At 40.7% G+C, this 61,880-nt stretch overlaps 3 protein-coding genes and 1 long non-coding RNA gene across 7 annotated transcripts in view; 3 read left to right on the forward strand and 1 right to left on the reverse strand.

Moving 5' to 3' along the window:
* lamb2 (laminin, beta 2 (laminin S)) overlaps positions 1-1,141 on the forward strand; it is a 41,879-nt gene extending 40,738 nt beyond the window's left edge. Inside the window, exon 34 of the mRNA XM_044038386.1 lies at positions 779-1,141. Coding sequence (XP_043894321.1) covers positions 779-915 — 137 coding nt within the window. The 3' untranslated portion in view covers positions 916-1,141. The remainder of the gene's footprint in view (positions 1-778) is intronic.
* A 2,986-nt stretch (positions 1,142-4,127) lies between these two features.
* Positions 4,128-32,865, forward strand: usp19 (ubiquitin specific peptidase 19). 4 transcript variants are annotated; one of them, XM_044038387.1, is made up of 26 exons: positions 4,128-4,469; positions 6,014-6,408; positions 12,874-13,002; positions 13,159-13,295; positions 14,371-14,955; positions 15,299-15,677; positions 17,163-17,313; positions 17,419-17,490; positions 18,980-19,095; positions 19,333-19,565; positions 19,736-19,928; positions 20,891-21,024; positions 21,164-21,322; positions 22,585-22,695; positions 22,776-22,886; positions 22,971-23,072; positions 23,621-23,761; positions 23,876-23,994; positions 24,077-24,220; positions 25,423-25,820; positions 25,906-26,016; positions 26,430-26,646; positions 26,784-26,936; positions 27,416-27,582; positions 27,700-27,875; positions 28,941-31,910. In XM_044038387.1, exons 2-26 carry the CDS (start codon positions 6,177-6,179, stop codon positions 29,229-29,231), a joined length of 4,761 nt encoding a protein of 1,586 aa, XP_043894322.1. In that variant the 5' UTR covers positions 4,128-4,469; positions 6,014-6,176; the 3' UTR covers positions 29,232-31,910. The 4 variants fall into 4 exon arrangements, with proteins under 4 accessions (XP_043894322.1, XP_043894324.1, XP_043894325.1 ...); XM_044038389.1 differs by having other exon boundaries at positions 19,339-19,565; XM_044038390.1 differs by lacking the exon at positions 28,941-31,910 and adding an exon at positions 31,998-32,865 and having other exon boundaries at positions 4,129-4,469.
* A 3,404-nt stretch (positions 32,866-36,269) lies between these two features.
* si:dkey-32e6.3 lies at positions 36,270-41,708 on the forward strand. The gene is made up of 6 exons (XM_044038443.1): positions 36,270-36,709; positions 38,279-38,451; positions 38,930-39,148; positions 39,237-39,400; positions 40,592-40,724; positions 40,827-41,708. The coding sequence occupies exons 1-6, from the start codon at positions 36,451-36,453 to the stop codon at positions 41,001-41,003; spliced, it is 1,125 nt and encodes a 374-aa protein (XP_043894378.1). The 5' UTR covers positions 36,270-36,450; the 3' UTR covers positions 41,004-41,708.
* Positions 41,709-52,106: 10,398 nt separating this feature from the next.
* On the reverse strand, positions 52,107-52,985 carry LOC122777338. The gene is made up of 2 exons (XR_006361316.1): positions 52,774-52,985; positions 52,107-52,239 (listed from the first exon to the last, which is right to left on the reverse strand). It is a non-coding gene; the product is annotated as an uncharacterized LOC122777338 (long non-coding RNA).
* Positions 52,986-61,880: the final 8,895 nt, after the last annotated feature.

Raw genomic sequence — 61,880 nt, forward strand, 5'->3', positions numbered from 1 at the left:
TCCTAATGAAGCAGAACCTCATTTCTGAGGAGCTGCATAGGTTTAGGGCTAAGTTTTGAATTGTTGTTAGGTTAAGATTTGGGTTAAGTGGTAATGGTTTGGGATAAGGCTTTGGCTTAGGCTGAGTCAGTGAGAGTCCTTAATGGGATAGGGGTGTGTGTGTGTGTGTGTGTACTTGTATTTATATGAGGTACAAAAAAATGGCTTTTAGGGTTAGAATTGGGTTTAGATTAGGTTTAGGTAAAGGGTTAAGGTAAGGCACGTAGTTGTGATGGTTAAGGGTAAGGGGTTAGGTAATCCATTATGTTAATGATGTGTCCTCACTAAGATATAAAAACAAGTTTGTGAATGTATTTGTTGCCTCTTTAGGACCTTGTCAGGACCAGGAGTCCTCATGGAGACCAAAACCTGGTCCTAATGAGGCAGAACCTCATTTCTGAGGTTAAGTTTAGGGTTAGGCATAACCTGGTTCCGGGGTGAGACGATTAACCGATGAACATCTCAACATTTTTTATTATTTAACCCGGAATAAAAGTCATTGAGATTAAAAATGAGTGTCCCAGCTAAGACAGGCAGCAGATACAACTCAATACTCACCAAAGTCCACCAAAAGTCCTTGAATCTGATGTCAACCAAGAAGTGAGAACCCTGAACCACAATCCAGAACAGACATAAATGTTGCTGCAACAAGATTTGAAATATAAAATCATTTAATATGATTTTTTTAAATAACAAGTGTAACGTCTAACCGCCTCCCTCACGTCCCGTGTTTCCACAGACCTGGAAAAGAACTACGAGGAGAACCAGCGGCGGCTGGAGGGTAAAGCTCGTCAGCTGGACGGTTTAGAGGACAAGATGAAAGCCATCCTCCACGACATCAACAAACAGATCCAGATCTACAACACGTGCCAGTAACTCACCACCGCTCCATCGTGTACAGAGACGGGTCCATCGTTGCGTCACTGCCGTCAAACTTCAGATTTAAAAATACTTACATGAAATATACACAGATGAAGACGTGCGTGAATCAGTTATTTTCACACATAAAATAATCAGTGAAAATCTTCATTTTGAGGAATAAATTGAGATTAAGTTTTAGTTAGTTTAGTTTTTTTTTATTAATCCCCTTAGGGAAAGTATTCCTCTGCATTTTGACCCATCCTAGAATTAGGAGCAGTGGGCTGCCACACTGAGTGGCGCCCGGGGAGCATTGGGGGGATGGGTACCTTGCTCAGGGGTACCCCAGCCCTTTTTTGGCCGGGTGGGGATTTGAACCGGCGACCTTCTGGTTACAAGTCAAGTTCCCTTTCCACTTGGCCACAGAATTCTGAGATTAATGTCAGAATCCTGAGATTAATGTCCAAATATTTGAGGAATATAGCCAGAATTCTCAGATTAAAGTCAGAATTCCTGAATTAAAGTCAGAATTTTGAGGAATAAAGTCAGAATTCTGAGATTAATGTCTGAATATTTGAGGAATAAATGTCTTATTTTGTCCACAAACCAGAAGCGAAATGAAGCAACGAAAACAGAAAATATTCACATTCAAGAAGCTGAAAAATCGATTCATCATTTAAAGAATCAATCGTTGCAGCCCTAGATTAAACATCCAAAGTGTCTGATGTCACATATTCTATTTGAGTTAAATATGCACACATTACTTTGGCCTTTTCATTTAAAAAAATAATCTGTAAATGTGTTTTCATTATATTTTTAGGAAAAATCACAGAGATTTTTTGGTGAAAACGATGTTTTGCAAACGAGCTGCAGTTGAATAATTATTTATCACATGTTTTGTTTTTTATTTAGAGGGACAGTTGCATATTTAGCGGGTCGTCGTTTTCTACTGGACGTATATTCTGAGCTGTGCTCATCACACGTGGACTTCAGTGTCTCACAACAGGAGTCAGAATGAAGTTTATTTTAAGTGAAGAAATAGAAAAGTTTTTTTTACATAATATAGTGCAGAGACAGTGTAGGAAGAGGACACTTGTCCCCTTGTTGACGTTTTTGCTCCGGCTTCAGAGCTGGGAGCGTTGAAAACTGTTTACTCACGAGTCTACAATCAAAGTTCATTCCTTTCCTCAACAACTCGTGTCTCCAGTTGTGGAAAGCAGCGCCAGTGTTGCTTCATGTTCGGCTTCTGTTCATGTATCGCATTAGTTTTGTTGCAGGGTGCACAATCCCTACGTCTCTTATCCAAACAACGCCAAAGTCGGAACTGCACACATCATTTTGAGGAGTAAAGTCTGAATTCTGAGATTAATGTCAGAAGTTTTGAGGAATAAAGTTAGAATTATGTGAATAATGTTCAAATTTTGAGGAATAAAGTCAGAATGATTAATATCTGAATTTTGAGGTATAAAGTGAGATTAATGTCCACATTTTGAGGAATAAAGTCAGAATTCTGAGATTAATGTCCACATTTTGGGGAATTAAGTCAGAATGTTGAGGAGTAAAGTCAGAATTCTGAAATGAATGTCCTAATTTTGAGGCATAAAGTCAGAATTCTGAGATGAAGTGCCCTTCGTGAGTCACCTGCCAAAGTTTGAAGCCTTTCAAACGAACCATTGCACAGTTTTGGGTCAGTCACAGCCACATAATCTGAATATCTGTTGGTGCTGCACTGAGTGAGAGCGGGCAGAAGCTTCTCATTTGACATTTCTTTCCTCTTCTTACTTGTGCAGTGCTGCCCTCTACAGGTCAGTAATGTTTCACTGCTGCCTTTTCTATGTCCAAAGTCATCCTATGACTCTTCTTGCCTTTGACAGGCAACTTAAGTGTCAGCGCGATGACGCACATGTTTGTTTGTTCTTACTACTGTGATGGGATTTTTACATATTATAATCACTTTGTTGCCTCGTGAAGATGAAGATAAAACGGTGCGTTGATGCTGTGCCGGTATATTTGTGTACTGTTTGCATGACGGTGTGTGTGTTTTACAAAAACAAGCTTTAATTGTAAAAAACTGAAGTGTACACAAACAGCATCTCTGTGTCAGCCACATTGTATTCATGAATAACTGCCAAAAACATGTGAGACGTGTGTAAAGTTTTGTCAATAAAGCTGAAGAAACGTTTGTTTTTCCTCTACAAAGCACTCTGAGCATTGACACAATAATAATTAGTTATTTTTTATTTTTTATGTCCAATTCTTAAAAAAAACCCAATGCAGACAAAAGCCGTTAATTGACGCAGATTATCTTTTAAATTTAATTACTTAGCCTTTTGTTTTTTTTCTCCATTTGATGAAATATAACTATTTAATGACATCAAATTATACAAAACAAATATCGGTGACCAGCAACTGAACACAACTCATGGTCTGAGGAATAAAGTCAGATTTCTCAGATTAATTTCTGAATTTTGAGGAATATAGTCAGAATTCTGAGATTAATGTCTGAATTTTGAGGAATAAAGTCAGAATTCTGAGATTAACGTCTGAGATTAAAGTCAGAATTCTGAGATTAATGTCCGAATTTTGAGGAATAAAGTCACAATTCTGAGATTAATGTCTGAATTTTGAGGAATAAAGTATAATAAGCTACATTGAAGTGCAATTGTACACAGTATTTTCAATATTTCAATTAAAGATAATGTATAATTCATTAACAATGTCATCAAAAAGATATAACTTAGGTATAACCAACTTTTGGATAAATAATATATTTTTACTGACTCAGCAACGAGTTTGTGAAATAAAACAAAACCTAAAATATTGTATGAATTATTGTTATTTTTTGTATATAAACATATATGAGTTTATAAAGGTGCATATACATTTTATATAATACATATACACACACATACTGTATACACACATCAATAAATGTAAGTGATTTAAATAAAATCAATATACACACGTATCTTTATCTCACGATTATGACTTACTTATATTACTTCTGTAATAACCTCCGAAATTGTGTATATGAATAAAGAATCCCAGAGAAAAATGTTGTTCTTTTTTGTATTGTCATAGTAACAAATTATCTTTAAGAGTAAACATTGGAAGAATGAAAAGTGAAACAAATCAGACAAAAAAGTGCATTTTTATTGTTATTGTTATTATTTGGGGGCGGGTTGAAGGAGGAGTTTTAGATCACGTGGACGCGCCAGCAAGGAAGTGGTCTGTGTGCACGCGCGCGACCGGACAGTGGAGTATTTTTGTTAAAAGACGGACTGTTAACCCGCAGAGGCCGAATGACAGTTACCGTTTGATTCACACTGGGTTTCTTTTGTTTAAATTTCAGACATAACGTAATAAAAACATTTCTACAAATGGGTCCCGGGTAAAGTAGAGAGAATATTCCAGAAACACCGTGGACTGCGGGGGTTTCGAGCTCAGGGAGGGCAACGCAGCGGCCCGCGGCCGGGAAGGAGCTTAGCAGGCGGCAGGAGCAGCAGCAACACAAGGAGCCGCCGCCGGCCATTGTGTGTCAAGAGGCGGAATTCTCTCGTCGCCGAAGCCCCGTGAGTCTCCCGTTCAATGTCGTTTTTCAATGTGACCATTGAATCTTAGGTGTCACGCGGGTGTCATGTTGTGTTTGCGCTCACAGAGTGATATCATATCATCCCGTTTTCTTTGCAAGCTAACGTTAGCATGTGTGTGGCTAATGTCATTTAGCGACGAGAAGACTGGAGGGAGCGCTGGATTTGAACACCCGCCCATCGCTGTGACACGGAGCAGTTAATGTTTTGATTGAACTCGTGCTTAATGTAGTTTTTTGTTAATGTGAAGTGTTGATACTTTCTGTCCGTAACGCTAATATTGTCGGTAAGAAGTCGTAAAATAACAGCACGAAAAGATCCGTCTCCACATCCACCGGTGTTGAGCAGGTGTGTTTAAAGCATCGCCCAGCGATCAAATAAAGTATATTTATATCAGTTAATATATCGAATAGAAAATAATAGCACACAATTATCGTAATTTAAATACACAGCGTGTTAATTTGCTGTGTAGACTTTCATATTGCGTTTATATTGACATTGTCACGTGGCAGTTGTCAACAAGTGTGTCCGAAAACAAGCAGACCTCTGCAGACTGGTGGCTAACTAGCTGACTCGTTACCAAGCTAACAACTCAGGGGACGGGAAAACTTCTTCGGTTAGGCGTGCTAACTACTTACATGAGCACTTAACAGGGCTTTACTAGCTGTGCTGGCTACACGTAAAAGCTGCTTAAAATGGCTGAATTGACTGGTGTCCTTTGTTTGTCATTTAATCGGCTAAGCTAACAAGTCGTAGCTGCTGTGCTAAGGAAACGAGACTCAAGCACCTAGTTGTGCCTGTGTAATTAACCCGTGTAGCATTGTTATTATTTAAAATATACAATGTTTTACACGTTTGCGTGTTGGCCTGTGTTTCAGTCATAGTATAGATTTTTTACTATTTATTCTCATATCACATCTATTAAAATATGTGAGCAAATGAGCTACTAAAATAGCCTGTATGTATTCATGTTGGGGTGGGACAAAATATGGATTTGGTGATATATCGGCATCCTCTTGCAACACAACAATCAATACATCAGGGGCAAATATCCATATTTGAATGAACAAATATCATAATGTATTGCTGTACGATTGTCTTGTATGTGTTGATTATTACAGTATTGTTGAATTGCAGTATTATTGGTATTGTAGACCGTTTATCGTATCATGAGCTACCCTGTGATTCCAACCTCTAATAGATAGACAGGTGGGTTGGTGGATTATTTTTACCATTTGTGACATTTTTTCTGTCACTGCAAATATAATACAACTTTCCCAGCAGCATGTATATGAAACATTAAAACAAATATTAAAATCATAAACTAGCCTCAGTGTTATTGCTCATAAGTGCACATCTGTTGGCTGTTTGGAAATAATTTAATACTAAACCATCATCACTTTTCTTCCCTGTTTTGATGCTTGGTTTGTGATTGACTGATTGGATATTTGTGTTGATGTGAGGTGCATTTCATGCATCGATACATCCTCATGATTATTGGTATCTTTTTGCCTTTATTTCTTCAGGTCCCCTGCTCCTTACTACCCTTCCTGATTCTGTTCTGGGAGATTTCAGACCAGTATCATCGCCAAGATAGCCGGGCCGGGCAGGAAGAGGCACTCAGATCCAGACCCCAGCAGCGATAGTGATTCCGGCGACGGGCAGCCTGTTAGCGCCAAGTGCCTGAAGATGGCCAGCAGCGGAGGTACCGGTATGGCTGGTAGTGAAACAGCGGGCCGTCGTGGTGGGGCTCAACCGAGAGGAGGAGGAGGAGGTGGGAGGGAGAACAGCTCAGACCTTTCCTCCAGTACCAGCAAGAAGAAGCAGAAGGACAGAGCCAACCAGGAGAGCAGAGAGGCCAAGAGGGCGGCAGCTGCTGCTGCTGCTGTGGTAGAAGGGGTCATAGCAGAGGTCAAGAAAGGTAAGTGGGACAAAATATGCTGTGCCTCAAATAAATGTCTGTGACTGTTTTACTTGCAAATTTGTTGTTCCTCGGCGTTAGTTTGTTTGATGATTGTTTTCTAGGTTAATTGATAGTTGTTTGGCCCATAAAGTGTCAGAAAATGTTGATTTGTGTTTCTCAAACCTTGAAATTAGGATTTTTTTCAAATTTCTTTCTGAATATGTTCACATTTAAGAAGCTGAAGAATTTTGTTTGATTTGTAAAAAAACAAAACATTCAAATCTATTGATTGTCTAAATTGTTATTTTCATAATTAATTCATCTGTTTTTTCAATTGACCGAGTAAACGTGGTAAAATGTCATAAAATGTTGAAAAACAATATTGATCAGTGTTTCTCAAACCTGTAACTGATGATGTTCTCAGATGTCTTGTTTTGTTCACAGACCCAAATGATTCCATTTTAATGATTTCTTTGTTACATGGAGCAAAGAAACGTTTAAGATGCTGAAAAATCTGACAAACTTGTCTTTAATTAGTAGTAGTAACCCTAACCCAACTAAATAAAGGACTATCTTATCTTATCTTATCTTATCTTATCAAAATAGTTGTTGATAAATGAAGTTATCGATTTCTAACCAAATAATTATTGCAGCTCCAGTTTCCTGTCAACAAAGTTATACCTACATCCAATTGTCCATTCACATATTTACAAGTGTTTTTGGGTTTCTTTTAAATAAAGGTATAGGTCTAGTTTTGATGCGTCGGTGTATGTGCTATTGATACAAAGTCAGCACTGACTGTTCTCTGCCTACACACTGTACTTTTCATTTGTTGTGGGATGTGTGTGTTTCTTTGTTGATTTTTACATTAATGTGTGGATTTGGAATGTGGGCAGCTTTCTTTTTAACCTGTTAATGTCTTTTCTGAAACTTCTCAAGACTGTATGTGTATTCTGTTGTTAGTAGGACTGCAATGATTATCCAATTACTAAATTTAACTATTTTGATAAGATTTTTGGTTTGTAGACAAAACAAGACATTTGTGAACGTCATCATTTTAATGGACAGATTAGTCGATTGTTAAGAGAATTAATTGTTAGTTACAGTCTAATTGTCAGACCAAGTGCTTCTTGATCAGAACATCTACCTCTTGTGGTGTAACTCAGTAAATCCTGCTCTCAAGAGTGTGGAGATTGAGAAATATTAATACATTTGTGGTGGATATTTAAGAATTTTTGCATGGTTTGAGACCATGCAAATCTTCCTAGATTCACTTCCACTTGAAGGGCAGAAGTATTGATGCTGGGAATATCACATTTCCAATAAGTCCTTGGACCAAAGAACATCTTCTCATATGGGTCCAAATGTATTTATTCACAATGCGAGCAAACAAACAACCAAGCAGGTTTACTTTCATGCGTTTGTTTGCCATAAAGCTGTTTTTTTAAATGTTGTTTTGCAGCCAGACATTTGCACCAATCCAGTGTTAAGTTGACTGTTGTATGTCAACACTAAGCACATCAACATTTCCTGCTTAAACATTGTGTTAAAGACGCTCACTGATGAAAAGCAATCTTAATTTGTGTTGTGAGTAATAACTCACCATCTGTGACATAAAATGAGTCATTTGCTCGAGGCGACTGAACCCTTGTGAGCGGATGTTTTTTTTTGTTTTTTTTTATTATCTCGTATCATGGAAACGGCTTTGTTTCTTTTAACTGCTCAGGCCAAAGTGAAGCTTTGAAATTAATCTTATTTTTGTTTATGACAACACTGGCTCCTTTGGGAGATACTCTATCCTTCTGGATTTGATGTTTGTCTTTTGCTGCAATGCTGGAAATAATAATCACCTCAGGAGGTGTTTGCGCAGTGTTGTAGAAGATATAACCACGTTAATGTGTATACACTGGGCTGTGTTTTGATTGTCTTATAGTATGTATTTCAGTGCATCCCTTACTTAATTTTGTTTTGCATACCAAGCTTTGTGAATGAATTTTTGTTATGGTTTCTCATGACATGACAGTGCTTGTGTTGGATGTTTTTTTTTTTTTAGCAAAATGTGAGTTTAAGTGTTGTGCATTGAGTGTTCATCACAGATGTGGGACATGTGGGATTTTTTTAAGGTCATAAGAACGTCTCTGTCTTTCTTTCTTCAGTTCTGTCCCTTATTATTAATATGTAACTTTTAAAGGGACAGTTCAGGCTTGTATGAGGTATGACTTGTATGCTGGCTGCACTATTGGCACTTTTCCATTATACAATTCTAGCGCTACTTGACCTGACTCTACTTAGTATCAGTCACGTCATTTGCCATTGCTTCATAGTTCCTTCTCAGTGTGGGCCGGGCCGTTGGCCATTTTATATGCAACACAAATTAGTGACCGTCAAAGCAGTTGTTTCCATTACAGAGTTCTAGTTCTACTCGACTCGGTTTTGTATCCGTCACGTTGTTTTGGGGTCTTCTTAGCAACGGCTGCGCGAAACTGACATGGCGTGGTTTTATACTCGACACAAGTTGTGGCAGTTGTTCTTGGGTGTAACGGAATCATTAGAATCAGTCGCTTTAAAAATATTTGATCGAAGAATAGTTCAGTATTTCCTGCATGACCGGAGCACAAACTCCCTCTGACACAGTCACTGAACTGAAACACAACTGAACGGGTTGTGATTCAAACTCACAACCAGTTGCCGTCTTACACCAGACTCCTCTGTTAAATATTGACATTTTAAATGTTGAAGGTTAACGTTAATGTATTCAGGGATTTTTAAGTCTTGTTAACTGATCTACAGTTCAGCATTGTTCACTTTGATTCTTGTGTCGGACGTCGTGCTCATGACTCTTCAGTGACAGCACTCTCTGACCAATCAGTGGCTGGCAGTCACATTTTAGTCACATATCGGCTCATCTTGCTTGCAACCTCGCCTGAGCAGGTACCAAAAAAAGCACCAGGTACTAATGGAAAAGTAGAGTATAGTCGAGCAGAGTAGTGCTGTACAACAGAAAATATGCAAACTGTATTTTAACCGTTTAACAAAAGGCTTCTTGTCAATAAATTAACTTCACATTGACTTAATTAAGTAAGTAAAGCCAAAAGGTGGTGATAGAGATCAGTGCATATATTGGAGGCATTGAGCTGAAAGAGTAAACTCTTTCTTTCCTCTGCCAGATTCTGCAGGTGGAGATCTAATTCTCCTGATGTGCTTCATTTTAGGATTGTTTGGAAGGATTTCCACGCATCTGAATATAATGTTACTGCTTTTAAAAAGTGCTTTGTCGGGAAAATTATGTATCTTGCAAATCCTGCACCTGACGACACCTCGGCTCCGGTCAGATGTTCCTCAGATTCTTAACTGTCCAATTGAATTGTGCCGAGTCTTTTCTATTTAATGCATGTTTTCTCAGTTAATTGATTAGTTGTTTGTTCTATAAAATAACAGATATTGTTTATTGGTGTTGTTGACTAAAAGCTTGAAAGGATGATGCTCTCAAATATGGATTTATGTCCAATTATCACAGCAATATCAATAAGTGTGCTGAGAAGAATAAGAAAAACCCTGAGACTCCAGGAGAGTCATTGTGTTCGCCGTGCACCAGTCAATGAGAGTACAGTGTGGCATGGCTCCACCGGGAATACAACTGTTAGCAGCTGGAAGGGATTGGGTTTTGCTTGTGACCTTTCTCGAGTTATTAAGTCAGACGGAGTGGTAGAGGGAGTGAAGCAGTGACTGGAAGTTGTGGCTTTTTAGTTGTTGTTTTTTGAGGACTAAATACAAGTGTGTGTGTGTGTGTGCATGTGATTCACATGTGACGTCTTTGCCGGCAGGGCGTCGTCGTATTCTGCTATGTTTTTTGTGTTTGGGGCGGGGGTATGACATTTTTGTTTTAATCATTCATTTGCAACAACTCTGAAGTCACTATGAAAAACGGTGAGTTGGATTTGTTTCTCCTGTCTGTTGTTGTAAATGTGTGTAGTTTTCTGATGTTCTGACACAGATCAAACACTTGTTTGTCGTTGAGTGAGTTTGGCCACAGATAATTTTAGATGTCCCAAGTGTGATTGCTGACTTCACTGTACCGTGTGTGTGTGCGTGTCGGTGTGAAATCTCTCATGGTAGCAGAGATGCATTATGTTCAAGCTGTACTTCGTAGTTCTTAAGAATTCTGAACAAATGTCTTTTTAGATTGGGAGTGGACCCAATCTAAAAAGACATTTGTAGGGTGCTGTAATCAACCAAAGAAATTCTTGGTCGACTGAAGCCCTGAAATTTCGTCTCAAAATCGCCATCTATTTTTGTAAAATGCTGCCACACTGCTGATGTCTTTGACATGGATGTTAGAGGAGGACTGACTGTAGCTCAACAATAAAAACAAGGGGGGTGTTCTCTGAAGACACGCTGTTACCTGTGGAACAGGAGTACTCTGAAAACACCCCCATGTGCACTTGGTACATTCCTCCAGATAAAATCAAATTAACCATAGACTGTAAGAAATTAAGTCGACTTATCAGAATTTGAGTCGAACCAGAACGTATTGACTCATAAATCGACCAGTCGATTGGGACTTTACAGCCCTAATCCACTCACAAATGAGTTCACACAACGCTAATGAAGGTCATCAGCTCCACATGACTCTCACGTGTCTGTGGTGACAATCCCACATATTTTACTTCACAACCAGTGTTGCATATAATTCCCATGGAAAGTTTCCAATATTTCCAAAATTCCCAAACTAAAGTTTGTAGGGCTGAAGCGATTACTTGATTAATCGATTATTAATCGATTCACTAAATAACTCGTCAACTATTTTGATAATCGAGTAATTAGTTTGAGTTTTTTTTTCCATTAGTAAGACAGGTTTTCTGATTTTTCAGCTTCTTAAACGAATCCCATTAGCATGGGTCACGATTATTCGATTAATCAATATAGACTATTTTGATAATCAATTATGCAGGTTTTAGAGTTTTCTCTATTTTCTCTCCATAGCTACAGACTGCGACCAAAATTTGAGAGTGTGTTTTTACCTAACCATCATTGCGTTAATGGAATGTGCACCTGTTCGACGACATTTTTCAGTTATTTTCTGATAAATATGTAAAGACCTACATTTATAGTGAATCAGTAATATAAACAACTGTATGCGTTCAAATTCATGTTAAATAAGAGTTGCCTTTTCTTCTTATAGAGTTCTTGTTTTCGTCATTGTCTATTTGTATGTTGAATATCTGACATGGAAGTGAGTAGGGAAGTAATTAGTAAGCATGTGTAAGATACATATTATGTGTTGTCAGCCAATATGACAAACCAAAAGGTCATCGGAAATGGGATCATTTTTCCCTGGGACTCATCTAAAAGTGTGTGCGTGTGCGCATATATATGTGTATGTATACGTGTATATATGTATCTGTGTGTATATATATACATATATGTATATGTGTGTATATATATGTGTGTGTGTGTGTATGTATGTATATTTGCTCCATTTGGCAACGAAATCATTAGATTGAAAAATGACATCTGAGAATATCAGCATTACAAGGTTTAGGAAACACAGATCAACATTTTGTGGATCAAACAAATACCAGATTAAAAGAGAAAATAATGGACAGATTAATCAATCATGAAAGTAACTGTTATGTGCAGCTCTAGTCACGATTTTTGGATTCAAAATTGATTTACTACATTCGATTAAGTTTCATTTGTTATGGAGAAAAGAGAAATCCAACAACTCACACAATGAGTCATCAATGAGTTGCTAATTTGAGGGTTTATACTCCACTGTTGGGTCTTCATGAAATCAGAGAAAAGTGTTTGCAAGGTTATGTCGCGTTTATATCTGTAAAAAGGCAACATTAACACATCAAAATATCAATGTTTACATTTAAAAATGGACTCAAATGTTGTTTTAATGCACTTTTTATTTAATATGACCACACAGTGAAATTCTACAGTACAGTCATTGATGATAATTCAAAGATTTTTAAAGTAATTAACAAGTTGTCCAGTAGAGGGTGCTATGAGCACAATTTGGCAGCAGTGATGTGATGTTTTAGTGAATTGACAATAGAGAACACAAACCTTCTTCCTGAGCGAAGAAATTACAACGCCAAAGCATCCGGAAACTGAGGCGCGGGAGTATTGCTGTCAAATCCCGCGTGATTGCGATAGTCTCACGAGTTTTGCGTGGAGGCTGCTGGAGGTGGCATTTATTAAAATATCAGTATGCGATCTCTCGAATAAAACAATATTTGAATTGGAAGGAAAATTGAGTCCATAGGTGGTGATGGAGATTCCAAACTGGACATTTAAAATGCTGTTTTTGCCTTCTGTACTTTTATTATTCTTTACTTCCTTATTTTCCTCACAAGATTTTTCTTTATGTCTTAATGTTTCTGTAGCTTCAGTGCTTCTCAGCCTGTAGCCTGAATATTTCAGTGACCATTTTTAAATGAAGTGTTTCTATGTGTTTTTCTTGGTGTTTTTCAGACGTATTTGTGGACTGGAAACAGAATGTCAATGAAGTGACTGTGAGGCTGCGCTGTGGGGAGGGGATTCAGAGGATAGAGGACATCAACACAACCTTCACCGATACACACTGCCTTGTGTGCTTCCCAGGTGAGACACAGCAAAAGCATGAAAACATAACAGTGACACACCAGGAAAGAAGAAGCCGGATTTTATATCGAGCATGTTTACTGCCTTATATAGCGTGTCCCTTTTACTGTTTGTGTTGAGTTTGTGCGTTCAATATCAATGTTTTTGTCTTTTCAGATGGACGGCAGTGGAGCTGCCAGTTGCAGGAGGAAATTGAGGCTTCATGCAGCAGAGTCCAGTACAAGGAGAAGGGAGGTTTCCTGCATCTCATTATGCACAAGAAGATTCCCTTTCATATCTGGCCGTCGCTTAAGGTGCCTTGAACATAATCAAATTGGTTTGTTTCTTTTGTAACTGTGATTTGTTTGATTTGCATCAGGGCAGATTTTTCCCCAAACATCAAAGGTTTGAGGCCCCTGAAAACCACGGGAAAAAAATGTGTCCTCCACAACGTTTGCCTATCAAAGGCAATAGTTTTTGAACAAAAGAAAGGTATAAGTGAATTAAGAACAGCCTGCAGCACTTTTTAGGGAGAAGAACCACATAACTGTTCAAGTGGTTGCTCAGCATGCTTCAAACATGGCAGGTGACATACTTAAGCCGTGGAAAGGTTATGTTCAGTATAGTATGGTCAGTAGGATACCTCTTTTTTTTGCGTTTCCATTATGAATAGTACCAACAATAACCAACCCCGACTGTTCCATTCTTTGGCACTCTTACCCTGGTACCAGAATAAGATGGTAAGGTCAGGGTGGAGCTAGCTCCATCCAGGACAGTCGGCTTATTGGCCAACAGAAAAACAAAAAAATCTGGCAAACACCTGCAGTCTATCCACACACACAGCTTGATGTCTTGTTGAGGTAAATGTCCCACACAGTCACACCCTATCTACCAAGGGAATGTACTGTGCTCCAGTGGCGAACCTTGATCACTGGAGCTGGGCCTTCACTTACATTCTCAACATGTACTTCTGGAGACCATTTAGTAGTAATTTATTGTGCTCGTACCCAGCTGTGACGTCACTCTGGGGAATAAGATTTTTCTTGGCTTTTTATGGCCATTAGGAAGGTTTTACAAATGTGAAACTCCATGAATTAAAAATGTAGATTATATACATGCCTATGTCCATGTCTCGAGGTGTCACATGATTATTTTTTGTTGTAGTACCATATATGTATGTATATATATATATATATATATATATATATATAAAAACAAAAACAAATGTAAAATGAATGTTCCCCACTGCTGTGCTCTGTGGAAACGTAAGCCTGTGTCTAAATGTGTCTAAATATGGCAGTCGCACGTTAAACATTGTTGAAAGCTCATTTTGCTTTGGGCTAAATAATAAATCAGCTTTGCTTTTTCTTTCTTCCTACCTTGCTTCAGTCAAACAAGAAGGAGAAAGAGGCTGCACCACCAGAAACCAAAAATGAGAAGGAACCCAAGGTGCTACCGGTTGCCTCGGGGTCATCGGACAATTCCAGACTGACCTCAGCACCGCCACAACTTCATCCCCATCCTCCCACCTCGCCGCTCGCCGAGTCAAGACGCACCGGTGGCAAAGCCGAGCGTTTAGCCAAGCGCTGTGTGAAAAACAAACCAGGGCGTGACAAGGCCACTTTAGACTCTGTAGAGATGACGACGGGTGGAGCTGGCGACAGCCCAGGAGCCACCAGCAAGCCTGTTTCTAACACAAGGGGCGATCAGCAGCAGCCTCAGGAACACAGTGCCAAGCGCTCCGTTGTGCAGCCGCCCAAGACCATAAAGCAAGCTACATCGTCTGCTGACAAGGACACACATTGTGTAAACACCAATGATAATAAAGCGCCTCACACACACCTGCCCGCTGGTCGGAGCCCGCAGACACAATGCAGGGATTTGGATAACAGAGTAGAGAGACTGGACGGTGGTGAGGAGCAGAACGCTGGAGTTGCCGTCACTGCTGCAGACAGCCATACCAACACAACTCAGGTGAGAGTAGTGGTGACCAGGCATGGAACGATATTAAACACTGTCGGATTTTCCAATTTTCCACCACTGAACTCGACCAGTGCTAGCTAGAAGCTGCTTTAAATACAGTGCAAAACAACTGGAGTGGACTTTTCCTAATTTAGTGTTGGGAGTCTGTAGTTGGCTTCCAGATTCACAGCTTCCTAGTCAGCTTTTAAGGTGAAACTTAATAATGATTGTGCCTCTAACTTTGTCAAATATGTAGAAAAACGTGTTATAAGCTTTCCATTCTTTAAGCCCTCGGGGAGGGGAAATTTTCTGGATATTTCAAATAATAATTCCTTCCTTTCTTCGTTGTAATCAGGCGGCAGAGAAACAAAACCAGTCTTTAGAAAGGCGTGGGACTACAGGCGACGACGTCAAAAGCCAATCAGCAACTCCCAAGAGCGACTGCCTCAAACCTGTCATCTTCAACAACGACACAGACTCTGCTTCTCCACGCACAAGGCTGGGAGACGGGACAGACACGGAGCCACAGCCAGAGGAAAAACCTGTTGAGCAGGAATCGGAGCAGGATTCTCCGATCCGGCAGCAGCTCGGGTCAACAGAGACGTTACCGGTACCGACTGTTGGAATGGGTGCCAAACCTGCGGTCGCCGAGAGCCAGCAGGGCAGCAGTGACGGAGAGGAGAAGCGTGACCAGTTGAAGGAGGAGCCTTCTTTGGAGATCAAGCAAGAGGAAGGTGTGTTGGTATAATCTTTGTGGTGTGTTTGTGAGTGTTAAATACCTTTCAGTGTTTGCTAGATCAACAGTTTTCAACAACAAACAAAATGCTGATTTTTCTTTTGCTCCATCTGTTAAACTTTAACTGTTTAATGATAACAAATTACACGAAAAGTTGCTGAACTTCAGTAGCCAGTTATTGAACCACCATTATTTGTTTGATATTGAACTCTGAATTTGTTAATGTTGACGGTGGTGAAATTATATTAGGATGAAACTCAAATGAAAAACGATTTTATCAATGATTGCAGTAAGTTAAATCATATATTTCTATACAGTAACTACTTAATGTGTGGTGTTTCTATTTATCACAAGCAGCAAGCATTTAGTTAGAGGACTTGCATGTCTGTCTTAACAGAAATTATGAAATTGAATTGAATTTTTGAAGCTGCTCCTCCTAAAGTCAAAATGCGAATTTCCCAGGGTCTTTGAATGCATCTTTTTCGCTTCGCTTTTTAGCTCACCACACTCTGAACTGCATTACTGCTACTTGCTCTCATGTACTTGAGTTTGGAATATTCATCCTTGGAGAATTCACTTTAGTGTTACATTTTTACAACTTTGTTCACAACACAAAGAAGATTTGTTGTGCTGATCCATCTATACTTGATTAATCTGACAGTACTGCTGTATGTACACATATTTGTTGTGCTTCTAGTAGATTATTAATTACTTGACTCATCAGAAACAGGAGATAAGTGGTAAAAAAATAACATCTTTGTCCACAAAGCCGGAAAGAAATAGTGCCATTTTTGTGAAATGCACAAGCCTCGACTTCATGAAGGGGGTCTATGTATAACAAACACTTTCACCCTTTTTAATTATGTATTTGGTCTCTAATGTTAATTTATACTCTTCTTGATAGGTTCAATATCACACATATATCATACAGTACATTATTTATTGAAATGTGAAAATGTGAACATTATTTTCTGCATGCATTTTCTGGCCAACAGTCATCATTCTTCTCTGTGAATAACAAGGGGTCTAAATCTGAATGTTCATGCTGCAGACAGTGAGTCACTGCAACTTGCCACCACAGTAATGATGCTGATGCTGATGTGATGCTGTAAGATGGGTGAGGGTTACACACAAATCCATGTGTGATCCTGATCCATCTGTGCTCGGTTAAACTTGCAGTTTCAGTGTTGATGATAAAAATAAATCCTATAGAGAATAAGAAAGCCTTGTTACCATGCCGGATATTGAAGGATAATTAGTGTACTGTAGCTGCAATTGGAGCCAGAACACAAAAAAAAAACATAACGCACATCAATAGAACAAGACACGGGACAGGCAGCATAAACAATCATAACATGAAGAAAACCTCTGCTAAAATAATTAAAAAGATTGTTAAAAAGTAGTTTATCACTGACTTTATTTGTCAGAAACTGCAAGATAAGTGAAAAATGAGTTTGCTGATCTTTAAAATTCTTCTCTCCAGAGCCGATGGTCAACCTGCAGTTTGTGAAGAATGATTCGTACGAGAAGGGCACGGACCTGATGGTGGTTAACGTTTACATGAAGGGCATCTGCAGGGACACGGCCGGTGTCATCTTCAGGGAGCAGGACTTCACCCTCATCTTTCAGACGAGGTATAATTAAATGTGTTCATATTAATGAATGAAACCTGCTTTTATGTCATGGAAAACAATCCGCCAGTGAATGATGGAAGTTTTTCTTTGTTTGTCGTCTCACAGTGATGCTAACTTTCTGCGGCTTCAGTCAGGCTGTGGACCAAACACGGTCTTCAAGTGGCAAGTCAAACTCAGGTAAATGTTTCTGGAATTTATTATTATTATTATTATTATTATTAACACACACTTATGGAAGTAAATCTGTGCTATCTGAGTTTGAATTAGAATTTCTAACACTGACTTTGTTTTTGCATTGAAATGAGACTATGAATTTTAAAAGCCATCAAATATCAAGCACTGACATTCAGTCCAAAAATTCAGTGTCTCAAAGAAATTCAGTGTAAAAAAAATTCAATGTCTCAAAAAGTTCAGTTTAATTTATCTTTATTTTTTTTACACTGAATTTATTTGAACATTGCTTGAAATTTGATGGCTTTTAAAATTCACAGTTTGATTTCGATTCAAAAAGAATTTCTGTGTTAGAAATTGAAATTCAAACTGGGATTTTGAACAGATTTACTTCCATACACGCTTTTACACTGAGAAACAGTATAATGTTATACTGAAAAACACAGAGTCGTGTGGAGCTGATAGACTTGATCACCACATGTGAACTCATGTGATATTGATTGAAACTGAAAGAACATTCACATACATTTACCGCTTTAATTTACCTGACCCCTTCTCGAGTTTCACTGCTGTGTAATGTACTGTGGTGACAATTTTAAATATTTCTTTTTGATACCTTATGGCTTAAAGGGAGTGCCACAGTAATTACATTACAAGTAAGTAATAATAACAGGCAGAGTTGTTCAACAGGTACTGTCGGTTTATTTTGAGGACTTGTTAACATAATTATCCTGAGAATTTGTTGAAGTTGTTTATTCTTATATTTTTATATTTACTGCTCATTTGCTCATCAGTGCCAATGCAGTAAAACATGTTTACACCTTTTCAATTATAATGTCTCTATTTGTTAAGTACGGGTTGTTTTATGTCACCTGCCTTAGGACTATCGATGTAATTTAGCAATTTTGTTATTTCTGGAATATTTATATGATTCTTTTGCTGATCTGTTGATTAATGTGCGCTGTCCTAATACTATAAACTTGATAATAACATCACAGGTCCTTGAAATCCTTGGAAGGTTTGTGAGAACCACCTTAAATAGACATAGGTCATTAAAATAGCTTGAATTATGTTAAATTAAGTTGATATTTAGATAAATGTCTCCTGCAAATCAATAAAAGTGGACGACATGGGCGAAGTAGCTCATCCATCTGTGTCGGCACATTCTGTCCTTGATTTTGAGGGAATTGGTCCTTGAAAATTTGATGTCAACCAAAGGTGTGGAGACCCTGTAACATGCAACTCTCTGCAGCTGCAGCTAATGACTCTCTAGTTAAAGTTTATACCTGTTTCACTTGAAGGAAACGGGGCTTAAGGCCCAAATATATGAGCGTTGACACTTAATGATGGTACTGCAACTGATGCATGACTATTTTTAGATGCTGCAGTATTTATTTCCCAAAACCATTTTTGTATAATCACCCTAAAACAAACAGTCATTGTGTTCTCCCTTCCTCAGAGAGTGTCATTTATATCTCTTCCCCTTGTGTTTCAGGAACCTGATCCAGCCTGAGCAGTGCAGCTATTCGTTCACCCCGTCCCGCCTGGACATCACCCTGAAGAAGAGACACAGCCAGCGCTGGGGGGCCCTGGAGGCTCCTGCCTCACAAGGTCTGCTGTTCTGTTTGTTGTGGAGTAACAGTTTTTACTGTGTGGAATAATGCAGACAAAATGTTTTTTGTTACAGGTCCATGGTAAATGATTGTATTTATATATGACCTGCCACCTAATTATAATCAAAGTCTGTGCTACGTGTGATAACAGATTATCACATGTTAGGTTACTGTCCAGCCTCTCTCATCTTCACATTTATCTTCTATACACAAGCTCCATTCTCCTTTGTTGAAGGTGCAGTGGGTGGTGCCAAGGTTGCTGTGCCCTCCAACCCTGCCTGCATGGAGAAAAGCCAGCCAGGCAGCAGCCAGCACAGCCCCCCCGCCAAGGAGGAGCCTCCGAGGGTCGGCGAGGAGAAACCCAAGGCCCCGAAGGCCTCGTCCAGGGTGGAGGACGCTGGTCTGGATTCGGTGGCTCCTCGCTCCGAGCATGTTGCCATCACTAAGCCGGAACCCACGGTTACTTCGGTGAGTTAGGAGATAATCACAGAAACCAAATAAGACAATGATGATGAAGTAATAAACCAGTTAGTCACACACACTCTATAGTTATTATCACACAATTGCTGTTATTATCAGTTTCAGTTATTGTCACTACACTGTAAACTCACTCCAGATGTGTTATTGTGTTTCCTCAGCCTAAGCCTACCTGCATGGTGCAGCCCATGACTCATGCACCTCCTGCCAGCAATGAGCAGCATGAGGAAGAGGAGGAGAAGAAGGTGTGCCTGCCTGGTTTTACAGGACTGGTCAACCTGGGCAACACCTGCTTCATGAACAGTGTCATCCAAACCCTGTCCAACACCAGAGAACTCAGGGATTACTTCCATGGTAAATAGTCAAACTGGCTCCTTTTTGTCCCCAATCACAAACAAATTATAGCCTCAAGGTTTAAAGTAAGAAGACAGACGTCATAGATTTAGGAATTATAGAAGCTGCTATCAGACATGCACTGACCTGCCAGCTTCTCCAGAGATTATGCGTATGTGTGAACGCAAATGTCCACTGAATTGTGTTTGAGATTCTAGCCAGCTGCTTTATTACAATGTGTGGGTTAATGTCCAAACGCTGCAGGAAATACTCTAGAGGATTCACAGCAAGTGAAGGAGAAAATGTTCTGTTCCACATTACTTCTGTTTTTATTTTTCTGTTTGTAGATTTTATATAAATGTTGATATCGTCGAAGCTCAGAAAGAAGCAGTTACACTCTTAATTTCCCCTTCAGAGGAAAAAAGACAACAAGTGGACACCATTGTGATTGACATCTGATGTCGTTCATTAGGTGTCTGGTTGTAGACGACATTCAAACATTAAATCATAACTAAGCTCCTCCATATCTCACTGACCTCCTCCACTCTTAAACACCTTCCTGCATTCGCTGTTCTTCCTCAGCCTCCCTCCTCTCCATACCACCTGTCTGTCTGTCCACAATGGGACTAAGGTCCCCCCCCCACACACACACACACAACTCTAGAATACACTCCTACAACACATCCGAACAATATCATTAACTGTCTTTAACTTTTTTAATATGTAAAGTGACCTTGAGTGTCAGAAAGGCACTTACAAATAAAAAAGGTGTTATTAAATAGTGAATACACGTTCATGTTTATATAAATTCAGTGTAGACGACCTTTAGTAAAAGTAGGCTCCGATGCAAATGTCATGGACACTCCAATTCCACTATGTTTGTCTCCATAGTAAGTTAGATACAGGTGTGTGTATATATACAGTATAGTGTTGTTACTTGATGTTTTTCCCCATTATTTCAAGCCTTCATGGTTTCATTGCAGATCGAGCGTTTGAGGCGGAAATCAACTGCAGTAATCCGCTAGGAACAGGAGGCAGACTCGCCATCGGCTTTGCAGTGCTGCTCAGGGCCCTTTGGAAGGGAACACACCATGCCTTCCAACCCTCAAAGCTCAAGGTACACAAAGGCGGCACCTTGAATGTTTTGGAATTGGATTGATTTTCTTTTCTTTAGTACCAAAAAAACTTTTTTACATTCTCTTCCTCTCACAGATAGTCATTTCCTGTTTAATCTCTTTTTGTTTTTGACCCTGCAGGCAATTGTTGCCAGTAAAGCCAGTCAGTTTACAGGCTACGCCCAGCACGATGCCCAGGAGTTCATGGCCTTCCTACTGGACGGGCTCCACGAAGACCTGAACCGGATTCAGAATAAACCGTACACGGAGACCGTCGACTCTGACGGACGGCTGGACGAGGTAGGTGTTCATATGTTCACACTGGTACTGGGAATGTCATGATGGCAACAAATGCATTATTGTTAAATGTTTCCCATTAATTATTCACACGTCATGGTTCTCAAACTGCTGTTACATTGAGAAATATTAAAAACACGTGCTGTACTGGGATCGTGAACTGAGATATCTGAAAGGTTTACTTTGGAGAGAGCTGGACTATGGGCTGAAATATGTGCCACCAGAAACTGAATTTGACTCATTTATATTTGAATTTAAACAAGCTAAACTTGAATAATTTCATTAAAAAAACTAAATTTGAATCACATAATTACAAAAAAAATTGTATATGTTTTCACATTCAGTTCTCACAATTCAACATTTAAAAAATGCAATTATTCAAGTTTAGCAATTTAAATTCAAATATAAATGAGTCAAATTCAGTTTCTGGTGGCACATGTTTCAGCCCATTCTGGACATTTTATTGTCAGAAAATGGTGAGGAAGTGTCGGCTTCTGTGCTAGTTTGTTTTACAGTGTCAACAAACTTTAGTGGGGAGTTGCTATCGCCCTCCTCTTGATTTCTGAGTAATTACTATAACAGTCTGTGGTGTATTACCTATATTTCTCTCCCCTCTGATCTGATCTGACCCACTCTCTCTTTCACACACACACACAAACAAAGAGAAGAGAAAAAAGAAGAGGTGTTTTATGTTGTTTATATGTTTCTTCAGTACGTTTTCTGTTATAAATCTTTTTTTGTCCAGACTGCTTCTTTAAAACTTAATTGGCGCTGGTGAAGGAAAGGACAGCAGCTGTGATTAAAACATGCTGACTCACAGTGTAGCATCAATCATGTGCCAGCACCTCATCCATGTACCACGATTACTCCGCTAACACCGCTAATTTGTAACTGGAGTTTTAACTGAGCTGATTCGTGCTCTGAGGCTATCACACGCTATCAACACGGACTGCTTGGGGTGGGAGTCTCGAGGAACACAACAACTCACTGATTACTTTTCTAAATGTTCTGATTTTATGGTAAACCAATTATTGAGACATCATTTGTCCTGGTCTTACATAGTGCATTTAATCAACCATGAAAAAAGAATCAGAGGAATTCATATTTTATCTTGTGACACTGATCGTTGTTGTGACTAGTGATGTGTTTTTGTTACTTTACTTACTTTTTGTTCTAGTGTCAGTAAATATTTATTTCCTCTGTTCTGCTGTCCTTCCTTCAGTCGTGTCAAGGCTTTGCCTGGTGTGTTTTATCTGTTGTTGTAGGTGGTGGCAGAGGAAGCGTGGCAAAGGCACAAGATGAGGAACGACTCCTTCATAGTCGACCTCTTCCAAGGCCAGTTTAAATCCAAGCTTGTGTGCCCCACGTGCTCCAAGGTAAAACTCAAAATATTTCCTCAGAAGGATGTTATTCGCCTCGTTTCAGTCTAACTCACCTCTGCCTGTGTCTTGTTAAGGTGTCCATCACCTTTGACCCCTTCCTGTACCTGCCAGTCCCTTTGCCCCAGAAACAAAAGGTGCTCTCAGTTTTCTACTTTGCTAAGGAGCCCCATAAAAAACCCATCAAGGTAACGTGGAATGACTTGTGATGCAACATATCTGTTGTGTGATTCAGCCCTCAAACAAACTTCTCTGTGTGTATCTGTTGATAGTTTTTGGTGAGCGTGAGCAAAGAGAACTCCAGCACTGCTGAAGTCCTCGAATCCATTTCACGGAGCGTCAGGGTGAAACCAGAGAATCTCAGACTTGCAGAGGTGAGATATTTAACATATTAAAGTGTGGACATACTATGAGACTGTGCCTACACCTGCTTAGATCTATTATATTTTCAGAATATGATTATCTTGCCACAGTCTTTGCTATACCTGTACCAAACTCCATAGAGAAAATCAGTGTTTTTTAGCTTGTGAGGAAATGGAAGCTGCTGGTCTTCTGATGCATCATTTGGACAAGTCCTGAGGAAGTATTTCAAACTTTAAAGTCACAAAATAACATATTTGAGCTCAATGATGGAGGCTGCAGTGGATCAACAACTCCTGTGTGTCTTGATGTAAAATGGCAGATTTTCACTCTGGAGTTTGGTGTGGAAACGTGAGCGGTTACCATTCAGCACTGGCAAGATAAACATATTCACAAGATATCATAGACGTTCTCACTGTTTTCACCGAGAGCTGCCATCTGTGTCTCAAGCTGTTCCGAGGGCGTCATCACTGCAGTCTAGTGCTGACCGTGAAAAACCTAAACTCTCTCTGAAGATTTGTCCACTCAGATTGTATTGAAAATGTGTGTTTGCTCCTCTCAGGTCGGGAAGAACCGTTTCCAGCGCATGTTCCTCGCGTCCGATTCCCTGGACACGGTGTCCTCTTCAGATATGCTGTTCTGCTTTGAGGTGCTATCTAAAGACCTGGCCAAAGAGAGAGTGGTGTTGCTTCGAGTGCAACAGGTAATGAAAAAGAAGAAGTATGAACAGTTCTACAGCATGTTAGAATGCATCAGTACTTGTTGATACTCATGAGGTTTGAAAGCATTTTCAACTTGTCTCCATTTGTCCTTTCAGAAACTGCAGGTCCCTAATATCCCCATCTCAAAGTGCGCCGCCTGCATGAAGCCTCCGGTGTCGGACGAGGACAAGCTGAAGCGATGCACTCGCTGCTATCGCGTTGGCTACTGTAATCAGTGAGTACACGTCGGTAATGTCTCTCAACACAAGTCGTTTGGTGTTCAAACTAGATCTAGGTTAACTTCTCCTCTTCTTCAGAGCTTGTCAGAGGACACACTGGCCCAATCACAAGGCTCTGTGTCGACCCAACATGGAGAATGTGGGCCTGCCCTTCCTGGTCAGTGTGCCAGAGTCTCGACTCTCCTATACCCGCCTCACTCAGCTGCTCGAGGGTTACTCCAGGTACACACCTTTTACTGAAGCTTGATAAGATATTTGCTGTTAACTCATGTTTATATAAGCCCTATTCAGTCTTCCTAGTCGTGTAAGTCGCTTAAAAAGATGGTAATAATTGGATTTACTCGTGTTTCCTTCATGTATTTGCACGAAGATTAAATACAGGTCTTGTTTGCTTTGTTAAAATCACTTTAGGAACTGATCTGTCACTCATTTTTAATCTCTCAGACTCAAAGCAACTACACTGTTAAACAAACATTCCCACATCACCAGCCAGGATCACTTTGTGGCTCAAGTTTTCTCACATCGCAGTTCTAGAGATAAACTAAATAACTTTGTCTGACCACAGTTAAATTCAGACCTGTTCAGTTATTGTTGGTCACAAATGATCATAACCATAATCAATATGGTTTATTATTACATAGGGCAGCAACAATGCTTATTATTTGATTACTAAATGAATTGTCAGCTATTTTGATAATCAATTTGATTGATTTTTTTTTAAGAATTAAAATAAGTTCCCTGATTAGTTTGCATGTCGTCTCCACTACAACATAAACATGGCCCAATGCCAAAGCAGCTACAGTTAAGCAAAGTCAATGAATACTGCTGCTGCCTGCAATCATCAACAAAACAGTATTCACTTATGTTTTGTTTCTTTAATACCTTCATAAATATTCTAAATGCTCATTTTAATTTTAAGCTTGTCATAATAATTGAGATGCCGCAAACTGTTTTACATACAGAGTTTACCAATGCAAGCAGAATGTTTTCCAAAAATTGGGGATAATCTGATAAATGTTAATTCATTAGATGCATAATTAGAGGAGAGGCTTCAGGATGCATTCAAGAAACCTTGTAAAGTATATCACTTCTCCAAACACACATGCAGTCCACTACACACCACAAATTAGGTTTACAACATCTGAATATTCATGCCCATCTCTTGTTCATATTCACTTGAGTAAAAGCATCTGAAGTATTTTAAGGGCTGCACACAGGAAAACGAGATCAGGAGAATCAGCTTGTCTGTCTTGTCCCCCACACAAAACTGAAGTTTTGGGAGCACTGAAACGCTGGTGGATGAAGCCATTTCTCGGACAATATCTTTTATGTAAAAGTTTTTTAAGAACAAAAGAAGAAATGATTGTATTGGGAAAGTTCACAGTCCTAAATCAGTGATGTCACACCTGTCTCTCTCTACGCAGGTTCTCTGTCAACGTGTTCCAACCTCCTTTCCAGTCAGGCAGAACGTCCCCAGAAACATCTCAGTGCCGGTTAGACCTTCCACCAGTGCCATCGGGTTTACCTGACGGCGTTGGGAGTGGAGACGGGGCCACAGGTGGAAGCACTGGTCCTGTGACGGGTGCTGGCGATGTGGGGCCGGACAGCCAGTCTGTGCCGCCTGAGTCGCAGGCAGAGTACAGCCAGGCCTCTGCCTCTCACTCTGTGGAGGCAGATTCCCTCTCCTCCTCCCAGACTTCCCTCTCCACCATGCACACGACAGATTCAGGATTCTCTGAGCCGGCCTCTACAGCGTCCTGCTGCTCTGTGGACCCTCATGCTGAAAAAGAGACATCCTGTGAGAAGGCAGTGCGGCCGGAAGGTGATGACAACAACAAATTGCTTCTTTAGTGTGTTTTTGTGCGCCTTAACTCTAAATCCCAAACTCTAAAACACTTTCTTTGCAGCTGCTGTAACTGGATATCAGCATCCGAGTGAGTCAGCATCAGGTCACGCCAGTCAGTTCTACATCTATCTGATGGACTCCAGCAACAAGGAACAGAGGCTGGATGAGAAGGGTACCACAATTCTCTTCAGTTATATCATATCATATGATATCATATATGACATCATATATCAGTGGTTTCTTAGGTATTATGTCTTCATATTTGGTGAATCTCTGTTGACAGAGATGTTTACATAAACATTCCCTCGTTCCATCTGGTCTGTCCCAACACCAGCTCTCCCTCTCTGTGTCTACCAACAGCCTGGCTCTCTGCCCACAGCTCACTCATGCAGGAGAACTGGCGATTTCTTCCTCAGAAAGTAGCTCCCCAGCTTTCTGAGGAAGAAAAGTAGCTATTAAATGTTTTTCAGATGGAGTCACCAGGGCATCTGAAAAGTCACTAAATGTAGCGGAAAAATTTCCGCGGGCTTTAATCCCATATTTAATCCCTAATTTTTCCTTCCCAACCCGCCCTCACTTCTGTAGAGGACTTCCTCACAGACATTTCTGAAGACATGACCCTGGAGCTGGTGTGGAAGAACAACGAGCGTCTGAAGGAGTATGTCCTGGTGAGCTCCAAGGAGCTGGAGTATGAAGAAGACCCTGGTTCTCTGAGTGAGACGGCAAGAGCGGGACACTTCACCCTGGAACAGTGTCTCAACCTCTTCACCAAACCGGAGGTGTTGGCACCAGAGGAGGCATGGTACGGATCTTAATTTCCCCCTTAGATCATCTCAAGATGATACATCTATTCCATAATTATCTGCCTGGTTTCTCTGCTGTTTCTCACTGTCCGTGTGTTTTGTGGTATATTATAAACTTTTAAAAATTGTATTTAAGGTACTGTCCAAAGTGCCAGCAGCACCGCGAGGCCTCCAAGCAGCTGCTGCTGTGGCGTCTGCCCAACGTTCTGATCATCCAGCTCAAACGCTTCTCCTTCAGGAGCTTCATCTGGAGGGATAAGATCAACGACATGGTTGACTTCCCAGTCAGGTAATCGCACACAAAATTATATCCATGATTTTCTGTACTAAACCCTTTAAGTTAACCAAAACATTTGACTCTGTTTGCTCACACCACCATTTTGGCAGGAAACCGGTGCCGGTTTCAAGCTGTAAGAGTTCACTGCGCACTTTAAATCCTCTTGAGATCGAGCAATATGTCGCAGAACCTGACAGAATGAATATATATATTACCCTTAGACTGCCCCCTGGTGCTTTTCACAAGTATAGAAACAGCTTGACGGACATTATTCCAGACCTGCAATATTACCTTGTGATAAACTGATGCTGAAATAATTGACATCCACATTTGCAGCTTTCTGGTTGGGAGCTAAAGGGAAACAACTTTAAAAAAGTGTCAAAGGGAATCGGTTTTATAAATTTCACATTGCTTTGAATCTTGAGTGTTGCATACCAGGAAGGAGATCTGTTATCGTGCAGTAATTTGATCACTGTGTTCACTCATTGCAGGAATCTGGATCTGAGTAAGTTCTGTATCGGCCAGAAGGATGAGATGCAACAACCTCCCATCTACGACTTGTACGGCGTCATCAACCACTATGGAGGAATGATCGGAGGCCATTACACGGCCTACGCTCGCTTGCCGAGCGACAAGAACAGCCAGCGCAGTGATGTTGGTGAGTGTGCGGCGAACAAACTTCATCCCCTTATTCTTCCTAATTCTTCATTTGTTCTTTTCTGCCACCCTGTTCCTAACTTCCACCTTCTCCTCCTCTTCCTCCTTTTTCCCACAGGCTGGCGTCTGTTTGATGACAGCACCGTGACCATGGTGGAGGAGAGTCAGGTGGTGACGCGCTACGCTTACGTTCTCTTTTACCGGCGACGCAACTCCCCCGTAGAAAGACCGCCTCGCTTCCTAAGGCCCATGGGAGCCGAGTCACCCACTGCCGCAGGAGCTACTGCCAGCCAGGTGAGGGCGCCACAGACACAAGAGACGCTAATGAAACACAGCAGCAGAGGTTTAGTGAAGTCGATATAGGTGCATTTTCTCGATTTTACACATGATTGGAGCAACATTTAAAGATTTAATGTTGTTGTAAATGGGATATGGTGTTGTCAACAACTAAAGTTGTGGCCAGTGGCATCGTTATTTGGTCAATATTTTCTTAATAACACTATAAAATAACAAATCAAGTGATCTGAGAGAGAAAGACACTTATACACTTATGCACCTCCTCTAGACTCCTCTAGAGAATTTGGCAGCTACTCTTCCTTTGGTGGAAATATTGCTTTTCCAACTTTGGAAACTGCCTATGCTGCAAAGCCACCTAAAATAATGGAAAAAAAAGTCAAATAAATGTGTCAATATGTCCCATCTGCTCCCAGAGTTCCTGGATGTTTTGAGGGTTGACTGGAGTTTGTGTGTGTGAGAGAGAGAAGTAGCAGCAGTTGTGTGTGTTTACACCGTTTACACATGTCCACACTATACTTCTATTTAATGTGTTTAATTTTAAAATCGGGATTTTCATGAATGAAAACAACACTTTTCATAGAACTGGAGAACAAATTGTCCTTTACACCACAGCTGTTGGTTTGAATTGTTCTTGACAGGAACGCCCACTGTGAAATGCTTACGGGGATAGTTCAGGTATGTTGTGTGGGTTGAATGAGGTTAGACAGACACCGGCTCAAAACCTCATCTTATAGGTTGTTGCGTTCGACCTCATGATGCTTTTTAGTCGTCGTCAAGTATTGTGTTAAAGTCATCAGTCAACACTGAAGCATTGACTTGGACACACCGTTTTCAGAGCACAGCTGAGGTTTAATGTACTTTCATTTAATTTTATATGACGTGAATGATGTCACTGACTTCAGACAGTGGTGATTTTGTGTGTAAGAAAACATGTGATTGATTGGAAACTGAGAGATACTGTAGATCAGTGATCGTTTGAAATAATACTAATAGTAATAATCGTAGCATGTGTAAGGCCACGCCCTTTTCCCAGAAGCTGACACCGGTTTCCGCCAATCGCAGGCCTCTCTGATATGGCAGGAACTGGAGGAGGAAGAGGAGGGGCTTGTCGAAGGCCCCCGCGGACTGTTCCGCTCGTCGCTGTGGAGGCGGCAAACTCGGATGAACCGAGGCGACGGAGACGAAGATGAAGAAAAAGAAGAGAGGGCTGAAGGCTCGGTGCCACGGCGCCGGCGGCAGAGGATGTCGGAATATCCCGACGACGACTGCGTGCGATACTTTGTCGTGGGCACGCTGGCCGCCGTGTTTGCTCTGCTGGTCAACCTGGTCTATCCGCTTCTTTACAAAAGCTGAGCAGCAGCTGCAAACCTGATCAGAAACATGAATGTGAGGTTAGAGGTTTGAGACTTCGCCTCTCTGTCCTGCAACATACCTCAACCTTGTTTTCAAAAAAGCTTTTGGTACTGCTTCACACCGTGGATGACACTTAGGGCTTGTTTTGAGTGTTAAAGCGATAGTTCAGGTGTCGCTGTGTAGTAAACGTAGTCAGAGCTGAGTGTGTTTGTGTATTCACCCATCTGGGAACTAGCGTTGGACACTCACTGAAAACATGGCTGCCAGTGAGGAAGAAAAAACTATTTAGCCTCATAAAATCCACACGGTTCAATCTGCAACATCTCAAAATACATGTGCCACATTATTTCACTGTTACATACACTGTTAACTGAAGTGTGGATCGCTTTGTTATCCACCGACTCCCCAGTACCAAAGCCCATAGAGAAAATGAAGTCCATGGCCTCTTCTCAAGCAAGTTTATGTCACGGTGCACAAACGTTGATCCACTTCTTCCTCTATCATTGGATTCAAATGTGTGATTTAATGAATTCTGTGAATCCTCGTTTCTGATTAACATAAACGACAGAAACTTGCCAAATGTGGCATCAGTAGAACAAACTTATTTCCACTCCTAAAAACAAATCACATTTTTAGTCAAAAACCTGAACTATCACTTTAAATCTCAAGCTGTCCTACTCTGCAACACAGCTCAACAGTTTCAAAAGCATTAGCACCATTTCACACAGATGTCACTGAGGACCTGTGTTAGCACAGAAAACCTGGTTCTGTTAAAAAACACGTCCTGTAGTTGGTTGAGTTCTGTCAGCGTGAAGTACAAAACAATACCTCTGCTTCGTTTCCGCTCTCTTCCAGCTCCATTTGTACTTAAACAGTTTCTAAGATCATACAGATCTGGGTCTTCATCATGAAAACTTGAATCCTTCTTCACTGAAGGACCATGAAAACTGTGAGATGTGCTTAAAGAGCTCATGACGGTGTTGCTAAATCTGTATTTTTGTTTGGGTGGAATAAGCTCTGTAGATGTACAGTAATATGTGAAAGATTTATAAGCTGAGAATTCCAGGAAAGTCTTCTGTCTCTCACCAGTGACACGTGAAACCACTGTCAAAGGCCTTTTAGTCCACTTTTTATTGCACTACACTTTTAAAAGTATCAAATGTACGAGACGTTCAGCGGCTGCAGTTGATCCTGGACTGAACTGAAGCTTCTGATTTTCTCCTGATGTGGATTATGCATTGTTTTCTTCTTTTCACCCTTAAATTAGCTGTTTATGTCTTATCTTATGCTTTTAAGTGGCCTATTTCAACAATATGTACTGTTTTTGATTTGTCAAATGTTGCATATTTTTTGTTACTATTATTATTATTATTATTGTTGTTGAGGAAACTGTCACTATCTGTTCTTCATCTCTGTTTCAACCAAGTAACATGAATTTCCGTCCACTAATGCAACCTATAACTATGAGTAGTATTCTTTTGAGCGGGAATCTCGTAAACCCAGGGATGCAGGATTTCGTCGGCACACTATCGGCCAATAATTGGTTGTTAAATTATGTTATCGGGTTATTGGAGACATGCCCAATGTTTATGTTAATTTCACTCCAGAGGAGACTAAATGACCTCTGCAGCTGGACACACACACTGTGTCCCTCGTCGTCTATTTGACTGCTTGTCTTTCACTGTGTGTCCTAATGTCTTTACACTTTCTTAAATCCAATAATTCTTGTTCTTGTTTAGTATCGAGTTCTCAGGAAAAACTCCCTGTGCGTAAGACGGTGCAGAGTCACCTGGATTTGCCTTAAGTGCTCGGACGTTATGCAATGGACTGAGGTCCAGTCCAGTCTGTATATTATGAGACTGTGTAGCATGTGCTCGACGTGTTTCACACGACTGTGGAAATGAACTTGAATGTGTGAGAGTGTGAAATCTCCTGGTAATCACCTGATTGTAAAACGGCAGTGAATTCACATCCTTAGCAAAGAATTACAGCATCGAAATTATCAATAACTGAATTAATGGGCAGCTATTGTAACTTGAGTTTTAAAGCTTCTGGAATGTGAATATTCTCTGAATTCATTCGTCCATGTCAAAGAAACTTAGTTTGGGAAACACTGATGACCAAGTACCAAATTCCACAGAGAAAATCAGCAATTTTATGTCACAGCACACAATAGTTGTGGATCCACTAATTCCTGTCACTGAGTTAAAATGTTTAATTTTATGAATTCTGTATTTGAAATCCTTGTTTTGTGAATTACACGTGCGACACAAATTGACCAAACATGGCAGCAGTAGAGCAGCAGCCCGTGTGTGCAGAAGAGTGAGCCGTCACTCAGACTTCAGCTCTGCGACACTACAACACAACTTAGTTGAAACCATTTAATGGCCCAGAATGAACTTATTTGTTAATTGGAGAAAATAATCGACTGATAAATCAATAATTTGCTGCAGCTCTAATCTGAATGTTGATGTTTTACTTTGTTTGATTATAGGATAAAACCATGAATGTTGTATGTTGAAAGAATAACCTTGTATTTTTATGGAAATAATCTAAAATGTCTATAATATAGTTATTATGATGATTATGTAATCGTAGTTTCCTGCAATAATGTATCTAAGATACCTCCCATCCAAGTGCTGCTTTGTAGAACATTAAAACCATTGTTTTGAAAATAAATGTTGTCTTTCATGTTAAACGTTTTTCTCCACACACAGTCACACAGTGATGAGCATGATTTGTGGTTAACACTGGTTTATTTTACAGGCCTCTGCTCACTCACTGTTCGGGACGGACCTGGATCCTGAAGGACCACCCACTCTGACCCCGGAGGTGCAGCCCGATCTCTTCGCCCACTCCGCAGAGTGCACGCCGCCGTCCTACAGCAACATGGAGGAGGTGGACTAGTGATGAAGAGGAACAGGGTGATGGTCCCGCAACACCACACACACACCCGCCCGCCCTTCTTCTCCACTGGCGTCTGAAAGTGTCAGACGATGTGGACGTGATCTTCTGGAGGACTGGACAGCAGTCATGACTGACCTACAGATGCACATGTAGACCTGTACTCAACTTAGACACACATCAACCATATAATCACATCTAAGGGATAGTTAAGGGTTTTGTTTTTTAAGTGAGGTAGTATGAGGTTCGGGGATGCGCGCTGCCATGAGTTTTTGCCTGGAAACGGACGTTTGTGAACCGCTCGTTCTCCCACACCAAACTCCATAGAGAAAGTCAGTGTTTTTAGCTCATGTTTATTAAATGGAGGCAGCAGTGGTTCGACGACTCCTGTGGGCCATGATGTAAAATTGCTGATTTTCTCTATGGAGTTTGGTGCAGCAGAGAACATGGTTCTCAAATTCCAGGTTTCCACTTGAAAAAAGTTGGTCCAATGGCAAAAAGAAGATATTGTAGAGTGTCTGTTTCTCAACAAGGGTCTCAAGAACCTCATACAACTGCCATTAAAACAATGACCCTGAACTGCAACTTTAATATAGTAAACCCATTGATAAGGACTTAACCAGCTGTATATGTAGATATATCCATTGAGTGCATATAGTCCCACACACACACACAGACAGACAGAAGCTAACACCCATCTCTAATCTCAGAGCCCCCTTTCGCTGCTGTTCAAGGACTCAACCCTATCTGATAAGAGTTGAGTGGAGCCCCCTGCAGGTCTCCATGCACCAGTGCACCTTATGGTCTAATGGTTTTGAGCTATAACATCCCTTCAATCTTTGTACCACACCTTTAACGTGGTAGATTTCCGGGGTCAGTTTGGTTTGATGAGCTCGTGTGAAGGTTGTTGTAACGTGTGTACGTACATTTTTTTGTTTTGTTTTGTTTTTCTCGGGTTTGTGGCAAGGTATCGATATTTTGGAAGTAGAATTATTTGCAACTGTAAAGATACTGTGCGTGAAATGGGAGGCGACTTGCTACGTTATTTTTTTTTTATTTTTAGGGGCACACTATGTATTTTTTTTGTAAACTTGATTTGGCTTCTGTTGCTTTTTTGTTTTTTTTGGTACTTTGATTATTTTCGATCCTGTGGATGCATTTTGTCAAAGGCTTCAGTATGAACTGAAATGCGCATGACTGCATGTTCATTTTTTTTAGACTGTAACTCGTCACTAAATCTCTTTATTTCTGTTTTTGGCGCGACACGTCCCCGTCTCGTCTCCGTCCCTCTTCTCCTTTGTAACGGATCGCATATAAAGTGGAGGTCATTAAGAATGCTGCTGTGGATACATATGAATGGTTAATATAAATAAAAACAATTTTGAGTATTGCCAATATCTGTCAGTTTATTTCTGTTTCTCAGTGTTGCTGCTGGACGTAGAACCAGGGCCGTTTCTAGACTTGTTGGGGCCCCTGAGTTTCTCTAGGATGGAGAGATTCCGAACCCTTCAGATTATCCACAAAGACAACAATCCTCAATGCGTCCATAAATAAACGGATATTGAGTGTTTGTATTTTAAGTTTTGGAAGTAAGACTACAGCAGACGTAGCAACACAAATTCCTACAACCCAAAACTAGAATAAAACTCGTACAAATTCAGACAAGTTCGCTAGTACCGCGAGTGGTTCAGAACGGGTTCGAGCTCGAACCGAGTAGCCCGAGTTTTTGTTTTCTCATAGAGTTATAATATTCAACTGACATTCATTTCATAATCCTGAATTATAAATTAAACAGTTAAAAGCACAAAATATATACAGTATTTTCCTTTGAGACCATGATTTTAAACAGTCTGCGTTTAAAATGAAATTAAACAGTGAGAGAGTTGAACATTTTGATTTTACTAATAAAATAATCTACTGTTGAGCCTTAAAGCTTTTGTGTAAACTACTGGATTAACCATTTTTAAACCAGCATGTTTTGTCTAATTAATCAGAGATTATGCAAAAATAAAATCTTAAATTCTGTTTGCAGGTCAACAACAGTCAACAGTGGCTCTTAACTGGGCTGAGGGCGCCCTCTGCTGTTAACTGTTGGTTTGTCTGACTTTTTCCAGGATTCACTCTGTATGTCGGTATCATGTCTTGTTCTTTTGACTATTGTTGTCCTGTGAGGACGTTCTGACCTATGAGAGGCTTTGAGGATTGTTGTCCTGTGAGGACTTTCTGACCTATGAGAGGCTTTGAGGATTGTTGTCCTGTGAGGACTTTCTGGCACATGAGAGGCTTTGAGGATTGTTGTCCTGTGAGGACTTTCTGGCCCATGAGGGGCTTTTGAGGATTGTTGTCCTGTGAGGACTTTGACCTATGAGAGGCTTTGAGGATTGTTGTCCTGTGAGTGCGTTTCTGGCCCATGAGAGGCTTTGAGGATTGTTGTCCTGTGAGGACTTTCTGGCCCATGAGGGGCTTTGAGGATTGTTGTCCTGTGAGGGCGTTCTGGCCCATGAGAGGCTTTGAGGATTGTTGTCCTGTGAGGACTTTCTGGCACATGAGAGGCTTTGAGGATTGTTGTCCTGTGAGGACTTTCTGGCCCATGAGGGGCTTTGAGGATTGTTGTCCTGTGAGGACTTTCTGACCTATGAGAGGCTTTGAGGATTGTTGTCCTGTGAGGACGTTCTGGCCCATGAGAGGCTTTGAGGATTGTTGTCCTGTGACCTGTTTGGGTTCCAAGCAAAGCTTTTCAATGCTAACATACGGGTGTTTATACCTTACGCGTTTATTATATCGTTATGCACTATCCTCTACATCAGTGGTCCCCAAACTTTTTCCCTTGAAGCCTCCCTTACTTGTATCCAGGACAAACCAGGGCCCCCCCGACCCGAACCCCTGTCCAGGGCACGCACACAAAAAAGAGTAAAGTCAAAAGTTTAGGTTTTTGTTCCTGTTCTCACAGTGTCTATAGATAAAAACTGTCCTGTGCTTCCATTAAATCAAAACCAAGGTATTGCCTTGAGTCTTTGGTACTTTTACGTTTCTCACTCAACAGGAACGTGATCAGGACAAATAGCTTAATAAACTGAAAGGTGATAGTTTTTATTTGGATGATACTGACTTCTGATTATTCAGTAGAGTGTCTGATTGGGATAATATAATTATATTAACCTCACAAACTCCGAGCAGTCAAAGCTCTGCTCAAAGCATGTGATCTCTGGCGCCCCCTAAGGGGGGCTTGGACCCCAGGTTGGGTACCATGGCTCTACATCACTGTCTTTGTTTCCTCTTCCTTAAACAAATAATGTGTTTTTTCCAGTTTTCGAGGCTTCTTTTCAGGTTTCTTCAGTTTCAGGTTTTCGAGTTTCAGGTTTTCGGATTTCTTCAGTTTCAGGTTTTCGGATTTCTTCAGTTTCAGGTTTTCAGGTTTCTTCAGTTTCAGGTTGGACCTACTGTGGTGTTTGATCACGTTGGGCTTGTGGTCTTCTCTACTGCAGAATTAAAATGCAACACAAACTAAATGATACAAAACATAAAAAATCGGTTTTCCTCACTAAACTTCAAACACCTTAAACATTTACTCTCCTTAAATGTGTCAAATCCCAAAAATCACACATTTCAACAACAAACATCTGCAACCGTGTGGACACACAAAGAGACACTGTTCTAACGTCAAAGTTTCTGCCACAGTAACACAAAAACCAACATTAACCGACATTTCCGCCGCACAAAATGGACTCTGTGTGATCCTCTAACAAAAACTCTCTCTTATTTTACCATGTGCTCGAATCCTAATAATCTGGAAGATAACAATAGGTTCGTCATTCAGGTAATATTAATCCCACCCAAGCTACCAGGGTGCATTACATAGCCCGCATAATAGCAAGAAACGCCAATGCGTGGAACGGTTGCTAAATTCACTCCTGTCAAATATTGAGATTTTAGACATTTCCTTTGCTAAATATTGGAGATTAATGCATGTTTCGGGATTTTTAACTGTTTTTAACTGCTCTACAGTTCGGCACTGTTCGGTTATAAGATTATCTTTGTTTTAAACGTGAATGTTTATGTTTTACAGTACCTGCTTGATGGTGGCGCTGTTTCCGCTGGTGCCGTAAATTAAACCGCCGCCGAAGAAGAAGAAGCAGAAGACGAAGACTAGGAAGGAACCGGCTTCTTGGCTACTTGGCATGGAGAAGGAAGAAGAGGACGCGCCGGTAAAAACACGGGACATGACATGCGTCACACAGTGAAGCCGGTTATGTCGCGTGTGTCACTGTGACGTTGACATAATCCGGTTTGAGTCTCGTGTTGTCCCTCTCTTGTCATGGCGGACTGTGGCGGAAACTGTGACCGTAAAGACGAACAACACGACGGGACAAACGGCACAACTATCCCCGCGGTGTCTCCGGTCCCTCGGGGTTTCTTGTCCCCACAGCAGGACCCGAGGACTAAGAAGAAACTGGTCCTGCATGTGGACCTGAACAGCACCGTGCTGGTGTCGGACGCTGTCACGGGTCAGGGAACTGTCGCGACTCTGGACAACTTCCTGACAACCGTCACCTGGGGAAAGATGAACAAACACGGTCAGTGTGTGTCTTTGTCTTTGTGCTTTTTATAACAACACTGACCTTGTCAGGAACACTCGTCCTCATAGAGCCCAAACCTGGTCCTAATGTGGCAGATGGATCCTTAAGTGTGAGACTAAGGTCAAGTTAGACAGAAATTCTCGGTTTGCGGTTCAATAAATCATAGGCGAATCGTTTTCATTACACGACAGACAGTTCTGTCTAACCGCAGCGAGGCAGACAACAAGCTACAACACGGTTTTCACCGACACGAACCGTCTTCAAATGTGGATAAATAAAATAAATCCTCACGGGTTTTCTGCTTTCAGCCGAGCGTCTAGGGACCGTCTACAAAGTGCTAAACCCACAGTGGATACAAAGATGCATTTAAAATTAGCTTTTATTCAAATCACTCCACACATCTAGTTTAGACTACTGGTTATGGTTAAGGTAAGGGCTAAGGGGTTAGGAAATGGATTAATTCTGTGAGTATCCTCACTTGTACAAGAATATGTGCGCGAGTGTTTCTAGCATACCAGTAGTCCTCATGGAGACCAAAACCTGGTCCTAATGTGGCCGAAAGGGCCTCATTTCCGAGGAACTGGATAGAATTTAGGTTTACAAAGAATCAATCAAAGAAATGTCTGTTTTTTGGGATTAAGGAGAGAAATATACATAATAAATAATTGTGGCTGTTTTTCTGAATTAAAAAGATCATTTTAGCTGAAAAATACGAGTTTTTGGCTCTTTCAAATTCTGCAAGTTAATTCTTCCTTTAGGAATTAAGTTCAGATCAATATCCACCTTTCACAGATATAAAATCCACAAAAATTAGATCCTCAACTTGTCCACAGTGACCTTACCAAGTCTGAAGATGATGGGACCAAAGCTCTAGGACAAGTTTGTTCAAATATCATTGGTGCGAAATCGCCAAAACATGGCCGAACAACTTATGGCAATGTCGTTATTGACTTTTTGAACCGTCCTGAGGTGATTAACGTGTGTACCAACTTTCGTTCACATGTGAAACACGACAAAAAGTCACCCGATGAAAGCCCCTAATAAAACTTCTAACATGTAAGTATTAAAAACAAGGCAATAACAACAGCTTAAATATTAAAAGTATGAATCAAACATAGGTGATATGATTAAAAGGAACACAGTCCTTCTTATTAGTCCCACTATGGAGACATTTACTGAGCTACAGCAGAAACAAAAGTCACAGTTACAGACGAGAGGCTGTTGATGGTCAAACAAAAGAAAGAGTGTTCCACAACTTATGGGCCACAGCAAAAAAAACACAATCGCCTTTTGTTTTCAAACTACAGACCTGTGTGGACCGTGGTGAGAGAGTGAGGGATTCACCAACTTCACTTTCACCACAAAGTCTTTCTGTCCAAGCACGAGATAAAGTGGTGAAACTATTTGGGACACAGGTTTTTTTTTTCTTTTCCATCATAGTGAATAGTATCTGTAACCTGGCTCATCATGAAAGTAGTTATGGAGGAAGAAAAAACAGTTTGGGCCCAAAAATAATAATCTGCCTCCCTGTCGGTTTGGTTTTTCTGCTTCTTCACGTCCGTGCAGGAAAGTGGGAGTGGCTCAGCGACACGCCCTCGCTGCTGCCGCCGTGCAAAGACGCCGTCAGTTACTACAATCAGTTCGGACACACACCTGGTTTCGCCTCCGCTCCGGGGAAACGTTTCCACGGCGTCCTGAAGGAACATCTGGATCTACTGCGCTGGCCTGAAGGCGCTAAGGTGGATACGACGACGTCTGCACTGAAAGATTCATCATGGCTTTTTAAGAGATTAAGAAGCTTTATTTGAAAAGAAAGTAAAAACCTTAGCACAATAATTACACACAATTAAAATGCCTCGGTATAAAGAGTCCAGTGTATAGAAATTAAAAAAGTGTAAAGTATTTAGAAATGTACAGTATTAACATAAAAACTGAACATCCATTGCAGGTTACTTTTCCTCATCCTCTCACTGTTGGTTCTCGTGTGTTCTCCCATGTGTACGTGATGCAAACAACACGGGACAATGATCAGAAAAGTGGAACTCAGTGGAACTTACTTCTTACATGTCAACCCTCCTGACATGTAAGGAACTGGGAAACTGGTGGACTAGCTTAGCATGATAAGTGGCTAAAATCTGTTTGTCCCTCGTGTCCTTGTTGCCTCAGCACCTCATACAACTCAGTGTGATAAATAAAACTGCACTCTGTCGTCTGCAGGAAGACAGTGAGCTGTGCACGAAAGGAGAGGACGGACGACTGTACCACTGGATCGTCCCCTCCTTCTTCCAGCTGCTCAAAGACCTGGCGCAGGAGGGACGGGACTTTGCCGTCCTGTTCCGGACGTTCGGAACAGACCTACCTCGCGTGCTGAGAGCTGTGAACAGAGCGCTGAATGAAGGAGCTCACCCGCTGTTCCCTGATCTGCCTGATCTGAAGGTAACGGGATGAGGACGAGTGTCGTCTTACTTGTCTGTCTCTCTGTCTCTCTGTCTCTCTGACTCTTTTCCTTCCTCTCTGGACTCAGTTAAGTGTGAACACGACTCCAGGAAAAATCCGCTGCAGCAGGAAGGGAATCGTGCTGAGTCAAGGTCAGAACCGCGTGTCCACGACGCGAGACGGAGACCGAGGCCTGTATCAGTACCTCAGCGCGGTCCAGGGCCTGGGAGGCTTTCAGGACCACTTTGACTGGTTTGTATGAACACTGCTCAGGTTAATTAATCCATGTCAGGATTAGGTTTGTGGGGGTTTCAGATGTTTGATTGTGTGAGTCATCGCGTCACGTGTACTGAAGTGAAGACTCTGATTTTGAAATGAACCATAACATGTTCTCCTAACAACTAAAGACTGACCGAGGGAGTGCTTGTTCTCACTTTGACTGCCAGTGGGGAGAGATTAAGATTCTTTCTTGTCATTGGACCAGATTACACAACGTTTGCTGCAGTTCCGCAGTGAGAATGGCTGTATTGTGTTGTTACACAGGTATAACTGCTGCTGAAGGAGCATTTTAGTAGTGACAGTGTTCTCTTACAGTGGTGCACGAGGCTCAGGTCACATGAACGGGCAGTTGAACATTTGTATTTGTATTAGTTTCCTGACGTTAGTGCAGCCTGACTCACACACAGGAACATTGTACGGGTAAAGAATGGAAGGAGCTCTTCTCACAGCAGCAAACGATTCAGCAACGGTCAGTGTGTCGGGGCTCCCACAGGTCCTTGAAAGCCTTGAAAGTTTGTGAATATCACCCTGAATAGACATGGGTCATTGAAAGTGCTTGAATTTTGTGCAAGAAAGAAATGAAAGTTGATATTTAGGTAAACGTCTCCCTTACCTACTGTCTCATGCCCTGTGATGCTTGATGTACGTAGACGAGCAGTGTTGTGGACACATGTCCACTGTCTCTCTCTCAGACCGTTGACGTGAGACTCCAACATCTCTGTCTCACCAAAGACACATTTACGAAACACTGACTTTGACAAAAAGGACAATCACTTGTCCAGATGCAGAGCAATAGTTTTCCCTCCCATCTCAAGCTGTGTCAGCACATTTGGTCCTTGAATTTGAAGGGAATATGTCCTGGAAAGTCTTTGGAAAGTCTTTAAAAAGTCCTTGAATTGGATGTCAACAAAGGTGTGGGAACCCTGGTTAGTAAGTGAAGCAGCTGCTCATTTGCTTATGTGTAGAACAATCACTGTCTGATTTTCATCCCTCTGATCCACCGTCACAGGGTAATTACTTCTAGGCTGTATGTTTTGAATTTCAACGGGATTTAAAGTTTCAGGTCTGAGCTTCCACCTCATGTTTGAGCAGACAAAGTGACAAAGTCCTCGTCCCTGCTGGCAGATTTAAAAAACACCTAAACTTATGTTCTCTCTCCTCCAGGTGGGTGAGTCATGGCCACTCCACCCGTGGAGGGAAGCCTCTGTGGGTGGACCCGTTTGACCAGGACGTCCAGCACATCTTCATAGACGACAACCTACGACAGGACGACGAGGACACCATCGTTCAGCCCAAGGTTGGGTCCCGTTTTTTAAATAGATCCTGAATCTTCTTCTGTTACGTTGTGATCAGATCTCAGCATGAATTCTGTGTTTTTCTAACATTTCTTGTCTTTCAGGTTTTCACGGAGCCGCGTGGCGACCACACTCGTCCGGGCTGCATGTCTGAGCTGCACGACCTCACTCTGGTCCAGAATGACCTCCTCCGGGCCATTTCTGACCCCAACTACTTCACCGAGCGCATCCACACCTGCATGGAGAACTACGAGAGGAACCTCCAGCAGGGGGCAGGCTAGGACCACCACATCATTTTCTTTAAAATGGAATCATCCCAGGTGGACTGCAGACGTTTGAAGACTCGATGAAGGACTAAAGGTCATTTAAACTTGAATGAAAGCAGATTATATCTGTGAGAGGGTTACATGAATGTGTGTGTTCACATGCACTGAGATTTAGAAGCTGTGGCAGCTGTGTTTTAAGAAGAAGAAGAAGAAGGAGAAGAAGGAGAAGAAGTGGCTGAAACAGATGTTGTATGAAGTAGTGACACAGATGCTGGGAAAAACTGAAATCTGTGTTATTTTGCTCACACCTGCACCAAACCCCATAGAGAAAATCAGCGATTTTCCATCACAGCACGCGGGAGTTGTCGAGCCACTGCTGCCTCCATAAGTGTTATTTTGTGACTTTGATTTTCCTAAATGACAAACTGACCAAACACAGCAGCAGCAGACCAGCAGCCTCGTGTCCCTGTGAGCTGAAAACACTGACTTTCACAAACATCTGATTCCAATCGCAAAAGTCTGTCTATTGTAACATCCCTGTTGCTAAATAATGGGAGTAAAAGGAACTAAAATAATATGAAGTGGTTTTAATCTGTAAATGGAGAATATTCTGTGGGGATTTACTCTTTGTACTGAAGGTCTGAACACATCAAAACTTGAAATATTGAATTTATTTCTGTCATCATTGAATAAAATGGTCCCAGTTTTTGTCTTAAACCATTTTGAGTCATTTAAATGAAGTTTGTAAACCAGTGGTTCTCCTGCACCAAACTCCATGTTTAGCTCATGGGGACCCAGAAGTGCGACATCCTACAACTGCATCTTTTAGTAAATCGAAAATGAAGGATTTTAAAAATTTTAAATCATGAGCGTGACGTCTGACACGAGAATCAAAGCCAACCATGCTGAAATGATCAGTTAAGAAGACCTCGAAAATTGTACTTGTATTTCCAAAATTCATTTATAGTTCCAAAATCTACTCCAACATGTACTTATTGCACTTAAATCTACTTAAAGTTCCACTTATAGTTCCAAAATAGTTCAGAATTCAGAGTCATGAGTGCGACGTCTGACACAAGAATCGCTGATGTTGAATGTTGAACTGTAGATCAGTTAAAAGTGTTAATGTCTAATATTTAGCAAAGGAAATGTCTGAAATTTAAGGAGATTTTCTGAATTATAAGTCAAATTTTGAACTATAAGTAGAATTTTACTGTCACTTCTGCTGCGCTGGCCCGAGGATGTCGAGGTGACCCCACGATGATGACCTTTGACCTCACTGCACTTACAGATGACCCCGGGGTGCACAACTGATGATGTGTCCTACTGGAGACAGAGTAACATCCATGAGGACACCTCCAACCGCACCTAAGAGGAAATCTCCATAGTTGCCATTTCTGAGCGCAGCTACTTCACTGAACATGTGCACGGCTGCCTGAAGAAACTGGGGTTGTATTCTGAGCTGGTTTTTACACCCAGAGATCTGAGGACATGTGATGAGCCTTAAACTAGCCTCGAACACTTTAGTGTCCTCACAGAAACATGTGGCAGAATAACAATACGTGCACGTAGAGTTTTGCATTAAAGGGCATGAAATAGACCACAAAGGAGGTCAGGAGAAGCTCACTGATAGATTATTGACAGGTCCCTGCTGAATTGACTGAGCTGTGTGTGTGTGTGTGTGTGTGTTACCAGGTCATCTCCACCAGGGATCAATGACAGAAGGTCAGTCATCATCATCATCATCTACTGCTTTATCCTCCACCAGAGGGTCGCGGGGAGGTGCTGTGCCAACCTCAGCTACATCGGGCGATAGGCGGGGTACACCCTGGACAGTTCGCCAGTCCATCGCAGGGCCACACACACACACACACAACTAGAGACAAACAACCATTCACTCTCACACTCACTCCTATGGTCAATTTAGAGTGTCCAATTCACCTAATCCCCACATTGCATGTTTTTGGACTGTGGGAGGAAGCGGGAGAACCTGGAGAGAGCCCACGCACACACGGGGAGAACATGCAAACTCCATGCAGAAAGGCCCTTGTTCCAACCGGGGCTCGAACCCGGGTCTTCTCGCTGTGTGTGTGTGAGACGTCTTTTCACAGTCTGATCAATGACTTTTATACACAGCAGATTTTCCTCTAATAAAAGTGTCTAATTATGTCCCAAATTTGCATTTGAGTTTCACTTTCTGCTGAACCATAGTCAATAGAAACAGCCTATGGTTTTTAAAATGAATAAATAAATTGGTCAATTTTTTCTCCAATATAATATATGTACATATACATATATATACATACATATATATATATATATATATATATATATGTATGTATATATATATATACATATATATACATACATATATATACAGTTGATAATAATGCAGAGATGCCCTTTTGTCACTTAAGCCCTTAAAATTCATTCATTTTCTTTTCAGAGTGTTACTTTTATTCTGAAGGAGCAAATAAATATGCGGGGCCACACGGTTGGTTTAGTGGTTAGCACTCTTGCCTTTGCAGCAAGAAGACCCGGGTTCGAGCCCTATGCAATATGGGGATTAGGTAAATTGGTCACTCTAGTTTGACCATATGTGTGAATGTGAGAGTGACTGGTTGTGTGTCCCTGCGATGGACTGGTGAACTGTCCAGGTATGTGACCAAGCCTATCGCCCTATGTCAGCTGATGGATGGATAGATATAATTTAAATATCTTTTAAATACATTTTATTCCAGGTTATAATACTAATATTACTACTTACTACTACTGATGATAATAATAAAAGGAGTAAATGTAATCCCAGGGACAAAAACTACAAGAACAGTAATAATGACAAACACCAAATACAGCCTCTAAACACAGTGGAAACACAAACTCTGAAATGTACAGTTATGAATAAATTCAGTCCTGTGCTTTGAATGTGAAAGTGAATCCGACTTTGATGGATTTTGTCTCAAAATAATTTAGTTTTTTGTTTTAAATACAGGAAAGAGAAGCCAGGATTTAATGTTTAAAGTTGTTTTTATTTTGTGGCTCATTGATGATGCAGATCCGCGTCTGTCCACACGGGGGCAGCAGCAGCGCAGCTCCTTCAGCTGAGTCTGGAGTTGTTTTTATTTATTTTAAATGTTATATCTTTATTTTTTTTAGCTGACACACGTGAAATGAATGAGTGAGGTTTGGTTTGTTAGAGGACGTTCACAGCTGCTGCAGCTGATGATGGTGATGGTGTGTGACTGCGTGAATGCGCACACAGTGAGTGAGTGAGGGAGTGAGGGGAGGAGAAGCAGAAGCAGAAGCAGCAGCAGGAGGAGGAGGAGGAGGAGGAGGAAGTGTGGAGTCAGTGGACGCGGACACATGAAGATGATGAAGAGTGGAACTGTGTTTGTTTGTTTGTTTGTTTTCTCTGGATTGTATCGCTGAACTGTCGCGTGCGGCGGGAGGGAGCGGGATTCCCGCGTGTTTCTCCCGCGGACCGCCACGCGCTGTTTCCAAACATTTTACGCGCAGCTGCTGCGATCACGCGCCACTGAGAGAGACACACAGAGACACAGGTGAGGACTGTTGACACCGAAACTTTATTATTATAATAATTATTATGATTATTATGTGGTCACGTGACCTGCTGTTCTGCTCTGATTCTGCTGCTGGAAAAAAAACACACTTGTAAGAAGATGAGCTGTGGTTTAACGCACGTGCTCTGCGCGAGACGCAGTGCTCGTTTGAGCTTTGATGTGACAGTGTGGAGACATGTCCACCATTATTGTGTCCACACTGTTTGTCCCAGTCATTCATTCATGTCTTTGTCATGTGAAACAGCTGGACTTTAATTTGAATGTATTGTTTGTCTGTGCCGGTCATAGCTTTTATGGGGCCCGACACAGAATTTGATTTGGGCCCCCATCTTCTCCCATCACCTCACAGTCACCTGATCTTGACTGTGACTCTTTAAAATGCATTATCCTAAACATGGTTGTGTTAATGTGGAACTGTGTGCTGTGTGATAGTAAATGTGCTCATGGAGTAAAGCAGCGTTCAGTGGTCGTCCAGACTAAAGAACAAAGTGCCATATAAATACACACGTTTATTAGAAAAGTGGAAGTTTGCAGGCTTTTTTCTCCACAGAGCTCCCCCTACAGTTTCGGAGTACGTGTTTTTACGACATCCACTCGTCGTCTGTGTCTTTATCCTCGCTTCTCCTCTCCTGACCATGTGTGTTTGTTTTCAACGAAGCCGGCAAACACAAGTTGTGTAGCCATGTCCTCCATGTCCATGTCCTCCTTGTTTGTCGTCCATGTTTGTGTTCATGTCCTTCATGTTTGTCGTCCATGTTTGTGTTCATGTCCTTCATGTTTGTCGTCCATGTTCGTGTCCATGTCCTCCATGTTCATGTCCATGTCCTCCATGTTCGTGTTCATGTCCTTCATGTTTGTCTACCATGTCCTCCATGTTTGTCGTCCATGTCCTCCATGTTTGTCGTCCATGTCCTCCATGTTTGTCATCTATGTCCGCCATGTTTGTCGTCCATGTCTATGTCCTCCATGTTTGTTGTCCATGTCCATGTCCTCCATGTTTGTTGTCCATGTTCATGTCCTTCATGTTCGTGTCCATGTCCATGCTGGTCAACATCTGTGTTTCATTTTTCGTCATGTTGTCCATGTCCTCCATGTCCATGTTTGTCATCCACGTTCATGTCCATGGTTATGTCCTCCATGTTCGTGTCCATGTCCTTGCTGACCGACATCTGTTTCATTTCTCGTCTGGTCCACTGTATCCTCGTGTGTGTCCTCGCTCAGTCAGTCAGTCGTTTCCTCGTTTCCTTGTTTCCTCTGCTTCTTTCTCGGCGTCTCATGATGAACGTGTACAAGAACTTTCTGGACCTGGTACCTGGACAGTGTGTGTGAGTGTTTCTCGCGAGACCTCCTGATTGTGAGGACTCAGAAGGGTCGGCTGGTTTTCCACTAACAGACAGTAGGGGGCAGTCTTCTCGATCATGAAAATAACATCTTAACATTAACTGTAATGCTCTGAGTGTAAAGCTTTTAATGAGTTGCATGAGTTTTTGTCGTTCCTTGAATCACAGGGATTTAGGAGAGAAAATCCACCCAGCTGTTAAATGTCTTTTGCAGATGAGCTGCTTCCATCTGTTCTGCTGCTCTGGACAACATCTGGATGATGTCAGTCACTGCAGAGTCTGTGTGTGTCCTCGTGTTTGGAGAGTCCTCCTCCTCCTCCTCCTCCTCCTCCTCCTCGCTCTGCTCCTGAGAGTGAGGCTCTCACACACTCTAACCTCCACCTTCACTGTTTTGAAGAGCAGCACCCTGCAGTTTGAAGCTCTCCACTCGCTGCCTTCTGCAAACAGGCTGTTTATTGCTCTTTAAGGGACAGTGCAGGTTTTTTTTGTGAGATACTGACGCCTTGGTTTTGGTGGCGCCGCCGTCTGCCAGGAACCAACTACAGATGCAACTCAAACGATTTACATTAATAGAACTGTAGGAAAATCAAGGAAGAATCAAATCACATGCACCACATTTACCTGCACTGAACCAAATGGTGGACAAAGTGAACGAGGGGAGGACGGTGTTGATTAGAACCTACAGCAACATGCATCACTCCCTGCACCAAAGTCCATAGAGAAAACCTCTGATTTTACTCTGTGGCACACATGAGTTCCTGATCCTCTTCTGTCTCCACAGTACGTTTAAATGTGCTCTTTTGTGACTTTGCTGTTGTTCAGATTCACCTCAGTGACACAAACAGTATCTCAGCAGCTCCTGTGTTTGTCTGTGGACTTTGGTGCAGGAAAGTGAGCATTATTCAAGCTACTGTTTACAGTCATAACAAACTGCTCTAACTACACTTAATAAAACCCTGAAGGTTCTAACTTCTTTCTCTCTCCTCCTCTCTCCTTCTCTCCTCCTCTCTCCTTCTCTCTCTCTCCTCCCTCTCCTCTCCTTCTCTCTCCCTTCTCTCCTCCTCCTCTCTCCTCCTCTCTCCTTCTCTCTCCTCCTCTCTCCCTCTCTCTCCTTCTCTCCTCCTCTCTCCTCTCTGTGCTGCCGTTACCTTTTTGTGTCTGTCTTATGATGTTGGCCCTGAATGGTGTGAGTTCATTTGCATCATGAGGATCACAGCTGACACACAGCGTCTGCTCCTGTCTCTGTGTCCAGCAGAGAAGCTGAGAAACACCACCTTCACTCTGATGATGATGATGATGATGGTGTTGAAAACAGTGGTGATGATGATGATGAAAATGGAAGTGATGATGGTCATGATGATGATGATGATGATGAAAATGGAAGTGATGATGGTCATGATGATGATGATGATGACGAAAATGGAAGTGATGGTCATGATGATGATGGTGGTGGTGGTGGTGGTGGTTGTGGTGGTGATGATGATGGTGGTGGTTGTTGTGGTGATGATGATGATGATGATGAAAATGATGATGATTGATGGTGGTTGTTGTGGTGGAGGATGATGATGATGATGGTTGTTGTGGTGGTGATGATGAAGGTGGTTGTTGTGGTGGTGATGATGATGATGATGATGGTAATGATGATGAAAATGGTGATGATGATGATTGATGGTGGTGATGATGATGATGGTGGTTGTGGTGATGATGATGATGATGGTGGTTGTTGTGGTGGTGATGATGAAGGTGGTGATGATGATGGTAATTATGATGAAGATGAAGATGATGATGATGATGGTGTTGGTGGATGACGTGCTCTGCCTCTTTGCCTCCGTCAGTGCAGACGTGTGTTGAGACAATGACAGATGGACTGTCTGGATGTGGGATTAGTGGAGTATGAAAGTGGCCTCTGATGTATGTCATTTGACATGATGTATATCATTTGACATGATGTATGTCATTTGACATGATGTATATCATTTGACATGATGTATGTCATTTGACATGATGTATGTCATTTGACATGATGTATGTCATTTGACATGATGTATATCATTTGACATGATGTATGTCATTTGACACAGTGGGTTGTCACATAGAAGTGGATGAATTGAAATGCATGGTGTTTTTGTAAAGCCTTTCAAATGGATTTGTTTAACCACTAATCACCGTCAGTCTGAAGGATTTTGTTTTTCAAGATAATCTCATTGTAAAGTTCAGACCTCGAGTCAAACACCGTAAACCACATTAGAGAGTTGTCACAAATGAATTCTTGATGAAGTTTGATGATCACGACATGTCCCTGCTGGATGAATTAGGGCGTCAGGAGATCAGCTCAACCTCCATGAAAGACCAAGGAGAAGGATTTTAAAGACGATTTAAGAGTCTGGACACATCTAAAGTGTCAGGACAGGCTGTTCCAAAGCTGAGAGGCTGCCAACACAAAGACTCGGTCCCCTCCGGTCTTCAGCTGGTCAGCTGATCTAAACGTTTGGACTGATCTGTCCAATCGATGTTTGCTATAAAAAGATGAATTGTCTCATGCTTTGGTTTCTATGCATATTTAGCTGATTGGATTCTGTGATAAATGATATATGACGTCCCTGGTCTCTGCAGGATGGAGGACAAAGGTTTGGACTTTCATTGACGTGCATTCGTCTGGACGGACATATATAATCAGCTAATGTCCGACTGTAACTTAAACCTAACCACAATTCAAACGTTAGCTCGAAACATTTCAGTCTCCTTGAAGACGACTGGTCCTGACAAGGTCAGGGTCCATGCCAGGAGACGTCCTAAAGAGGTAACAAATGCACACACACTTGGACAGATACTGTGTGAGCGTGGAGCGGAGCCAATAGTCCCATCAGAGGATTAAGTGGGACGGTCACAGTGGACAGTTTGGAGAGGGAGACAGAAGCAGGATGTAGAGAAAATAGTCTTTCAATGAGGACAGTCCTATATTTCATTATGATGTCCAGTGAAGGATTATTATCTGTCTGTCTGTCAAAGTTTATTTAGTTTTTAATGATCAATTTCAAAAGGCTTCACTGGTTCACATTACCAAAGCAAGTAGCAAGTAAATAACATCTATCTATCTAAGCTAGTTAGCTAATTAGCATCTCTCTCTCTATCTAAGCTAGGCAGCTAATTAGCATCTATATTGTCTAAGTTCATCAATAACTGTCTCATAATATATAATATCATGATGCTCCGTCATCAGTGTGAACAAAGTACCTGAACTGTGTGAATGTCGTGTCTCCACAGGACTCAGCGTGTCACGACTCTGTGTTAATTAAAACTGCTCGTCTTATAATTAACGGACCAGGTCCAATGTTCCCTCCATAATTCCTTAATCCCTGAACCTTTATGGACGCTGATGACGTCACCTGCTTTAATCTGTGAGCGGGAGACGCTGCAAAGACCTGACGTGATGTAAACACGAATGGAACAAGACTTTATTTCCCTTGTTATGTTAAACTTTAAATATAAATAATATTACATTGAAACTACAAGTAACGTGATATAGATGCCTTTTTATTCTCGGAAATTTGATACATTTAGTGAGCTTTGGTAAATGTTGATAGATTTCAGGTTTTTGATCACGTGTTTGATGTGATTGACTAATACCAGTGATTTCTTCATCATCATCATCATCATGATGTGAGGGTGGATGATTATAAGGACAGTGGAACTCTGGGAAACACGTGGGCATGTTCTGATTTTATGTCCCGTAGTTCTCTGGGGAACAACAGCTGTGTGTTTACAATTGTCTTAAACTGGTATTCCTTATGTTGTGGGGACCTAAATCTGCTCACACAGTCACATTATGGGGACCTTATGAGGACATCCCCATAATAAGTCCCCATAATGTCAATTATTACATTTCAAGGCCAAGCTATGTTTGAAAGTCAGGCTGACCCGTCGCCAGACCTCAGTCTTAAGGGGGGCATATGAAATGTGTGTGTGTGGGGCACAATTATTAACCTACAGTACGTATATTTTTTATTATCATAAACTCTATTCACGCAGCATGTAATCATCACGTTAAACATAACCAACAACAGTATGACCAGGTAGAGCCTACAACCAGTGCCGGAACACAAAGTTTACATATGACAGCACAGGTCACAGGTCAAAGGTCACAGGAACACATACAGAACACGGTGCTGAACCACAACAACACACACACGCCCACTTACAACAAACCTCTGTTTAAAATAATATCCATAGTATAAATGTTATAATTTACAATTATCACCACGTCACCACTAGTGGGAGCATAACCATAAAGTAACCTCTGTTGGCAATTTCCCTGGTCAACCGTTTCCTGTAGTTCTTGACCAGGTTTGCACAAACTGTAGCTGGAACGCAGATCATCTCCAGAACCATGATACTCTGGGGCTGTCGCTGGGCAACACAGACTTTCAACTCCCTCCACAGATTTTCTATGGGGTTGAGGTCTGGTTTTTTTTATGAAGAACTGAGGCATTTATGACAAAACTCTGACACTGGTCACCTGCGTGTGAGTGATGTGTGGTCACTTTTCAGCACCTGTGAGGTGAACAGCGGCATTCGCGTCTTTGTACGCACGAGGGAAGCTCTCTTCTGACAACCAGGCACATATTGTTCATGTTTGTATGACAAAGAATTCAACATTAGTATTTATCAAGTCATTCATTTAGCTAATATGATAATATCAAATGCAAATTAAAGTCTTTTTTTTAAGAGATCTGTGCCTCAAGTGGGGGTTCACAAGCACTCTTGTGGACGGGCCCCCAAGAGTGTGACGTCAGGCTGAGGTTATATTTGTGTGTTTGTGTGTGTGGTTGTATTTTCAGACTGCGGCTCATTCCCAGTACAGTGCAGTGAACATGTTTGATTTAACTGTGCTGTATGAATGTATAATACATTATTTGCATTTATAATGTAGTACATGTATATATTATTCAAAATCTGCATGTATTTCTTTTTTTTTTAATTACAACACTACACACACACACACACACAATCATGATGTTCTCTAATGTCTTTTCAGTTTGAATGATTTTTTTGTCAAATGGATCAAAGATAGCTTGTATTAATTGTTTAAAAAAAAGTTGACGATTAATTTAGTCACGATTAATGGAATAACCGTACACAACTACACACCACAACTAATGATAATTTAAATTCTTTTTATCTTCTATAAAACTGTTATCTATCTTCTCGATTAATTGAGTTCTTGTTTTGGCCATAAAATGTCAGAAAACCTGGAAATGATGATATTCTCAAACATCTTCTTTTGTCCACAAACCAAAACTTCTTTGTTATGTGGAGCAAAGAAACCAGAAAATATTCACATTTAAGTGTAAGTGTGTGTGTGTGTGTGTGTGTGTGTGTGTGTGTGTGTGTGTGTGTGTGCACTGCTGCCTGAGGCACAGCGATGCTTCAGCTCCTGGAAACTGATGAGTGTTTTATGGTTTCATGTGATTGCAGCAGCCACAAACGTTGGCTGTGATTCTCGCTCGTGCTGAAGACACATACAGTATATAAATAAACTCAGCGCCAGTGTTTCATATTCAATCGTTCGATACTGATATATATATCACGATATCACATTTCAAATCTATATGAGCTGGTTATATATGTGGATATAAAGCTGCACACAGGTTTGTGCTTCTATAGGAGTGAGAGTAATTGTAAATCCACTTTTTAACGTTAAATGAAGGATATTCATATTTGTGTGTTTAGAAACACTAAACAAGTTCTGTTATAACACAAATAATTAGGCTTAAAGTTAAAGACGTGTTATTAAAGTGACTTTTTTTAATATAACTTTGTCAATACCATGTATTTTTCATTTTACATTAATCGATATATTATATTTAGTGTAACCAGGGATCAGTCATCACAGCTCAGTGGCCACTTTATTAGGTACACCAGATTGAGTGATTATGGGGTTTATCCAGTGACGTGATTTTAAAGATCAGGTCGTCTCATGGCCGATAATAGAGAAAATCAGTTTTCTCTTAAACTTTAAAACCTCCAAGTCTCCTCTTGGGCTTCCATAGTAACGATAAGAGTAGAAAATGAGCTTAAAAGTTATATTTTCACTGTTGTTTACGACGTCAGGCTCCACAACCTTGTTTTATATCTTTGTTTTCAGGCTGGTATGTTGTTGCATTTTAATGTTAAGGGGACATTTATACTCCATTTTATAAAAATAAAACAGTTTAATGGTAAAGTTTTTATACACGCCAGATCTGATAAATAAAGCCACAACAAACAAGCTTCTCTCATTCTTGAGCCTCTGGGTTTCTCAGCTGCAGGTCGTCAGTCGCCGTGTTGGACCTCATGTGGAGGACAGAGCAGGAGACAGAGAGACAGAGAGACAGATTAGACAACTGTTTTGTCCAAACTCAGTCACACAGAGGTTCTGACACTGAGTATTTAACAGTTTAACACAGAAGCTCTGTTTGAGTGAATGTTGGAAAGTGCTTCCTCCTTTTTCGCAGGAATCAATATTTAATATATGAATAATGCAATTTAAACATTAAATTGCAGCAGCAGCACATTTCCATGAGTTTCCACCTCTGTTTAATACAAGGACACAGTAAATATAAAGAATACTGTTTATGTCCTCACGTTCCCACACTCAAGGTTATTGATTCATACACAGGTTAGAACCACAGGGAACCTCGCGATATGATACGCGATACATGGTCCACGATACCAATAATATCACGATACAACGATTCTCTGATAATCAATATTAGTATATCGTTTTGGTGATATATTGTCGTCCTTCCTCATGCAACACGATAATCAGACACGCCAGGGCAAACATCGATATTTTATTTGGTAAATAAAGGTGCTCTAAAGTACCTGCCGGTGTCTCTTGCCGGGTGTCATTACTTCATGTCCCCTCACGGTGGCGCTGCTCAAATAAATGAGGGGAAAGTTGTGGTGGAAGTGACCTAGCTGAGGAAGAAGAGAGCGTTTACAGCGGGATAAGTGTTGTGATTGTCTTGCAATATGTGGATTGTTGGCAGAATCGCTGTATCGCGATGTTTTTGGTATCGTGTATCGTATCATGACGTGTGATTCACACTGTGTGAATGTGAAGTGATGTTGCTGTGTGATTTAACACTCACTGTGATCCCTGTGAATGCAGAAGTCGTACAAATACGCACTCAATGTTCTACATCATTATTATCGGTATTATATATTTTTATTTTTCCACCTGTAAAGAACTCACTTTCATGTTTATTTCATGTTTCATGTTGTCTTCAGTCGGACAGATATCGCGATGTATCGTTATATGATTGTCTTGCGATGTATTGATTATCACAGAATTGTGTATCGCGAGGATTCCCACCACTTATATAGCAATACATCATGATGTATTCCCCACCTCTGGTTTCACGTTGACATTCATGCAGTCTCCGCCCACAGGGACGAGTGCGGCGCTGAATTCGTTTGTTTATTTTTGAATAGCACGTTCTCTGTCTTCTCTTTATCTCGTCATCACATTCACAGTCTCTCTATGACATGATTGTGCTTTTGCTGCCACTGTCGTTCAACATTTCTCTGCCAGCCAGATATTTATGTTTTACTTTACATTTTTCACATTTTCTGTACCATCCTCACACCCACTCTTTCCTCTGTTGTTCTCTCTCTCTCTCACTCACTTGTTTTGAGTCTATTATCAATCCTTCTTCTTCTTCTTCTTCTTCTTCTTCTTCCCCTCCCCGTGTAGCGTCGTCTCCTAATCCGGCCTCACATCCCGATCTATTTAAGGAAGAAATGAGCGTCTGCTGGGAAACTGGGTGGGGAGAGGATTTAACTGAATGGCACAGCGAGTCCCCAGATGCCCTGTTGTTGTGTTTGAGAGAGAGAGGGGGAGAGAGAGGGGGAGAGAGAGAGAGAGAGATGGAAAGATATGGACGTCGCAGCAGTGGGAATCAAAGAAAACAAGCCCACAGTAAGGGAGAGTGGACAGAGAGGAAGTCAGGGACTAATGGAGGAAATGATGCCACTGATCTCCACCTCTCACAACACTCACAACACTAACAACACACTGTCTTATATTCACTCACTGGGTGATAGAACAGTTGATTGTAATTTCTTGGAAGAAGCTGTGATGTCACCTTGTCACACATTATAGAATAGAATAGAAATACTTTATTCATCCCTGAGGGGAAATTGTTTCAACACAGCAGCAATACAATACTAAAAGATCATTTAAACATAAAATGTAAACTGTACAGCAGTGAGAAGAAAAAAAGGTTCTCATGAAGAGACAATGTGCAGTTGTGCAAATGAGAGTCCGTTCTTTACAGAGAGTCCTGATGGCAGGAATGACTTCCTGACTCTGTCTTAGTCTGAGTCTCCTGAGGATGATCAGGGTTCTCCATGATGGAAAGCACTTTATTCAGCATCCTCCTCTCCACCGCCGTTTCCACGGTGTCCTGTTTGCAGCCGACGATGGAGCCGGCCTTCTTTATCAGTTTGTTGAGTTTGTTAGTTTCCCCCAGCACACACAGCAAAGAACAGTGGCCACAATAGACTGGTAAAAGAACTCCAAAGCATCTCAGCCTCCTTCCTGTACACAGCACTGGTGTTACACTGGTGGTGTGGAGGAATCCACAGTATGTGTAGTTGTATATACAGTATGTTTAAAAAATGTGTGTGAACTGTGTAGAAGTGTCTTAAAACATAACTCTATGACTGCAGTCCAAATCCCATTTTTAAACATATCCACATTGTATCGAGCTTGATGTTTTTGGTGGTCTGGACAGCTAAAAAAAACACCAGAAACCTGATTCAAACCACATAAGAAAGTGGTTTCTGCAGATTCTGTATCAATCTGAAGGTCACTCTAAATAGTGGTATGAATGTGTGTGTGGCCCTGGGACGGACTGGTGAACTGTCCAGGGTGTGACCCCGCCCATCGCCCTATGTCAGCTGACATTGGCACAGCACCCCTGGAGGATGAAGTGGTAGATGATGGATGGATGGATGGATGGATGGATGTTTTAATCTGAGCAACCTTGGTCGCTCAGATAGGATTTCAAAGTGTCTTCCTTCCGGGATTCCAATGAATGCATCTTGTGGCATCAGAAGTCCACTTTTGTCAAAGTCTCAGCTTCCAGTGTTCCGTCAGTCCATTGCTCCCGTGTTCCATTTTCCTGCATGACGGAACACAGCGCTTCAATTTAGCACATGTGGAAACTCCAATACGACGTTAATACAATTCAGTTTTATTTGTTTAACGCCAAATCACACACATTATCTCATAATAAGGCAGAAACCTTTTCCATATTATAGAGAGAAGAGAAACTCAACAATTTGCACAATGAGCAAGCAGCAGCCATCACTGGAGAGGCAGAAATCAATCTCTGACAGAACCAGCCTCAAACATGTGCTGCATCTGCCGAGACAGGTTGGGGTGATAGGAAAAATTCAGGGGCCGAGGAGAGGTGAGGGACGGAAAGCACAAAAATCAGAAGAAAGTTTGCGTTGCGGCTCCACATAATCATTTGCTACAGAAACGGGCACAGATTTCTGTCATCCATTTTGTTTATTTTTGTTTAGACTACTTGTTTGTTCCGGGGGCGTGGCCTGTAACTATAGAAATCCATGTGGAAGACGTGACTAGACAATGTCAATATGGACGCGCTCTTCAACGGTTTAATCATTATTAAATAAACATACACCAGTAACAAGCTCCGTGTCCTACGTTCTTTCTTTGTAGTTATTTGTTCTTCTTTTGTTGTCTCGTCAAATGTAGCAAATGAAAGAATAAACTATTTAATTTCCAGAACTAGAAATCTGCAACTACTATGATTCGGATTTACACGGATGCATAAAAATAATATTGGAATAAAGAACAACATTATGTTTAAAACAGATGTTTTCACCAATTTGCCAACATTATTGTGCATTTTTATGAATAAAAAAAGGGCAGTTTGTGTTGTTTCTTTTGTCAAGAATCATATAAAATAAATAAATAAATAAATCTCACTTGATTTAGTGACAGATTAAAACGCTTTGTGATCATTTACTTTCCTCATTTGTCTGTGTTGTTAAATTGTTGTTAAGTTGTTGTTAAGTTGTCACTGTGCTCTCAGAAATCAGCAGTTTTACCTTGGAGTGTGTTGTAATAAAGCATAATTATGTTTTAAGGTTCACCGTGGGCTTCGTTGTGCAGCGTGAATGTGAGACGCTGCAGCCGAACAGTGGGAACTCTAACTCTGAGAGCAGAGGGAGGTAATTACTTGATGAAATGGTGGTGAACCAAACCAGATTAGAGCTGCTCTGCTCTTGTTAGACGGGTGTGGTTTTTACAAAGTGCAGCAGAGTTTGGTCTTCACTGAGCTATTTTTAATTGTCATCAAGTCATTAAGTGTTTAACAAGCTGTGGATATTCAAAACTTTAAATTACAAGCCGGTGATTTTATTTTCTTTAATCTCAATCGTTGCCAGTAAAATGTATTTAGATGAAACCAATTTTTTTGTGAATTCATTAGAACGGTGAAAAAAAGAGGGCATCTAATGTTAGTGGCACTGTGTTACCATGGTTACTGAGTTTTTATCGTCTATTTAAATAACAACTATTTTGTTTGTTTTCTACTTTAGTTTATTTCCCATATCCACAGTATTAATATTACTACTATTGTTATATAATAATAATAATAATAACAATTAGAGCTGCGACTAATGAGTATTTTCATAATTGTTTTATCTGTTGATTGATCTTTTTTTAATTTTAAAAAGAGTACTTGTTTGGTCCATAAAATGTCACAAACATTGGAAAATATTGATCTGTGTTTTTCAAACCTGGAAACGATTTTTCTTTCAAATGAAACAAAGAAACCAGAAAATATTCACATTTAAGGAGCTGAAAGATCAGAGAAACTTGTTTTAATTAATAAAAAAACTTTATAACTTAATCATTGATTGCTAAAATAGTTTACAATTAATTTAGTAATTGATTAGTAATCATTGCAGCCCTAATAATGATACTACTACTACTAATGATAATCATAGCATTTTCTGTTTAACACAAACTTTTTCAAGTTCTCCATGGGAAGTAATGGGGGGTTGGGGGCCTTGAGGGTCACTCCTAACTGAAACCTAACTATGGGTCGTTTTGGTCCAACCCAACCCGTTATTCTTCAACACAAGATTTAGTGAGGTTAGAGTTAGGACTAAAAAACACAGGTCTATGCAGTAAATTACAGATTATAACATCTCGTGATACCGTGTGTAAAAGTCTAAAGTTGGAGTTGACCCCTTGTCAATCACACCAAAGTTCAATGCTTTGATCGCCTGTCTTAAATCCTGCATACGACCCAGCCCATAATTACACTTCATTCAAATTCATTCTTCTTTTGCAGCTGCACCTCACCCAAGTTCACAAGCCAATGAAATCGATTGGCGGGCAGCATGTGGTCCGCGGGCCGTGAGTTTGAGACCTCTGTGCTGGCAGCCATCATCTCTGAGGAGACTTTTCTCCAGTGATTACAATGATCGATGGTCTCTCTCTCTCTCTAGCGCCACGCGATGGCCATGTGTGGTTTCTTTCCCTCGGTTGCTCGGTGGAGCATGTGGTGTTGACTTGTCATTTCAGACGGATGTATAATAATATAATACGAATAATCAGAGCTCCGTGAGATGACTTCTGTTTTGCGTTATGAAAGATTTGAATTTGAATTTCAAATCATCGCTCTCATGTTTGCTCCACATGGACACGCTGTGTTGCATATATTCATAAAACTGCATCGAAACATGGAAGCATCAGTGCACTAACACCAGCATGTGTGTGTGTTCTTGTGTTTGTTACCTCTTGAGGACCGCGACGACGACTGACCTTGTCAGGACCACGAGTCCTTGTGGAGACCGAAACCTTGTCTTAGGTTTTGACCAATATCTAAATTGTGGTTAGGTTAAGTGTAGGGTTAGGTGTTAACTAGTTATGGTTAAGGTTAGGGATAACACTTTGATCAAAGCTGTCCAAATGAGTGGAAGTCAGTGTAGTGTCCTAAGAAGAGTAACTGCACAAACCAGTGTGTGTGTGTGTGAACTCTAACCCTGTAAGCTGTAGATTAGAATTCCAATCTGGCTTTTACCAAATGAACAGATGGATTTATACGTGACAGACACGCGGTTTTGATGTTGCGTAATCTGTCTCACACAGAAAAAAACATTCAGATGTTCAGAGTCAAAGAAATAACAAGATCAACACAATCTAAAAATGGAATTACCCATTTGTAGCCTTTCATTGCCCTTTAGTGAAGAATGTTTTTGTTCTGTCAGGACAAACCACTCACTCTCCCACACCAAAGTCCATGGAGAAATTCTGTGTTTTTACCTCACAACGTCGATCCAAAAGCAACATTTTCAAACATTTAAGTCACAAAATAACCATTTTTAACTCAGTGATGGAGGCAGCAATTGTTTAAAATCATATGATTTGATATAGAAGACATTCTTCAATATTTTTACTTTTAATTTTTTAATTGAACAACAAAAACATCAAATCTGATTGTTTTATCCAGGATTACGCCACAATATATATTATTTACTAACTGCATTTGAAGTTCCCAACCTGCAATTTTGGGAATTTCAAGTTGATTCCATCGAAAATTCCCTATATTTTGGATGGATGTTTATGATGGCGTAACAATATGCACTCAGTCATGAACTGTAGGGGGAGCTCCATACCTCCAAAAGTCAGACGACTTCCGGTCCATTGAGCTGTCGCTCCAAAACTCCGTAGCCAATGAAAAAGTGCTAAAAACCTAACCCTATGATAAAAGGAAACAAAAAGACAGCTTCCTAACCACGGCGCAAACGTCAGGTGAGGGAGCGCAAAATACAAATCATGGAGCCGAGAGAATAAAGCATGGAGGGCAAACAAGTGTGTTTTCAAACAATTAAATACAATATTTTCGAATGATTAAATCGATATTTTCTTCTGAAAGTTCGCTTCGTAGAAAGTGTTAAAAATATTGACACAAATCTAATTCCGTAAAAAGCGACCAGACTTGCAAAGTTCTGCTGTAAATGCTGAAGTTTTTAATGATCCATCCTCCTGATTCATTCAGTCTTTTCTGTTAAGGTTGTAGTAATAAGTGGGAAATATGAAGTCACTGCATCATCACTACTGTGTGTTTTATAAGAGCGCTGTTTCATGTGGAGTTTTCCCAGCGGCCGTTGACCCTCAGATGTTGCGGGCAGAGAGAGAATAAGGGAAAGTGAAGGCCTCACAGGGAGGATTACACCGAGAGGAAGATTAAAGAGTACAGATTAAAGAGAAAAACAGGCGGCGTAATACTAACAGTCTCCTTGTGTGTACCCATGAGGTCTCGACACCGCTGATGTGATTGCGTATCAGTTTGTGTTTCATCGCCAGCTTTCACCCCCGATGATGTCGGGTGGGTGGGTGGGGGCTGTCTCCGTGGAGACGGGTATTGGAGCGACTGATTGGACAGTTAACCTCAGGGGCATCAGCGCTGCCTGGGCTCTGCTGCTGCTGCTGCTGCTGCTGCTGTTTCCCTCCGAGTTGGACTGATGGGAAATGTGTGGCGGAGAGAAACCCTTTCATTTACACAGCTATGATGTTTCTCTCTTCTCTGCGCCTCATTGACTTGCACTGGTTTGTTTCTGTTTATTCACTTAGTTTTGCTTCATCACATCTTTCAGTGGCCTGGGTTCTTTATCGTTCTTTATCGTTCTTTATCGTTCTTTATCGTTCTTTATCGTCCTTTATCTTTTATGCAAATTGAAAACTACAGAGTGTTTTTTTCTCCCTCCTCGCCGCTCTGTGCCTCTCGCTGCTTTCAGCATACTCACATCTTTTCTCCCTCTTATTTATATTTATGTAGTTGATTTATGTAATCAACTACATAGTTGATTGGGACAATTCAGATTAACATAGCACAACGCAGGCCTCCTGTACACATGCTCTTGTAAATGATCATTTGCGTATACAGATTAAAGCTATTGTAAGCTAATCCCCTCGGTGGGCCTGAAAAAACAAAACAACCAGATATTAAGATTACAGAGAATATAAACAATAGCAGATGATTTAAAGAGAGGACAAAGATTTCAAATGTTTAAATGAAGCGGCAACAAAAGAACAGTTTTTAAACGGTTAAAAATCCTCACATCTCTAATTTTGCATTTTTCAGCTAACTTTTCACACTAGTTATTTATTTTTATTATTAAGCCATTTTGGCTATGTTGAATGAATATAGCTCAAGTTTTTCAGAGGATATTGGTAAACTTCAGTTCCTTAAATTAGCTTAAAATAACTAAGCGAAGCTACGTAAGAACTTACTAATTTGCTCCTAGCAGCAGAAAATGCCACCTTCCCAAAACACGCTGTAAAAACATTATATATTAATATTTTTTTCAACTTTTAAAAAGGTCAGATTTATGCATCAAAATCAATGTTTCTGCCAATCATTGACCATCCCAGGTCCTAACAATAATAATAATTATTAAATTCTCCTTGAAAAGGATTTTTTATTGAAATTATTGTAGTTTTTTTGTTTGTTTTTTGTGTGAAATTACTGAGCTTTAAAGGGTTAAAATAATAACAATGATGTATATATTATTAATATTTGAGGCTGAAGTAGCTTTAAAAGATTGACTAATTTAAAGTGGGAAAAAACATTAGCATATAATATTTTTACAGCAGTTTTTGGGAAAGGGACATTTTCTGCCACTAGGGTCAAATTAGTATGTTTTTTAAATGAACTCTTAAGGGTTAATGTCTTTCATTAATTGTATTTCAGTTGGTTGTGTGTTCCATGTTTGTTCAGTGTTTTTACAAATAAACTTTGTTTAGTTTATGCTAAATCTACCATTTTGTCTGTTGGAAAAATTTAGCATTGACAGGTTTTGCGAGCATTTAAAAAGGATGAAAATTAAAAAAAACAAAAAATTCAGTGTGTGACAGTGGATGTGTGTGTGTCCGTCTCTTAAAATGCATGAAAATAATGTTTTTTTCACAGCTCTGATCTCTGCTTTAATCCATCCACCCACACCTGTGTTTAATCCAATTGCTGAAATACTTAAATCTTCTCCCAAAGGGCAATTCAAAGTTTCTCCTCTTCACACATTATATTTGTTAGAAAATAGTACTTTAATAGTTTTCTGTTCAGGATTTTCTCTAAATGTAAAATGAAATATATACACGTGTGTTAGAAACAATGAAATTGCCCATAAATATTGTCAAAGTCTTCTATAACACAAATAATTAGGCTGTAAACTAAATTATTATGATATAGTTGATATATAATATTATAAAATTTTGTTTAAAAAATGTATTCATGAATATGATGATTATCAAAACAACGGCCTTTAAAACACAGATACCTTAGCTCATGTCACGAGATGGATCAAATATGGATATTACTGGTGTGAATCACAGAGTACCTCGCGATACACGATACATCGTCCATGATACCAACAATATCACGATACAACCATTCTGTGATATATCACCAAATCGGTATTTTGAACCACCCATAATCAATATAACGCCCTGCCCCAGTAAAGGCATGTGTTAAATCTGTCCCAGTATTGTGTCAGCAAGACCATTTCCTGTCTGTGTTGGTGTCTCTGACCATAGTATGAATGTTGCTGCTGCTGCTGCTGCTGCTGCTGCTGCTGCTGATGATGATTCACTGTACAACGCTGAGATCCCATTTAATACTTCAGAGAGTGTTAACAGCTCGACACAAATGTGTTTCAGTGCAGTCCCAGAGGAAATAATCACTAATGTTTCTCATGGATTCTGTTATTCATTGCTGCACGTCTGCTTCATTTCCACGTGTGAGTTAAATCCATCTGCTGCTCACACGCTGACATCAGCTGTTGTGAGAAACCGTCGAGACAGATTTCCTGCATCTATCTATATGCTCAGTACTTTTACATTTACATACAGTTTTACACAAGCAACGGGACGACTTGAATAC

This window comes from Solea senegalensis, linkage group LG11 (genome assembly GCF_019176455.1).
Source record: "Solea senegalensis isolate Sse05_10M linkage group LG11, IFAPA_SoseM_1, whole genome shotgun sequence".
In the NCBI taxonomy this organism is placed as follows: Eukaryota; Metazoa; Chordata; class Actinopteri; order Pleuronectiformes; family Soleidae; genus Solea; species Solea senegalensis.

Coding starts and splice junctions, on each gene's coding strand:
- usp19 (XM_044038387.1), top strand. CDS start 6,177: ATGGCCAGCAGCGGAGGTACCGGTATGGCTGGTAGTGAAACAGCGGGC. Junction 19,566..19,735: donor CGGAACCCACGGTTACTTCG/GTGAGTTAGGAG, acceptor GTGTTTCCTCAG/CCTAAGCCTACCTGCATGGT. Junction 23,762..23,875: donor TGTTGCTTCGAGTGCAACAG/GTAATGAAAAAG, acceptor TTGTCCTTTCAG/AAACTGCAGGTCCCTAATAT.
- si:dkey-32e6.3 (XM_044038443.1), top strand. CDS start 36,451: ATGGCGGACTGTGGCGGAAACTGTGACCGTAAAGACGAACAACACGAC. Junction 39,149..39,236: donor CTGATCTGCCTGATCTGAAG/GTAACGGGATGA, acceptor CTCTGGACTCAG/TTAAGTGTGAACACGACTCC. Junction 40,725..40,826: donor ACACCATCGTTCAGCCCAAG/GTTGGGTCCCGT, acceptor CTTGTCTTTCAG/GTTTTCACGGAGCCGCGTGG.